Source organism: Numida meleagris, chromosome 23 (assembly GCF_002078875.1).
Source record: "Numida meleagris isolate 19003 breed g44 Domestic line chromosome 23, NumMel1.0, whole genome shotgun sequence".
NCBI lineage: Eukaryota > Metazoa > Chordata > Aves > Galliformes > Numididae > Numida > Numida meleagris.
Window position 1 is genome coordinate 4,043,909 of NC_034431.1, and position 71,677 is coordinate 4,115,585.

At 47.4% G+C, this 71,677-nt stretch overlaps 1 protein-coding gene across 2 annotated transcripts; it reads left to right on the forward strand.

Moving 5' to 3' along the window:
* On the forward strand, positions 3,267–27,246 carry TRIM29 (tripartite motif containing 29). Of its 2 annotated transcripts, XM_021376332.1 has the most exons (9): positions 3,267–4,646; positions 11,678–11,773; positions 13,403–13,636; positions 13,975–14,173; positions 17,620–17,765; positions 19,010–19,019; positions 20,736–20,837; positions 23,124–23,200; positions 26,000–27,246. In XM_021376332.1, exons 1-9 carry the CDS (start codon positions 3,792–3,794, stop codon positions 26,060–26,062), a joined length of 1,782 nt encoding a protein of 593 aa, XP_021232007.1. In that variant the 5' UTR covers positions 3,267–3,791; the 3' UTR covers positions 26,063–27,246. The 2 variants fall into 2 exon arrangements, with proteins under 2 accessions (XP_021232007.1, XP_021232006.1); XM_021376331.1 differs by lacking the exons at positions 19,010–19,019; positions 20,736–20,837 and adding an exon at positions 21,952–22,053 and having other exon boundaries at positions 17,620–17,703.

Consider the following 71,677-nt stretch of genomic DNA (forward strand, 5'->3'; position numbering starts at 1 on the left):
TTGAAACTCCACTCTGGAGCCGTCTGAAGGAGTGCCTCAGGGTTGGCGTAACTGTTTCTGTTCTATTTAGGTTGAAATGAACCCAATTTTTTTGTTTTCTCCATCGTAGGGAGATCTTCTTTGTCGGTACTGACTCCTGACGATGGTTGCGCACCCATTGCACAGCAGAAAGTCTTCAGTACATCCAGTGAACCACCCAGATCTACCAGGGCATATAGGGGAAGGAATGAAATTAAAGACAGGGACAAAAGGATCAGGAAACATAATAAAAACAAATTAAAAAAATGAGGATTTAGGCGTCCCAGTTATGAAAAATAAGAAGAGCAGGCAAAAAGCGGCGTGGTAAAGTCAGAAAAACACATTTCAGTTTCCCTGAAAAAATGTCATCCAGTTCAACAGCACATGCCTCTGTTCCCCTAATTGCTGCACGGGGTTAGCCACCCCGACCTATTTTGCAAAGGTGTTGTCGAGTTTAATTTGTGAACCTTTGAGAAGCGCTCCGAGTTCTGCAGATGAAAGGCGCTGCAGATGCCAAACGTGGGTGGATGCGGTGAGTCAGAGGAGCAGACATGGGCACTGCACGATGGGCCCGGCGTGGAGCAGCAGATAGCAGGCAGTTGTCCTCTCCAGGAGACGGAGGGATGGTCGGTGCAAAACTCATTGCTGCTGCTTGCACGGGTGTGAATGCATGCGAGAGAAATCAGGAGCCACCCTCTGGGAGGTGCAAAGAGCCTGCAATAAGGAGGGGGCCGCTGTGTATTTACCCCCTGATTGCCTGAAATAGAGTGTGCAAGTGTTCCAAACACGGCTGGGAAGCAAAGCACAAAGTGACTGACGGAGCACGCTTTAGCTCCCAAGCTGCCCTTATACCCCAGCAGCCCTCCTGTTCTCCCTTGAATGCCACCGTGCACTCCTCAAGCTTCAGGCAGGTGTGAAAATCACTTTCCAGGATAAGCCAGAAATAACAAATGGCATGCAAAAAGAAAAAAAAAAAAAAAAAACAACCCAAAAACCCAAACAGAAAGCCATGAGGAGGTGTGATGAGGTGCAGGGAGATGATGGGGACAAGAGTGGGCTTGGCCTTGGGCTGCAGTTTGCATGGCAGCCATGGAGGTTCTCTGAGCTATCCATGGTCAGATGCAGGCCTGCCGTGGTTTTGCAGGTATTTACAGGCAGAATGTGCCCGAGGCACTAATGCCAGGCATGTGGGATGCTGTGGAGAGAGCTGGGGGTGAAGAGGAACTGATGAAAGTGGCATTGCACAGGGAGCACGCCCTGTGTGCACCATAGGGATATCCATGCATGCTTGCTGCTGATGGTGGGCACCCCTGCATGGACTCAAGAACCAGGAACAAACCTCATCCTGAGCCCAGTTCCTCCAGAGTCTGCCTGGAAGAACCGCATTAAACTCATTGACTTTGGATTTACGCTGGTAAAACCACAATGAAGGAGTTCAGTCCTTGTCTAAAATCTTAACACAGAGTCAGGAAGGCATGAGAAACCAAGGCACTCCTCTTCCAAGCCAGATCTCTTCGTAGAGACACTATTTGTTTCTTCACGATTAATTCTGGCTCAGGAAAGCCCTGCCGAGCCTTCTCTGTACACGTGAGAACAAGCACCTCCACCCTCTGGTATTTTTAATTACTCGGAGATCTATGGGGCTGTTGATGTTATAAAGACTGGCTCAGCCTGAGAAGCCAAGGGGGGGAGAAACGCATACGTGTCAGCCAACCCTCTGCTTCTAGGAGATTTGTTCTTTAAAAATAGTGTTGCCCTTTCCTATGCCAGAGAATGGCTTCTGAATCAAGAAACACTGTGGTCCATTGACAACAAACTGCCCATTAGAAAGGGCTCCAAAATGGGGCCTTTCCCATTGACTATTACCCCAAACCAACAGCGTATACCCAATTATTTCTCACTTATGGAAAGCCGTAACTACATACAGGCAGCAAACAGGGCTGAATAAGTTTCTAAATGCAGTTCAGTCAAAGAATTTTTTTGTTCCACTTCCCTTTCCTCTCATTTTTGCATGGACAAAGCCCTTATTAACTGTATCTGTAAGACGGGCGCTTCCTGAGTATCTCCTGCTCCAATCAGATCCAAAATGCACGCTGTTCCTGTTGGGGCTGCACCTCCATTTCTTCCACACCTAAAAGAGAGCTGCAAAACACAGACCTGGATTCTTCCTCGACTGCTTAGCACACTTCCAATAGGGGTTTTGCTGCAGATTCCCAAAGAGAAATTATAGCAGCAAAAAAAAAATCACGTTCTCAAGCAGCGACACCGTTGCACTCTGCAAAAATGAAATTAGGCACAAATCAAATATTAGGCTGGGTTAATTTACAGCCTGTGCGTTAATCTCAGAGCAATCTCACTGAAGTTCAGAGTATAATCTATGTTACATTGATATGGAATGAGTGTAGGGCCCACCTCCTTCTTTTGAACTTGATGGAATCCAGCAGTGCTGATAAAGGGCCTTGTTCTTCTGAAATCTGCCATTCCACTTGGCTGAATAAAAACCATTATGGGGTGTGGACTACTTCTGTGTTTTTTTTTTCCCCTTAATGAAAGGAGCATTTCATGAGCTTTGAAATAATTTTGCTGTTTCTCCCTTCCACTGTGCCCTCTCTTTGCCAGTCAGGGAAGTGGAAAATGAAGGGACAGCCAGGGAAGAGAGGAAGGGAAACTACCAAAGTTGCTTGATATGACACTTGGATATATTTCTTTTGGATAAAAAAGCTGATCATTTGCCTGGAATACGGCTAATGGAGAGAGAAATGTGTATTTTTAAAACTCTTTTGCAGTTCTATTTTCTTGCAAGAAGTATTTTGGCCATCTACCTGCAAAATACTTAATCTTTCAGTGCATGTTTATGGGAGGAACTGCAGGAGGAACACTCGAACCCATGTTTCACTGAGAACCTGCAATGAAATAGGCAGCGGGGGCTATTCTGTTAGTCACGTAAGTAGGGTTCACATGGCCTGCAGGAAAACAGAACTCAGGCTGACTTTGATTTTGGGTCAGCTGTGTTCTTCTAATGTGTGCACTGGTTATTTCCAGGTGTAGATAGATGCATCTCGCACAAACCCAACATCAGCATCAAAATAAAGATAATGGGGGGTCTTTTAAACCCAGTATTATCTGTATGTTTCCCCTCCCTGTTCTACTGAATACATCAAGCCCTCGGGGGAACCTAGTTTAAGAATGCTTTATTCTAGGCGTTCATTTTAATGACAACCATAATTATTTCTGTGCATGTGTATGACCCAGTTAACAAACCCATCCTCGGCATCCCATGGTCTCTCTGACCCTGCCCATCTCAGCAAGGAGGTAACCACAGCTCCTGGCAACAGCGAGCAAAATTATTTTTGAAACAAGCGGTCGAACTGGTTACTGCATCTTAATGAAAATGAATTTTTTTTTCCGAGCATTTCTATGTATATAAACAGCCCTTCCTCCCAAACCTGGTTAGACAAGAATGTTCCTGGGTGTGGACTGCCTTGTATAATTAACTGCACAGCTGTAGCTTCTGATCCCTGGTAACGTCTGTTCCTTTCTTTCCTTCTTTCTCCCTGCCTCTACCTAGCATAATCCAGAGCTCATCTCCTCCTCCTTGCAGGAGTTCCAGGTGCGTCACTTGGGCAGCTGCTTCCTCACATTCCCCCGTCATTCCTTGCTGGGGCGGCCAGCGGGCAGGCACGCAGCCACAGCTGCTTCCAGGGGGCAGGGGACAGCACGGGGGGACAGGACAGAACTGAGGAGCCAAGAAACCAACCCGCCCTGGTTAGACAATGGAAACGGGGAGCGCAGCAAGGACAAACGGCACGGCAGGGAAGCCAGAGGACGTGAAGAGTCCATCCGCCCCCAAAAAGGATGAAGAAGTGAAGAAGACGACGAATCCTGGCGGAGGCGAGAAAGAGCCAATAAAGGGCACTGGCGGTACCTCCCTGGAGACCGGACAAATCAAGAGCTCTCTCTTCTCTGGGAGTGACTGGAAGAGGCCCATCATTCAGTTTGTGGAGTCGTCCGATGAGAAGAGATCGACCTACTTCAGCATGGACTCAGCAGACTCCAAGAAGATGCCATTTGCCAGCGGACAGATAGGAGACATGAGGAGAACCCCCCTCTCCTTCGCAGACAAGGGCGACCTCAGGAAGTCCCTCTTCACCTTGGATTCCAAAAAGAGCTTCTTGCCTAATGAAGGGGAAGGGAGAAAGCCCTTGTTCTCCAGCGGGCAGATAGGAGATGTGAAGAAACCTTCTCTGGTGGAGACGGGAGACCTGAGAAGACCCAACTTCAACAAGGCGCCTGACAGAGCAGCTGGCTCGCGGCCCAGGATGAAGCTGGAGGATGTGCTGTGCGATTCCTGCATCGATAACAAGCAAAAGGCCGTCAAGTCGTGTTTGGTGTGCCAGGCTTCCTTCTGTGAGCTGCACCTCAAGCCCCACCTGGAAGGAGCAGCTTTCCGGGACCATCAGCTCCTCGACCCCATCAGGGACTTCGAAGCAAGAAAATGCCCTGTGCACGGGAAGACCATGGAGCTGTTCTGTCAGACAGACCAGATGTGCATCTGCTACCTCTGCATGTTCCAGGAGCACAAGAACCACAGCACGGTGACGGTGGAGATCGAGAAAGCAGGAAAAGAGGTAATATAATGCTTTTCTAATTGCTTTTTTTTCCCAATCATCTTTCCAATGGAATTCAATGCCACTCCACAGCTTTGGCTCTCTATCCTACGGTCTCTCCTAAAATCATGGCTGCAATGTAATTCTGGGTTCAAGGGCGGTGGATGGGAAGGGTTTATTGGAGGACTGGTGTTGCCAAGGCTCTGCTGCATTGGGACTGTCTACAGATAGCTTCTTACAGAAGCACATCCGTGGTGCTGTGCAGCAGACTGTGTTTGGTTGGGCACAGAACCCAGCCCTGATCTCACCACTGGCTTTTGGCAGGAGTTGAACCAGAGCCCTCCATCCGCGGTTTTCAAGTTGTGACCGTGTTTGTGCAATGCTGCAAAGTGGGGCCGTGCCTGAGTTCAGGACCTCCTGAACACGGGCACACAGATCAGTGCTGCTCAAGGTTGTGGTTACAACAGAAAATTGCGATCTCAGGTCCCTGGAGTGAGGTTACGCTTTCTTGTTTGTCTTTTCTGTTATGGAGATAATGATGTTGAGCCCCACCTGTGGGAAGAGTCTTTTGAAGCTAAGATGAAGAAAAAAAACTTAGTGCAAATGCAGAACGTTTAATTTTTCCCTGAAGTGTTACTACAGTAGTCTCAGAAGATGGACATCTAAAGAGATGGGACTGGCATGTGAACCAGTGCTCACTCTAATGAAAGTCTTCTGCCTTTGTTTGCCTGAATTCTCATTCTGTTTGCTTTCTGGGTGGATGTGTGATTATTCCACTTGCTCCAGTGAAGGTCAGGGTCGCACCGCATTCGATTTTGTCAAAACTTTTGGTCTATCCAGACCAGGCACAAGAGATGACAGAAAGGAGACCCATAGAGCGGTCACATAAAACCATTTGCCTAGAGTTACAACCAGCCCATGGCAGGAGCTGGAAGGGCACCCAGACCTGGGATTCATCCCAGCCTTAATCACAGCCCAAGAGCTCTGATGTGGTGAACAGGCACGTACAAGTACCCACTGCTGGAAATTCTTGAGTTACACGTAACTCAGAAGAACAATTTAACTCTACAGTGCTAAGAAGGTTTAACTCATAATGCTGGAGGAACATCTTTTTTAGAGCTTCTCTGTCTTTCCTTGCACAGCTTTTGGTATTCTCTTGCAACGTCATCTTCATCTTGCAGCCTTACTGGAACCAGACAAAGATTCTCCCATGTCTCAGACAGCCTCTCAAAGAAATTCCTGCAGGGGTTGCAAGCTGCTGTTTGTTTCATGATTGCTTGGTCTTGTGTTTTGATGTTGGCTCTGAAAGATTACACACTGTATGCCTAACCTTCATAAAGCTGTGCCAGGTTGTCCAATTCCTCTCAGCCATTCCCACTGACAAGGGTTTCAGAGTTGCTCCCTTGAAGAACCAAAGCTGGCCAGAGCCTTCTCCTTGTGTTTGGATGAATCTACAACACCTTGCTTGTACGTAGGCAAGCAGATCTGGGTGGAGGAACCTTCACCTAGGATTTAAATGGTGTTAGATTTCTCTCTCAGAGTGTTCATGCCATTCTGGTAAGGTCTGTGCTTGCCCTCTGCTGATTCTGCTGCTGCTAAGCCCAGAGGATTTAGGGCTTTATCAATGAATCACACACATGTGCAAGTTTCTCCTGACAAGGAGTCTTGGTCATGTTGTAACTTGAGGGAGTATTCACTCAGACAAAAACAATTAACAAGATAGCTGTTGCTTACAAATGTTAATTCCTAGCCCTGATCTATTCGCCATTGGTGGAGCCTTAGCAAGAACCACAGGGAGGGACGAGCACTGCCAGCTCCCGTGTGTGCACCACCTCTTCTTTTCAAGTCTTGCAAATCAGCTGAGCTGGAACATGACCACAAATTGGTGGAGTGGCAAAGTGTGCCTGGCGCTGCTGCCCTTTGTGGAAGGAGAGGGCAAAAACCCCACACAGGGGCAACCCCATCCACACCAGGGCAACCCCAACCCCATCCCTGCTGCCATGGCATCACTTGGCACTCAGCAGCTGCAGAGTAGCTGTGGTGTAGTAAGGTGTATTCTGCTCCTTTTCCTTCTATATTGCAGAATTAATGCAGTTTACAGCCTCGTCCATGAATTACTCTTTGCTACAGGCCTGTAGGGAGGAAAGCTGCTGTATTGTGCTGGTGGGAAACTGAGGGACAGCTGAAGAGCCTTCCATGGAATGAGGTAACTGCTGCACCGTGCAGACAGAGAGAGTGCAGCTTAAGAGAAGAGGAATGCAAACAAGCCAGTATGCAGACACCTACTGCTTAGGGCGTTTAGGGAAGCAGTGGAAAGCTTGGGATTTCTGTGAGGAGGAGGGAGAGCACAGCAGCATCTGCCATGTCACAGAGCCAGGCTGGGAGCCCCTCATCCCCTTCCTGCTGTGCTGGCACAGGGGGTCAGACAGACGCAACTTGCCAGGGAAGATGGAGATATTTTTTTTAACTTTCCACCTATTGGTATTTGCCTATTGTACCCAGAAAACCCTTAATGCCTTCCCCAGCTCCACTTTGCATGAATTTCCTGCTACAGATTTAAAGCAAACGTAACACCTCCACCAGAAGCAGCACTAGAAACAGCCAAGAAAAAGATGGTGAGGCCGTGTAATAACCACACCGCTGAAAAGAGAGAGCTGTCAATTGCAGCTTGCACGCTCCCATAAACCCCTCTGGTCAGCTTGATTCATCAGCAGCACCAGATCCCCCCCCTCTCAGACAGACGTCCTTCATTTTGAAAGGGGATCCTTCATCCCAAACCTGTTTTACAGGCCCATTCTCAGAATGAGACGACTTCACAGATGCCTGCCAGCCACCGAGCTGCAAATAACTCAGCATTACAATCCATCGCGGCCCCAGCGCTCAGCACGTCGGGTCAGATCTAGCAAAAAACGCTTTGGCTTTTTTTTTTTTTTTTTTTTTTTTCCTTTCATTCTTTACCTTTAGAGAAAAGTTCCCACCGCACGGCAGGTTTAAAGGGCCGGCGGAGAAGCGCTGTGCAGGAGTGGGAGCTGGGTGCTCTGCATGCTTCTAAAAGCGGAGCCTTCACAGAGGCTTTGAAGTCAGCCATCCTCACAGCAGATCCAGAGGGGCTTCCATCTGGGCCTCTCTGTATTGTTCTGGTTGAATACACAGCAAAAAAAGAGCGTATTGACGTGCCAGAGGAGAGTTTTTGGCTTTTCCCACTCTTGCAAGGCGAGGGCGTGGTGGAGCCTGGTGCCTTATCTGCACAGTGTGGCCGCTCTGCGGACACATGGATGCTCCTTCCACAGGAACAGTGCAGCTGCCCGCACGCCATTCCTTCTGGCTGGAAGGCAGGCAAGCAAACCTGTTGAAAGCTGTGATTTGGAGCAGCTTTGCCAATTTGTCTGCATTCTGCAGCGCTGCCTCTACAGTGAGGGCAGAACCTGGGGTCTATGCACCAGCTCGTGGGTGAGAAACCCTCCACCTCCTTCAAGCAGAACCTTTTATGGTCTCAGCTTGGGCACTGACCAGTGGCATTGTTGCAGGATGTGGGCAGTCTGCAGAAATTGTAGCCCATTGCCACCTGCTTCTGCTTGACAAAAGCTTTGACTGAAAAACCGAATGGCAAAAGCAGCAGAAATCATCTCAAACAAACAACGTGCTGATCTCTCAGCCGTGCCACCTCCAACACAAACCCCATTCTGGGATAACTCGTTTCAGCTCTTCTTCTCCCACTTCATTATTGCATTTGGTTGTTGCTGACGGATAATTACCATAGCTCTCCCAGGCTGGTGACACAGGGGTGTTCCCTGATTCAGGGACTGGGTTCCCAGAGCATTAAGACATGACGATGCTTGTATTGCTGCCTTGCAAAAATGAGTTGCGTCATGATGCAAGAGTCGTATTCTCACATCTCCAGGTCCTTTAGCACAAGGGCTGGGTTCACTTGTGGATGTTTAGATGTACACTATGAACTTTCACTTAGGCCTCTTGACTGCCCTAATTAATTCAGGTGGTAATAGGGGATCCTCTGTCAGCTCAGACTCTCCGTGCCAGCATTTCTCATCTTGCCATAGTCAAACCTGATGCTCTAAACAAGTGTGTCCCAGATTTTTCCACCACTTCCACCATTTCTGCAGCATAGGGACCCCTCCAATGATGGGTGCAGCCCCTATGCAATCTGTCACCAGGACATTCAGAGCCTGATTCTCACCCAGTGGATTTGTTCTGGGAGAGTCTGCCACATGAGCAGATCGGGGACAGTTGACCCTGGGAAACTTGTGAAACATGAAGGAAGACAGAAGTTTCTTCATGGAGGATAGGAAGATCCTACCGTGAATGTGTGGCAAGATGTACGTCTACAGCTAAATCAGCCAGCCCTATGTCAAACAGGGCCTAAAAACATCATGAAATTACCTTTGCTGAACCCCTCATGTTGCACTTCCTATGCAGAATATCCTTATCAAATCTGCTCCTTCTGCTTCATGCCACCAGTTCTTGTACTATACCTGGATCTCTTTTTAATGTCCTTTTTTTGGGAAGAACAGTTTGAGTGGTCGTGCTATCATGCAATGAGGGCCCTCCCTGTGCTGCTGTCCATACCAGTGTTTCCTTTGCCCTCATTAGGGTTGTTTTAACCCAAGCTGAACCTGGATGACTGTGATATTTGCATTCCAGCTATTGGAACCATCTCTGTAATTTCCATTTGCAAATCGTAATTCTTACTCTAAATGGCAGTGTGGGGTTGCTCTTCAACAGTTGTTACATTCCATCCCAAACTGCCTTTCTGCATGAAGGCATCCTACAGCTCCAACAAGCTGCTAAGAGCTAGCTACCACTTTTGAGCAAGTAATAGTTGTCTAAGTTCCTTTGAGACCCATCTTAATTAAAAAGCATCATAAAAGTATCATATTGTTATCACCACCTTCCAGCCAGCATTTGGAAAATCCTCCTGTAACCTTTCCTTTCAAATTTGTTGGGATTACAAAGTCTCTGTGGCTGTGAAGCACCTGCCCTTCTGTAAAGAGAGCTCCACGTTCTTGTCATGAGGATGTCCTGATAGATAGGGGTGAGGAGGGGCACAATGGTTCCCACTGCTCAGGAGGTTTTCTGTTACAAAAAGTCAGTGTCATCTGGATGTAGCTCAGTGGTTCATGGAAAGAACAGGCATTATATTGCAATTTTTCAGGCTGGCTACTGGAGTGTGCATAGGAATGGGCAAAAGCATGCATTCTTTCAAATTACTGTCCCGAAAATGTGAAAACTATAGGACCAGGCTCACGCCTTTACCTTCTTGATCAGTAGAAGAGCAAATTGGCTTATCTTGATATACACGTCTCCCTTAGGACCCTGTACTGCAAAACCCTTCCATGTCTGCTCTCAACCCTTGCAGAACGTGGGCTTCAGCTGAAGGCTGCTCTCAGTTGGCTACTGTGGGCTGCCAGGGTGTATGGATGCTGTCTAAGGGCTAATGGTCTCCTAACTCAGCAAAGAAGGACGATCACAATGATGGTATAAGGATGCAGCTCTTCTGGCACGGAGATGCCTTTGAGTACATTTGCCTTTTTTGTTTGCCCTTTCTTCTTTTTTATAGGGCAATAAAACAACGGTCAAATTGTTTTCCTTCTATAAATAGAGGTTTTCTAAATTGGAACAGCAAGAGTCAATGGCTCTCAGATGCAGCTGTGCTTGATTCAGGCTCAAGAGGATGTTCAGACACGGCAGCAACTGGCAGCAAGACAAGAGCCTCCACGGGCACATTTCCCTGCCCTGAGCTGGCTGACAGTTTGTTGCCTTCTTGCTCTTAGAATCATAGAATCTCAGAATCATCTTCATGCTGTGATGCTCTTTTGCTGCTCTTTTCAACTCCCACCCCCAAAGCCAACAATGATCAGGAGAAAAGAGCTGGGTTTGCATGTTATGTTATGTTCCTGGCTTGGTGGCAACGCAGTAGAGACCTCACTATGTTAGTTCCCATCTTCCCCCACCCCTCACTTCCCCATCTCTTACTCTTGGCCTCAATATGAGTCCTTTGGGGTGATACAGCCATTCACCGAAGGATCCCACGCCTCCAGTGGGTTTTCAGAGATTTTCTATGGTGCCATAGCACAGCTGAGGAGCGCAGGTCATTTCTGCACCATTCCTCCAGAGCTCTGAGAACGCGTGTGCCGCCGCCAGATTGCCCGTAGTTATAGCTGCGCGGTGACCAACCTGCGCACACATGAAACACAGAAAGATCTTGAGACACGTCAACAAAGGCTTTGTCATGATCTGTGGGGCAGGGAGGTGGTGAGCAGAGGGCGAGCTAACGGCACGGGGCAGCGCTCAGCAGCCGGGTCCCCCTGGCCCAGGGATGTCCCAGCAGTGCCCAGCCCTCCATGGGCTCCAGTTCCCCACTCCACCTTGCATGCAGCTGTCTGCTCTGCACTTCTCTAGGAAGCCAGTGCAAAACAAAATGCAAATGGCTCCCAGTGAAGGTGCTGATCTAAGCCAAACATGGTTGGCTACACCTCCTCCCCTCTTCCTTTTGTGTTTTTTTTTTTTTTTTGTATTTTTTTTTCCAAGCATTCCCCAGCTTCATCACAACATGAAAGCTCTCAATTCAGAGCAAATTAATCCACAATCCTGTCTAAACAGAATTCCTGCCGGAGGCACCGTCCTCTTTGTTGCAACACTCGTCAAACGTCATTCCGTAATTACATGAAAACTGTTATTGCTGCAGAGGCACACCCTGGGATGGGCCCCGTGCTGCATACACAGCTGAATTTTGAAACAGGCCTCGTCCCCCTCCAGCTAATGACTCTAAAGTGATTAAAAGCAGCACCATGACGGTAGCCTGGTAGGTGGGTGCTGCTGCTGCTGTCTTTGCTGAGGAAGCTGAATCTCTTGCCCCAGCCAGCAGCTCTGGCACCTTGTCCCCTGTCAGCACATCGTCTCCGTTTCAAGCAGTGCCAGCAGCCTGTGCCCCCTGGCTGCTGCTGCTGCTCGGGTCCCAGGGCAGCAGAGGAAGCACAGCACTCCTCGAGGCACACTGTGCAGCCCCTGCTCATGGGTCTCCCCTCTTCCTGCAGGCCGAGCTCTCGCTGCAGAAGGAGCAACTGCAGCTGAAGATCATCGAGGTAGAAGATGAAGTGGATAAGTGGCAGAAGGAGAGGGACCGCATCAAGGTGCGTGGCGAACATTCGTTTTGTGTTTTCCTATGCTTGTCTCTTTCTTTTCCACTCTCTCACATCACTCTTCCTTCCCTCAATTTCCCTGGCATATCCAGCTCTTACTCACTCCGTTGCTTACCTAGCCTCTACCTCATCACTCTCCAGCACTCGTTCATGCCACATCTTGGCAACAACAACTCCTACTGAAGTCATTTTGCAACAGATCCTGCAGGAGACAAGAGGAGCCTGCACGGCCCTGTTATGAAACGGCTTGGGAACCTCCCTGCTCTGGGTTCCTATGGTTCTGCCATCACCGATAGCCAGACCCATTTAGAAACAAAAGCGTGCTGCTTTTCTCCCGCTGGTCCACTTAGAAAACCAACTCCAGAATTGCTATGGATTGCCCACCTCCATCCCTGGAGGTGCTCAAGGCCGGGTTGGATGGGACCCTGGGTACCCTGACCTAGTGGTTGGCAACCCTGCCCATGGCAGGGGATTGGAACTAGATGATCTTTGAGGTCCTCCCAGACCAACTGTTCTATGATTCTAAGGCAACCAGGTGCAGCTACACCGACGTATGTCTTGTTTATAATGGAACAGCTCATTTCCATACTGATAGAGGTCTCCTTTATAATCCTTTCACCACACAAGGGTTAGAATATAGTAATGGTGCTGTGTGTTTTGTTTTTTTTTTAATTTACACCCTAACTGAATAGAGCAGTGAAAACACTATTTGAAGACACCCCAGAGAATTTGCATAGTATTAATAAGCAAAGCAGTTCTTCTCCCTTTTATGTGGTACACGCACATTGGCTTGCCAGTTCTGCTTTTTGTCTCTTCTATTATTATTATTATTACTACTACTATTACTATTATTGGAAATGTGACCTAGAAATTTTAACTCTGAATATAGCTACATCCATAGTCATTCTGAGGAATATTTCAGAGGGACGTAGAGAGGTTGGTGAAAAGCATTTCAGTAGCTTTCATCTATTGAAATGGAGTGAATTTGGTCCTTAAATTCTGGAGGAGCCAGCGCTATGATTTAGAAAGTTAAACAGTGTTTTTAAATATCACCTAGGAGTGCAGTTCACGAATTGAAGAGATACACTATTATAATGAGGAAGACAGCGTGCATCGTACGTCATCTGTATACACACTTATTGCAAGAATTAATATTACTTATCTCAGCATAGCTTTCTGGTGCTAAGGACTGCATACCTAAAGTCCCTGTAGTCATGGTCCCAATACTGAGAATCATAGAATCATGAAGGCTGCAAAAGATCTCTAAGATCATCTGTTCAGCCATCCACCTACCATCAGTATTGCCCACTCAACCACGTCCCTACATATTACATCTGCCCCTTCCTTGAACACCTCCAGGGACAGTGACCCCACCACCTCCCTGGGCAGCCTGTGCCAGAGCCCGACCACTCTTTCTGACAAGAAATTCTTCCTAACATCCAATCTGAACCTCCTCTGGTGCAACTTGAGGCCATTCCCTCTTGTCCTATCGGGTGCTTGGATGCATCCCCACCTACATCCCTTATTAGCAAGTGCCTCCATGAGAAATTTCCTCTTTCTTTTCTCACCCTCTCTTGTGTCTTTTCTGCTGCCTCCCCTCTCCTCCCCTTGCCCCTGCAGAACTACACCACCAACGAGAAAGCGACAGTAGACCAGCATTTCAAGGAGCTGATCCGGGACCTGGAGAGGCAGAGGGATGAAGTGAAGGCTGCCCTGGACCAGAGGGAAAAGATTGCATCGGAGAACGTGAAAGAGATTGTGGATGAGCTGGAAGAGAGGGCAAAGCTGCTGCGGGAGGACAAGGAGAACAGGGAGCAGATCCACCAGATCAGTGACTCCGTGCTCTTCCTCCAGGTTAGGAAGATCTCATTTGCTTTTCCTTTTCTCTGTCAGTGTAGGAAGCCCTAGTCTTTTCCAGTTCAATGCACATGTATGTGAGGAACCGGCCCTGGCATTTCAAGCTGTGTCTGCTCCCATGAAGCATGAACTTCAGCATGCCAGTGCCTCATATTTCTTTTCTTTTCCTCCTTTTTTGGTGGCTACAGCTCACAACCAAAGCATTTGACTACCTCCCACCCATCTTCACTATTCTCCCTCCCTCTCTGTGTTATTTGGAGCCTGACGTAGACATTTCTCAGGATCTCTCCTTATCTTATATTCCTCAGTAACCCCTCTCCTCATCTCTTTGGCAGGAGTTTGGGGCTCTGATGCGGAATTACGTCCCCCCTCCCTCCCTCCCGACGTACAGCGTGCTGCTCGAAGGGGAGAGCATGAGCCCCTCCATGGGGCTGCTCCGCGATGACCTCCTCAACGTCTGCATGAGGCACGTGGAGAAGATCTGCAAGGCAGACCTTGGCCGCAACTTCATCGAGAGGAACCACATGGAGAATGGTAAAGTAACCCAGAGATGCCCCGTCCCTGGGCAAAGCCCGCCTCAGGAGCTTGCTAGGTAACAGAGGAGGCAGGATTATAAGAAAAATACTGGCAGAAGTATGAAATGCAGCCACCCCAGCACGGCAATTCAGAAACCCTGCCATCAGCCCCATTTGTCCAGCTCAGTTAGTGCGCTAGGCGTGCTGCTGTGACATGCCATTTTACAGCAGCTGCTTTCAGCCTGGAACATGAAGTATCCTGAAAGCACCTGTCACTGAAAATCTAATAACAGGTTTTCTGGGTAAAAAGGTCTTTGTTTTGGTGTTCGGGTGAAACTTGAAAGAGGAAACTGGAAGAGGCATTGCTCCCTGACCCTGCCTCTGCAGTCCCACCAGGCAGAGCTGTGCATCCTCAGCTCCTGTCCCAGGGAAACGCAGAGCCCTCGGGTTCCTGCAGTGTTTAAGGATGAGCAATCTTTCTTATGTAAACAGCGAGGGTATGGTCAACACCACAGCAATGCAAGGAATCTTTTAAGTCTTTGAACCCACTTTCTTTCAGTCTCATCCAATCAGTTCTGCAGAGGACTTGTGCTGCATAAAGCTCGCTTGTGAGATAGGACACCATGACCATGTTTCACTTCCAAACTGTCCCACAAATGGCCTTGGGCATAATACTTAATCCCATTAAATGACCTCTTGCACTAAGAATAGTAGGGATGGGAGTAAATCCTTATCTCGCCAGGCTGTGATGAAGGTCTAATTTATGATTAATTGTGGGACCTCAGAGAGCAGAGCAATAAAGGTCAAGAAGCTGGATAGGTAACCTGAGGGTAAATTGCACCCTGCTGTCAAGGAGAAGTGACTCAAAAAGGTGTAGGAATAGTCTCCAAGCCCATTTCATACAACAGAAGATCACTGCAGTGTACATCTGCAAGAACACTGTCATTTCGTTCAGATTCACAGTACTCATCAGACATTCCTCTCATATTAACACACCACCTTTTTCCTGAACAGCACTCATGCAAATCCCTCCAACTTCCAGAAAAGAGATGCACATTACAAGATGATATGATAAAGGAGGAGGGGAAGAAACAACCGAAAAAAAAGCAAATAGATGCACACAAATCAGACCAACATGGGACCTGTTACTGGAGAACAAACAGCGTTTCTCAGAGGCTGACGTTTGTGAATCAGCCTGACGTTCACAATTTAGAGCAGAAAGAGTGAAGGTGACATGGGACCAGAGTACATTTGGATGTGTAATGAGAATCTCTGTATTCATCAAGTGATAGCGTGCTGCCTTCCTTCATTAGGAAGAGAAAGAGCAGGTCCTGGCCCCAGGGAGCCTGCACTGCAAACAGTTCACTGACCTTCATCTAGCACCACCATTCTCTGCTGGACATGAACTAGGTGGAAGAGATGCTTCTGGTTCAGAGCACTAACCTCTCAAAAATGTCAGGAACCATGTTCAAAGTGCTGAGCATAGAGCTAGATTTTTCAGCTCCCCCATACCTTCAAGCAGGGCTAGAAACTGAATGTTACTTGTCTTCCAGTATTTGCCACTGAATCATAGAATCACTAAGGTTGGAAAAGACCACCGAGACCATATAGTCCAACCATCAACCCATCACTGCAGCACCTCATGCGCTAAGGTCCGCTGAGAAATCTGGCTATAATGTAAGTCAGGTAGATGGGAGACAGCTCAGATTCAAAAATCATTTTTGTACACTTTTGTTCATTTGGACTTCTGTCGAATTTCCAAACCAGGGGCAGCATAGAGCCAAAGGGGTCTCGGCTGCCAGCTGCTCACAGCACTCTGAAGGTTAGACGAGTAGCATAACAGTAGGTTGCAGTTAAGGAAGTAACCTCCGGAGTTGCAATAACCATCAGGGGTTTCTTTTGCCAATTCTGACTTTGCTTGGCCATTTGTACAACCCAAAAATACACATATGTTCCATTAGAGCAGCTCTAGATGAAGGCTGACTCCTCCTGATCAGCTGATCACTTTCAATTAGGTTCCCCTCCACGCTGCAGATGTCAGAACCCTCAAAGGTACTCGGAATCTGTGGGATTCGAGTGCCAAAGTATTTCTGAGCAGGGCAACACTCCACCACTGCCAGAAATCTGGGCACTTTCGGGAACTGTACGGGGACGTAATGGACACAGCTTGCAGCCTGCCTAATGAGGAGAGCAGTGGCATCCACTCAGCTGGGAAATGTTATTTAAGGTGAATCTCAGAAACTTCAGAGCTCTCCATTTCTCAAACTCCAGTTACACTTGAAAGAGGACAGCACTCTGCATCGAGTGACTGCAAGGAAATAACTCCACAATTACTTAATGGATTTAATTAACTCACACTCCCCCTGAGTCATTGCAACAAATTCATTTGCAACCAGCTTGATCTTCCAGCATAAGAAACTTCCCATGAAGAAATATTATATTAATGGAATGAAGTCTGCTTAATAGCAGACTCCAAAGGGAATCCACTTTCTTTTAGTTGTCATAACAGGTACCTACTTAGTAGTGTGGCAGGGAGGAAAATAATCAGCGAGCACCCAGGGATTTTGAATAACACAAAAATAAATCAGAGAAATAGCACAAAAGTTTGTTCAGTAACTTAAGAATCAAACAATGGAACTACCTAAATATGGGAACCAAACTTCCATCCTTCCAGAGAACCATAGATTTAGAGAAGAATGAAGGCATTAATATTTATATAATTTTCTGAGCAGATAGGGCACCATTTCCCATGGATCATTCCCTGAAAACAGAACCAGGCTGTGCCAAAGGGAAGGGTTCACTTTGAATGAAGCTTGAACCAAAACCCAGGGAGGCTAGAGCTGTTTGCAACTCGGGTTTAGCATCTTCAAAAATGGCAGAAAGCAACCTGCAGAGCCTTCCCAACTCTCTCATTTTTTGGGCTTTGCAATAGCTGCAGGTCCAGACCTGATGGTTGTGCGCCAGGTTAGACACAACAGCAGCCAAACACAAACCACTGTTTATGAAGTGGGATCCATTTTTAGCCACACAGCAGCACTTTGTTGAGAAAGTGCCTCAACCCCAAAGTCTCCCCATGGATGCTCAGGTGATAGCAGAGCTCTGCTGGGCAGCTGTTCCCCACCTATTTGTGTGTGTGCTGTGCTAAACCTCTGCTGTCTCAAGCTGAACCTCAGCACTGCTCGGCTTCGCAGCCAGAAAGTCCCATGGAAGAATTAGAAAAATAGAGCAACTTGCTTTCAATGGGTACAACCTCTCTCCCCATGCTCAAGGCAGCAGCTCCAACCTGTTGTCCCCTTCCCTTTGTCCCTGGCCAGGTTGGATGGGGCCCTGGGCAGCCTGATCTGGTGGGTGGCAGAGGGGTTGGAGCTCAATGACATTCAAGGTCCTTTCCAACCCAACCGTACTATGATTCTGTGATTCTGTTCCTCCCATGGGATCCCACTCACTCCTGCTCTGCTCCTCCAGGTGACCACCGGTACATGATGAACAACTACGAGTGGAACCAGCCCGACAACATGAAGAGATTCTCCATGTTCCTGTCTCCCAAAGGTAAGGCAGCCCAACAACTTTCTTCCAAACACAGCATAGGAAAGGAACTTCATTCATTATTTGTCCCCAGATTTGCTTTCCCACACATACTTCAACGATATCCAAGACCCATCCCCCTGCATTTGTTTGTGCTGGGTCTTCTCTCCATCCTACAAAGCTTGGAGAAGCTTTTGCCTTTCCATCCCAAACAAGGCAACACAGGTTCTTAGCTCTGTGGAGGACAGCTGGAGCAACTGAGCTCTTTCAAGAGTGGAATTTGTGATGCTAGGGGAGTTTTAGCATGCGTTATCAGGTTGAAGTAAGCGTTATCCTCCACCAGAAGCTTACCCCTCTGTGCTATCAAATGTGAAGGCTACACCAGGCTTCATTTGCATTAAGATTTTACTTTCACCAGAAAACATATTTTTTCCCTGCAGGGAAAGGATGCAAGAAGTGAGGAATGTGTCCTAAAAAAGCAGGTTGGGGTTCTTTTCTTAGCTCTTACTCTGACAACAAGAGCCCTGATGATCTGACTGCGTCCCCATTGCTACATGAACACATGGGATGAGTGAATGATTGTTTTCAGTGCATTCAGTTGTAAAATGGCAGCTGCCTACTTCTAAATCAGGACTTCCAGAGTGAGAAGCGCAGAGTGACAGAGCCCTGGGCAGAGCAGTGTAGAGACAGCAACACGGAAAGGACAGCACAGAATAACTATCCAAATTCCCTCTGTTCCTTAGGGAGCAGGTCCCTGGCTGGCTTTGCCAGCTGTTTGCAGCTGCTGCTCTGCCGAGGCAGATGGTGGTGGGGCACAGGGCCATGCCTGCAATTAGCAACGGCGCTGCCCTGAAGGCACATGTGTGCCATATCACTGCTCCAGCCGCAGGGCTGCGGGGGCACAGCCCAGCTCCCAACACTGAGCCCTTTGTCTGAATTTCCACTTTGCCCTTTTCCTCTCTTACCAACCCACATGGGCACCAGGATGTCACTGGGTGCAGATCCCGCTCGGGCATCAGCGAGCCTTTAGCAGGACTGCTCCCTGCTGGCCCTCTGAGTCTGGGGACAGCCAAGTTTGAGGGCATTTTGCAAGTGGAGGGTTTGATTCACAGGGAACCTGTCTGCAACAACTGCCTGCATGGTTGCAGCTGCTGTTCTGCCCCAGTTCTGCTGGTGCTGGGGAGAGACCAGTCTGAGCCCCGCATCCCGCACCACCACCACTTTCAGCCTTAAGGGACAGTTGAAAATGAGTTCTCCATTATGCAGGCTGAGGCCACCCAAAATGCAGGGCTTTGGGTTCAGGTGGAAATGGCCCAAAACGAATTTGGAGGGAGCAGAGGGTGAGGGGATGCTGTTCTGCATCCCGACCTCCTGAAGGACCCACCATGACAAAGAAGAAATCAGCTGCTGCATTTAGAGGTCATGATTTAGTGCTGTGTACTGGAGCCAGAGAGGATGCTTGGTGGATGCAGTCAGCACGCCGTGCCCCATTGCTTTCTGCACTGGCCTTTCGAATATACAAACACTGCGGGATCATTTGTTTTGCCTGCACTCCTGCATTGTCCCGAGAGCCCACACGTGTTGCTTCCCAAAGCTGCTCGTTCTGTGTTTGCTACCAATCCAGTTACTTCATCCAAAGAACTAAACATGCGGCAGCACAAAGTCCCTGCTGAAATGGGGACTGAGCAGCGCTGCGTTCTCCACCAGAGTGAGGGCACCAGATCCCTTATGGGAACAGTGGTAGAAGGAAACCAGCTGCTACAACCACACCGATGGGGACTTTGGGAACAGTATGAGTCAGTAGGCAAAACAGGAGGCATGACCCACTTAAGCTTGCATGCTGGCTAGCAAAGGATTATCTGATGAATAATGCACCACAGCCATAATCATTTAGCTCTCCAGAGCTTTCTGTGCTCTTGCAGTGTGTCATGTAGAAGTCCAGCACTGCTTCCAATTGCATCTTTTCTAAGGAATTCCACAAAATGGAAGAAAAATAAAATAAAAGAGGACGCTCTCCACCCTTTGTGTTGCATAATGTGCAGAGAACCCTTAAACATCTCATGACAGTTTTGTAACACACCCTATTTCTCGCTATGTTGGGTCACTGCAAATTCTGCCTTAGGTCACAGCAGCAAGTCTGCTTGCTGCAATGAGGAATGTTACCCATGTGGTGCTCTGTGCTCGTACTGAAAAACTGCTTGGACTCGAGCTGACCCCTGTTTTTAAGCCCTGCTTACACTGAAGGAGCCTTCCAGTGCTCTTTTCCCTTAAAGACAGTAGCGCAGAGCATCCATCTGCAGGGGTGACATAATGAGGCAGAGGGGAGACGTAAAAGGCTTCGAATGCTGCCTAAAAGATGGAGGAACAAAGCGTTCAGCTGCTCAGTGCTCCTTTCTGTCCTCTTCCACCGGGCTTTTTTTTTTTTTTTTTTTTTCTCCTGACGTTGCAAAGAGTTTGGCCAAAGCCAGAAGAAAGTTGGAAAGATCACCTTGCGCCTTTACAGGTCTTTGAATCAGAAGAAGGGAGCGGCAACTGCTGCAATAGAAGCAGTGCTGAAATAGAGAAGCAGACCACAGGATGGCAGCAAAACAGCTCAAAGCATCCATCGCTTTGTGTTCTTCGGGGAGACCCATGGCTCACAAAGGGGTACAACAGCACAAGGCTGCATCCCGGCGTGAAGTCCTAGCAAAACCCTGTCCCAGTGGTGAAGCAAGAGATGCTCCTCTGCTCGTGTCTCTTGTGCCCTAAATGCAAACCTCTGCCTGCACGTCTCTTTGCAAAACAGCCACGTTGAGCAGGCAAAATGCAGCTGGCAACTGAATGTAGCTGAAGACAGCTGTGCGGCAATGAGAGAGTTTTGTTCGCTAAGTGATGGGAAGTCCCACCAGCCCCTGGGATGCAGAACAAAAAGATCAGACTTCCCTCCCCTCACCACATTTCTGGTCTGGGGCTGCCTCCAGAATGGTGGGGACTGTTTCAAAGAGCAGTGCCATGCACAGCCCTTAGAGCCAGCTCACCAGGAGCCGATTGCTGAACTGGATGCTCTTGTTTTACAGCCAGTTTCAACCCACGGTCATGGGAATTTTCCTCCTTCCAAGCGACTGAGGAAACACTTGGTACGGGTAATTCTGCCTTCAGTTTGAAAGGATCTAACACCCGTGCCACAGCTTTCCAGCTGTCTAACTGACCTGTCCTGCTTCCCCTCTCGGCTGTCCTGTCCCTGTCTCACAAAACCAGCTCTGATCTGGGTTATCAGCACTGGCTGCATACACCCAAACGCAAGCTGGCGCTGCTCTAGGGCTGTGTGTATAGGAGGGAAGGGCATCCCTGGTCCTCACTGCTTAGACAGTGAGAAGAAGATGGAAAACAGACAAGTGCCAGTTTGTAAAGACCCTGAGATACCCAACCAACTGCCAAAGACCCTCAGACACCCAACCAACTTCCAAAGACCTTGAGATACCCAACCAACTGCCTCCACCAACTTGTTCCAGGCGAGCTGCAGAGGCTGGGGCAGGGTCAGGAGCTGGCTCAGTTCCCCCCAACCCAGACCCAGGAGCACGAGGCTGCTCTCCTCCCTCTCCTATACACCTTTTCCTTAGCACTTCAGTTCTCAGCATCGTGGCCTGCCCAGCATTCACTGCCTGCACAGCACCCAGCGTGTCGGGGAGGGGACTTTGTGGTGGCATGGGGAGAACCAGCAGCAGCAAAGCCTTTCTTTCTCCCACCTATCCTTGCTCCCTCTGCCTGTTCCTGCTCAGAGGCCCTTCCCTTTGTCCAAGGATCACAGCCTCCTGCCCAGGAAGCCCTGGACACCTACACCAGGCAGCCACAGGCAGGGCTGGCTCTGTCTCATCACTCCTCTCTCACAACCATTTTGGCAGCCAGGAGGGGAAGCCTTGCTGTAATTTCACTGGGCTTTGAGTAAGGCTTCAACAGCTCTGAGGCAAAGGAGCTTTGGTTGCTGTGTCGTTTGGCCTCGTCATCCCAGTGTCTGGAGATACCATTTACCTTGAAGGATGCTGCTCTTCGGTCACATCTGCACTCTGGGTCTTACCAGAATGTTTCTTCCCTCACTAGGACCTCCACACTCACACATTGTGCACCAGGACCCTGCCACTGGCTGCTCTCATTTAGGGTAAAGGGACCCAGCCACTGGTCCCCATTTTCCCTAAGCTGCTTGGAGGTAGTTTCACAGGGTGTGTGTTGAAATGTTTAGGTTCCCCCCTGCCGCACGCATTCCCCCGGAGTAACTCAACCTCTTCTGTCTTCCAGTAGGCAATGGCACTAAGCTGCCTTTTCAGTTCTCCTCGGTGGGACAGAATCCGCCCGGTGACTTCAGCAAACAGTCTGATGGGAGCCTCTTCACTAAGACCGGTACTGGGCACACAGGTGTTGCCCTTCTCCCTCCCTTCTGCCCCTTTCTTAGACAATAAGACATTTCATCCTGTTCTTGCTCCCGCCAGGAGGCCTGGAGCAGCCCCACACCCGGCCCACCTCTGCCAGTCTCTTAAATGTGTGCACACTGTGAGCTGAGCAACTCACCCCACTGAGCCAGGGCAGAAGGACTTGGCTAATAAAGGGTGGAATAGTTGGAGGGGTTTTCATTTTGTTTGTAAGGGGTAGGGATGAGAATTTGAGATGCTTTTAGGTGCTCGGAGACCACAGGAGATGACATTCATTTCCTTTACCCCTCTAGCTTTATCAGTATCTCAAAACAGCTATTATCCTAAAAGAGTAATAGCCACCGAGCACAACCTTTAATAAAGCGATGCACTAGCTGCCAGTTCTCTTTCATCTGAGCCGGCCCCACTCACTGCCTCGTCATCCTCTTTTCACCACCAACCAGTTCAAGGGCACCCAAGGTTGAACCCAAGGGCACCAGCACCTGCCAAGCACAGTCAGGTCGGATTAATTTGCAAATAGGAAATGGTGGGGAAAGCCCATTGCCTGACAGCTCTGAAACTGGTGGTGATTCAGCAGGGCTGCTGTTATTTCTGAATCAGAACTGAGCTGGTGCAGTAGAAGGATGTTAGGGCTTATCACATTGCCAGGGGTGCTGTCATTAATTTCTGACATGAAACCCAGGCCTCGGCTCTTTGCACTAATTAAATAGCCTATAGTGTTCTTTGCAAGAGTCAGAATGCTTAGTTCAAGGCTTGGCCTAAATTTAATTGGACTGATCGCATTCTGCCTCCCTGCATTCCCCAGACATTTTAATTAGACAGACCTCCTGCACTCCCTTCTCCTAACCAACAGGGTGGTGGAATAGGTGTCTGTCCGATGGCTGTCGTGTCCCTCCCCAGAAGTGGCTGCATTTCAATGTTAAGCAGTGCAATACTAATTACGTGGCACTTCCAGTCCTGCTGCTCATCCTGGTGCTTGCAAGGAGAGATGGGGATGGTGCCAGGGACTGACCTATAACAGGCTCTTTTGTGTTGTCACAGCTTATCCCTCAATAGTGAGACATCAGTCTGCAAAAGTGACGCCACAGACATGGAAATCCTCCAAGCAATCTGTATTGGTAAGAAACGAGCCCTGGGGGTGAAACCTTCAGCAAAGGAAATATCTGTTCTTGGGGGACGTGGGACTCCAGAGAATAGGGCTTTGGTCCTTTGGAAATGGGCAAATGAAAGGTTCGGGTCAGCAGCTTCTATTATTTTTTCTGTGGTTAACTGCATCCAGAGAGGGATGCAGATTGACCCCCCCAGCCACCACAGCGCTGGGATGTAGGAATAATCAATATTTCAAAGTGACATTTTGAAAGGGTTTTGCCCTGGTCTAGCATTCGATCCAGGGCTTCTAAAAGCTATACAAATATTGCAGAAGACATGCTGGAATCTGTAGAACGTTTTCTTCCTGCATGGATATCATACGCTCTTAATAGACTTTGACAACAAGAAAACACAGACTGTGTAAATAACGCCAACAGAGAACCATATAGAAGTATTATACTAATTACATCCTACAGTGAGCAGGCGCAATATCAAAGACGAGGGGTCAGACAATGATGATAAATCACTACAACAGCTGTAAATGACTCATTTAGCACTACTGCCACAACACAGGCAGCAGCGCACGACAAGGGCTGGAGGATGGTAGTGCTGTAGTCCTCATGTGCAAGGTTAACAAACAGTTAACGCACAACCACAGAAACACTGCGTTTATCCACTTTGTCTTAGCATCCCTCTGCACCACGACGCATTAAGATCTTGCACAAGCTGAGCTAAGAACATCAGGTTTTTGCCCTCGTCTCCGCAGACGAAACCCGTTTTTGAATTCTCATTATACGTTGGTGAGACATTATTTACCGCTCCCTGGAAATAACACTTGTACGGAGGTCAAGAGTCAAGAGCATTCCCAGACTGGAGGATGGAAACAGAAGGAATGCACAGCAATGAGAAAGGGGCTGGCCAAGGACTGCAGCTCTATGTCTGCTCCATTTTAAAGGCCCCTCCAGGAGATGAATAGCAGTGCAAGGGCCGTCCCGCGACAGGCTGTAGCACCTTCAGAAAATCCAGCCTTGGGTATTTGAACATGTTACAGCAAAAACACATCTAGGAGCAGCAAGGAAATGCAATATCTTCTCTGTCTTGTGTTTGGTCACCACCTTTTCAGAAGATCCCCGACTTCATCATGGGTGTGCCCACACAGAGACTCCAGCCAATGGTTTTTGATACTGACCCAACACCCACTTCCCTTCATCCCCACTGAGAAGGTCTGGTGACTTCTCCCACCCAAAGCCACCGCTCTGTCCTCCCTCATGCATACGCTGGCGTATTCTGCTTTTATAGCCTATATTCACTGGATATCCCTGAACCTAACAATCGAGTTGATAAATATAAGCATTAAGCAGTCCCAAAATAGAAATATACACTCTGGGCTGCAGTAGCTCTGCATGAGCTTTTACGGTCTACTGGCCCAATAATCTGGCTTTTAAAGTAGTCTTAAATATGTATTTAAGTAATACACATCCTAAAAGATTCGTAAATACAAATGTTCACAAAGACCTCTACTGTTTAAGGAGGAATGCCTTTTTAACCCACAGGGGCTTCTTCAAAATGAAGGACCTCTCTTTCATCTCCTAATTATTTGGGAAATGGAAGCCATAAAGTGAAAAGAATCTCAACAAAACGGAGCGTAGAGCAAAAGGCACCCGGGGCTGGCACTGAGCAGCAAGATGGGTTGACTTGCTCTCCCATGCTCCCAGCCTCAACCAATGCTCCTGGGAGGTCTCTCCCACCTTCTGCAAGCGAGCTCTGGGCAGCAGACCAAACCTAAGACAGATCAGATGTTGCAAAACCAGGGCTGGCCCTGACCGCCTTGTCTACCACATCCCTGGTGTATGCATGTTCTCATGTCACCTTGGTGCTCCTCAAAGGCAGCGTCCAAGCCACTGTGTGTAGGAGTTGCTTGTAAGAGGAGCAATAGGGCTTAACCCTCAAGTTAAAGGACTGCAGTGCAGGGGGCAACAAAGGTGAGGAAGAACTGATTGATGGCCTCAATATTGGTGGATTCAGGCTAAAGATTTCACCTGGCACAGTCAGTCAGTAAATGGGCGTTTGTGTTCTGCAATCACCCCCAGACAACACTAGGCTGCACAGTGCATCTTTGCCACGTGTTGCTTATTTGTAATGGTGTAGATAACGATGAAGTTGCTGGGGTGGGTCCTGATGAGAAGAGACGCAGCTGGAGACTGTGGTAATAGGGCTGGAGAGATTGGAACGTGGCAGTTCCCCTAGGCTTTGCCCTTGTGTCTCCTCCACTTATGCTTCTGCTTACCCAGACTCTTATTCAGGGCCCTGCAACACGTGGAGGTGCAGGTAAACAATACTCCACTGTGGGAGAATTTCCATAGACAAGAATTTTAGTTCTCCAACCAGGGAGCACAAATAAGCACCGTGCAGCATAGCCCATTGCTGACATAACTCTGCGTGGCGTTAAGTGTGAAAGCTCCCATGAGTTCTCAGGTTAGCGAGCAATTAAAAGACACTGACAGAAGCATAAAAATAGAGGTGACATTCCTCTTCTCCCAGAAACCTCTCATCAAACCATGAGTCACAGTCTGAGAGTTTATATCATGCACAGACTCATTTGGCTTGGGCATGATGTCCATGCAAAGCATGCGTGCAAATCAAACAGCATCACCATTTGCATTTGATTACTCGGGCAGTGCAACGAGGTGGTGCTGCTCTGCAGGACTGAAGGTGTTAAGATAGGAGTGTGTTAAATTACAAATGGTTGGGCTGCCGAGCAGGGTGAAGTATAGGTGGCCAGAAAAAGACGAGAGGTCAAACTTAATGCCCCAAATTCTCCATTGCAGTCACATTACCGCCCCTTTTACGTCAACAAAGGCAATGGAGCCACTTCCAACGAGGCACCTTGATTCCTGAAGAAGTAGGGAAGAGCTGGCAGCACTTGGAGTGAAGACTCAGCTGCGGATTTTCATGGATGTACCTGCTACTATATTAACCTTGCTGCTCTAATCTCTGCCAGGGAGAGGGAAGGTGCAGAAGGGAATCATCTTTTCTAGAGGAAACATGGATTTTTTTCCAAGTCCATTTGAAAGCTCTGCAGGCCTTAACAACATAACCCCACCCTCTGCTGTCACCTCCTTACTCCCCCCTCTGCCATCACCCCTCCCTTTGCTCTGCAGAGCTGCTGCTCTGCTTCTCCAGGAAGCATGCATGCTTGGCTAGCACCCACCCCTCCCTTGCTCTGCTGCACTGGTTGCCCTGCCCTTCGAGTGACCATAGCTAAATCCTGCTGGAAAATCCCAAGCTGGCGGGCTCTCTTCCTTGAGACCCTTCCTCAGCTCAGCTCTGCTCCCACTGGGTAGCAAAAACCATCAGTGGGACCCATGGAGCAGCCCTACTGCAGCCCGAGGCCACTGCTGGTGGAGGGCAGAGAGGCTCCCGATTGCATTAAAGAACCCCTCCAGCCACTGTTTCAAATTAAAAAATAGATAGAAAATCCATCCTACTAATGGAAGATTGATTAGATGCCACAGGTATTGCGTGTTTTGTGGGTTTCTTTCTTTTTTTTTTTTTTGTGGAAAATTCCCCTAAAACAAAATTGGTTTATATATTGTGGTTCGGGCATTTTTCCAGCAACAGTGCCATCGTTGTTTGCTCAGGGTGGTGCTTTCAATTTGTCCCTGGTTCATATGATGGATCATATCAGCACCCAGCCAGTGCTGGCTAGCCTTGCTGTGATCTCCCTGAGATTATTTCCCTTCCCCTTGGATGAAGTGGAGGGGTCAGCTCCTTGCCAGCCCACCCATTGCATGGCCCATTGCATGGCCAGAGCCCTCCAGCTGCAGAATGGAGAAACGAGAGCTGCAGTGCATGGTCTGCTCTGTCCAAATGTCTCTGGAATGGCTTCTCCCTGCCTTTCCTACCCCAAAAGCTTGCAGCACCTGGCTGAGACAGCTCTCACCCATCGCTCCCTGAAAACTACTGATTTGCTAATCCCCGTGCAATGATGCTCGCTGCTTCTTAATCCCATCCCTCAGACAAAACTGAGGCTGAAAGCTGGTTGCTCCAGAATACTTGAATGGCACCTATGTTACACTTACATTTTTTCTTCTTTTTTTTTTTTTTTTTTTTTTTTTTTTTTTTTTTTTNCTAATCCCCGTGCAATGATGCTCGCTGCTTCTTAATCCCATCCCTCAGACAAAACTGAGGCTGAAAGCTGGTTGCTCCAGAATACTTGAATGGCAATTGCTCAAGGCAAGCAGAGGATTTTGTTTTTTTTTTTTTTTTTTTTTTTTTACTTTTTTTTTTAATGACCAGAGGAAAATGAGATAGCGTGGTGAGGAAAGACAGGAGAAGGAGAAACTGGGATAGAGGGTAGAGTTGCTAGGAAATACACTGGGACTTGAGTATGTGCAAGAGAAAGGATAACAGATGCCCCCCCCCAAAAAAAAAACATCTCACTGACTTTTTTCTCCCTGAGCAGGCACTGGTTATCACTTGTGTCACTCACATCCCGGTGGAAGCTTCCACCTCCTCCTTTCTGTTTTCCAAAACGTGGGCATGATCCCCCCCCACTCCAAATCTTGGATATTAAAGCACCCACCCTTCTCGCTTGCCCTAAGAAAACTCTGCTGTGGCAACAGCTCAGATGCCAAGTGCCCGTGGGTCCCTGTGGCCCTGAGACCAGGGCAGGGTGGGGGAACTGAGCATCCCCTCCCCCCGCTGCCCCCTCTCCAATCCCAGCCCCGATCGTTTTCTCCCCTTCCCCTCCTCACTTCCAGGGCCTCATTCAGATCTTGCACACACGATAAAATCCATCAACACAAACGCAGCTGCCCCCCACCTCCTCCAGCTGGGTCCCCCCCATCTTTCCTTCCCTCCAGCCCTGCTTGCAGGGATGCAGGGGAGGGGGCACAGCTCCTGCCCCCGCTAGACCTCCTGCTGAGGTGTGTTCTGCATGAACTGTTTTTATCGTGTTTGTCTTGATCAGCAAAGCAAGAGGAATTCCATCTCCTCAAACAGGACAAGACTACGCTGATGTAAAGCGGGCCCTTCACATGTGCAACACATACCGCAGAAATAAAGGAGAAAGCTCCGTGTCTGACAAAGGACAAGGTCTCTGCCTTTGGTGTTTGTATGCTTGTAGCAATGAGTTGAAGTCTCTTCAAAATCACAGAACCATGAAAGTTGGAAAAGACCCCTGTGATTATCAGGTCCAACCCCAACCCACCCCACTGTGCCCACTGACCTTGTCCCTCAGTGCCACATTCCCACCTCCAGGGACAGTGACCCACCCCCCTGGGCAGCCTATCCCAATGCATCACCTCTCTTTTGAAGAAGAAATATTTCCTAATATCCAACCTGAACCTCCCCTGGTGCAATTTAAGGCCATTACCTCCAAAACCACCCTGGTGGTGCGCTGACTTGGGACATGCGGGTCTGCCCAGCACGGCTGTCTCACAGGTGCCCACCATACCAACTTGTCTTCTGCAAGGAGACCTCCTGACCTCTCCAATTTCTTGTCTATACGAAGGATTTTCTCATCTATGAGCAAGAGAAAATTCCCTCGTGGGCAGCTAAAGGTGCAGAATCAAGGCAAGGTTTGTTCCTTTACCCCAGAGGCTAAAGAGCTTTCAGCAGATGCCTGGAATATTCCCCTCCAGGTACTGGGTACCATGTGCTTCCCCCTAGACACTGCTGGCAGCCATCGCTGGGCAGTGAGGGCACTACAGCCTCACTTGAAGCCAGTAAATCCTCCTTGTTTACCCCACACCGGAGTTACCAGAGAACAGAGCTCAGCTCCTTCCCATCAATTCCACTCACTGCCTCCATTACTGTTATTACTGTGATTAAAAAGCAATCAGAGAGAAATCTTCTTCCTGTCCTAAAATTGCTGCAAACGTCTTGGTTCCACCACTTAAGCATGAGAAGAGCAAGATACACACGCGCTCCCAGACTCTGCGATGCTGGTGAACGTAATGGAGCTGATCTCCTGAGCAGCAGCAGCAGCAGCGTGGGGCTGCAGGAGTGAACCTGGCAGCCCAGGGAGCCCAGTGCCATGCACACAGCAAGGAGCTTTGCAGCCTGAAGGTGTGAGATGAGCTCAGGGCTCTGCTCACCCATTGTCTGGGGTTTGGGGTCACGCATCAGCCCTGCATCCCCAGCAGACCCCTGGGAGGTGGAACAGGGGTGCTAGAAGCACAGTGGGCTGCTTTTGGGTCATGCACTCAGGAAAGGATGATTGCAAAGCGCCCTTTGGAGCAGCATCTTGCTGCAGCCTTGCTTCCATCCTGACCCATTGTGTGCAGCTTGTACACGAGGTTTGCTTGGAGCACAGTGGTCTCACACTAGTAAGAGAGCAAATTTACGCTGAAGTTTGCTAGCACACAGGTAATTCTGAACGAGAATGATGAATGATCTGTGCCAGTGCACAGAAAAGTAAATAGCACAAGGTCAGCCCCTCTGTTTGGGTGTAAATTGGCTGCAATAGCCAGCTAGGAATCAAAGCAAGCAGCTCCATAATCTGATCTGCTTTAATAATTCATTCGCTTCACTTAATCATTTGACTTCTGTCACCAGAGCAAGACAGACCACTGTTTTATCTTCACACATATTGACTATAAAGTTTTAAAATGAACAATTCTTCAGCAGCATAAACAAGAATAATAAAATCCAATCGCTTGTGAACCTTTATGCTCTTGCAATACTTTTGCGGCATAAATTTGCCAGTCATTTGCACAAAGATAACACGGAAATAAGGTCTTTGAATTTGCAAATTAGCACGCATAAAACTCAGGGACCTGCTCTTCGTGGAGCTACTGGGACGCTCGTGCCTGCGATGGCTTTGGAAGCGTTGTTGTTGTCAGGGATCTGGTCTTTAGGTAAAGTGTTTGCAATCTTCAGGCTGTGGACCTACATGGCATTTCCTGCAGAGCAATGCTTTGCAGGGCTGTGATGAGCAGGTCTTCTCTGGGACCCTTGGTGGAAACCTGGCTCCAGCTCCACCCAAGCACATTAGCACTTGGCGCTGCCCTGTGTTTCCCTGCTCCAGCAGTCTGACAGACCCCATTACCTTTTCACATGCCATTTGGCTGCTGTCAGAAGCAAGAAAGCTTCGTAACAGGGAAACCTTTAAAGGCCACAGCCCGCATGTGTGTGCTCTTCATGCAGAGCCTCCTTCAAAGCAAAGATTTACTTCACATTTTCTCTTCCCGCTCGGGACCTCCAGGGGACGACAACTCCATAGCCATGCTCTCTGCCTACTTATGGATTCCGCGAGTACTCCCCCACTGCAAATCCTGGAGGATTTAATATCCACTCTGTAATCTACTGGCACCAACAGGCATTATCTAACTAAACCTTAAATTGAAAATGCTAGTCTTTCCATTTTCCCCAAGCCGCTGCGAAAAAGTCGGGCTCTCGTAGTCCGATGTAATTTACTCTTGCTCTAATTAAAATACGCCACTCAGCCTCAGCTGGAAGGATGCTCAGCAGTGCCGTGGGCACACCAGGGCCACACAGCCCCCAGCTCTGCTCCTGCTGCTGCCCCGTGCAATTGCAGCACGCCGAGTTTTGCCCACCTCTGCTTTGCTCTGGCTCTCAGCTGTCAGCTTTGGGCTCCCAACCCATTCCCAAACCCCAGCAGCATTGGTCAGCAGGGAACCTTCTGCTGCAGGTGTCTGCAGGAGCATGCTGCGCCCAGGACATGCACGGGGAAACTGAGATATGCACTCAGTGCAGACTGAGAGAGGCTGATGAAGCACATTTCTCACCTGGACCTTTCTGGGTCATCATGTGTTTCCAAGGAAAAGATACCATTTTCTGTGTTTCCCCCCCTCTCTCATTCATCATAGTCCATTTTGGCTAAATTGCCAAAATCTAAACACCATCCTGAAATATTCAATTATGACTTCCAAAAAAATAAAATAAAAAGCCTCTTTCCCAACCAAGGCCGTAGTTAGTATCAGCTTTCCAAGTGAGTAGGGTATAGATCCTGCTTTGTAGTAATCCATCCCCACTGACACACAGTAAACGGAGAATGCAGACTTTTAGGGGGCAATCACTCAGGAGATGCAAGAACAAAGATGGAATTAACAAAGATGGAATTGCAGAGCGGGTCCATCAAGTTCAGCAACCCATCTGACAGTGGCAGATGCTTCAAAGAAGATGTCAATAGACAGATGCGGGATAAACTGGAGATAAACTAGGGAGAGCTGCTTCCTCCTGACCCCATGAGTTTGCACTTAGCTTCTGCTCTTAATTAATAACCTTCTTGGTATTTTTATATCCTGCAAATTCCATATCGGATGTGGCTCCCTGTTGCCCAACAGCCGAGCATCAGGATCCCCGGCAGGTTTATTTCCCAGCACTTGTAGCAAATGTGAATCCCCATTTCTGAGACTACAGGGAACAAAACCACAGAGCAGGTGAGATTTGCGTAAGGTCAAAAAAGCAGTTTGAGGCAAAGCAAGGACCTGAGGTGTAATCTCCTGCTGGGAGGGGATTGTTTCCCTCAAACACACCTAATCCTACTTGGAATCCACTTGTCCGTTATCTCAGGAGCACGTGGTGGCATTGAAGCTCTGCAACCTACTCTCATAAAAATACTTCTCCTGGAACAACTGTTGTGCAGGCATCTTAGCACCTTTGGGAAGCACTTGGAAGATGCTTTTGCAGATGGAAGATGCTGTTGTTGCAGGGGACGCAAGGTTACAGCGAGCATCTTCCATCCATGGAGACCATGGATGATGGAAGGGTTTGCTCCGCTTGCAGTGCAAAGGGTATGGAGTTGGTAAGGCAGAATTTGGTGCATGGAGCAGCTGGACACAACCCAAAATGGCAAACAGTGCAACTACTGGCACACGGAATGTGGTTAATAAAGTTAGTATGTTGGGTGCAACACTTGGGAGATGATGGAAAGTTGGGAAAACGCGCATGATCAGAGAAGCGGAGGAACTTAAACAGAACAATGCATTTTCTGAACAGAAAAAAATAATATAGAAAAAACTAATATGAGAGAAGGAATTTTTTTTTCCCAGCTGAAGCGTTTATGGTTCGATATACTTTTAAGAGAAATAATTTTGGGGAGATGTAATGACTGAATATTCCCAAATCCATTAGCTTCTGCAGTCAGAACAGCTGCGTGGGAAATACAGGGAAAGAAGAAAAATCCCGTCCCAGCCTGCTGTCATGCTCAGTAGGCAAAAGGGAATTTTGCCCTTCATGACTAACATAATAACTTCATGTTTTCATTACCCAGAGAAATGATTAATCCACGTTTGAACCTCTCTAGATGCTCCACTCCCATCACACCTAATGACAGCAAGTTCCACTGAAATATTGTGTGGGGCTAAAAAAGAGCTGTAGGACTGACTTAGACTGATGAAATAAATGAAGGAGGTCAGAAGCTCCACAACGCACAACTGAAAATACAGAGCTCATCTTTGACGCAGGACAGCAATTCCAGGCAACCGACCCCTACTGCAGACCCAACTCTTCCCTTTGCAGTGCAGCTCGCCAAGATGTTCCATGCCAAAGCAGCTGTGTAGGAGTCCAAAGCCAAGTGCTGTGCTATTATCCTGTATTGATATGGCTGTTAGAAATGCAGGACATCGCTTTTTATCATATGCTGATAGAGTTATGGCCAGTCAACTCAGCTACGCTAATCATTAGGGTTTTTTTTTAAGGGTAATGTCTTCTCATTTTACAGATAAGACAGGCTAAGAGTATACACTGTAGCTTGCCTAATGAGCACTAATTTGTTAAAGGAGCAATTAATTTCAGTGAGAAGTCCCCACTTTCCCTGGCAAAGTCAAGACACGTTCCTCAGACGCGCTGCCACTTGAGGAAGGTTTTCTCCCATTCTGCTCAGTGCAGTGAGGACCCAGTGCCAAGCAAATGGCTCTCACCAAACGTGAAACCCGTGCCCTCCGTGTGACCAAGGGAATGTCCCTTCCCTCCTGCTGCAGTGCCAGCCTGGCAGAGCCCAGCAGCACGCAGCCCAGCTCCTCTCCAAGACGACTGCATATCAAATAGAAATCACACAAGCACTCTTGATAAACAGCAGGCAGCCCCTCTCCTGCCAGCTAACAGGATTAATCTAAATGCACACAGACACAGCTGGGCAAAATCAAAACATCGAGCTGAGACTAAATTACACCACTTAGTGGCAAAATGTCTTAGAGGCTCCTGCTCCATCCCTGCGCTTTCCCTTGCTGCTAGGAGGAGAAGCTCCAGCCCTGCTAGGTACCAGAGCCCAGGGGTGAGACCCAGCATCTCATGTTGGGTGCCAGTGGCTGTTTGCTCTTTAAGGATAACTCCAAATCTGTATTTCGTGGCAGAAGGGAAAGATACTTTCTATTTAAAGCAGGTGGGTTAAGAGTTCAGGGAAGGAGGATGAAATGAGATCATGGGAGGAAAGGTTCTTGGAGATGTAGGGATTTGGGAGGGGAGATAGGCTGGCACTAAGCAGACACAAAATTACACAGGGCAATTTGTACTAAGAACTGTTCTGACCCCATCTTAAATCAGTTCTATAGAGTTTCCCCTGAGGTCCCACAGTAATTTCCTTCAGCTTTTACTCAAAGGCCAGACTCTCCTCTAGGCAGCTTCTTTTTCACTGGTTGCTTGGGTGATCTTAAATGGCAATTGCATTACCAGTAAGACCAGTTTCCCTCATTTCTGCCAATCAGCACATCACAAACTCTGTTACCTGCTACAGAACATGAACTCCTGCCCAAGGCTGGTGTTCCAGCAGCATTTGGAGCCCCAAGTCCCCTGTAATAAACCTGATGCCACAGCCAGATCCCAGCTGGGCAGAGGGGCTGCAGCATTGTGCCCTCCAGGAGAGCTCAGCAGGGAGCCAGAGCTGCCACCCATTGCCCCACTCCTTCCTACATACGCTCTCCTCCCATAGCTTCTTCCTCCTCGTGTGCATGCCTCCTAATGACATCCTCTATGGTGCATTTAGCCCAAGCATAAACTTTTCCAAGGGAAATGGCATTAGGAGAGGTGCCAGCACAGTTCCTCTAAGATTGGACTTAGTCCTGGAAAGCCTCCATCTGATTTTGGATTGCACCCTCCATTTGATATCTGCTTTGCCTCATGGCTCAAGAGCCAAAGCAACTGAAGAAAGCGGGGAATGCCAGGCAGCAGAATGGAAGAACCAACTGGGAGAGAGCCACTGCTCTCTGCTCAGCCCAGTCACAGCTCAGCCTTGTCATGTGCCTGCTTCTCATCAGAAAAAGCTGTGTATTTCTATGGCATTCTGAGTATGTCCAGATACCGGGTCATCTAAAGCCCCAGACAAGGTACCTAGGGGCACAGAATGATCACATAGCCCTCTATCTATTATTCCTTCCCTCGTTATTTTAAGCAGTACTCATTAAACTGTTCTTCCAAGCCAGTCATTTCTAGCTCCCTTCCAACCTAAGCCATTCTAATACAATTCTGTAGGTATGAGGGTGGCAGGGGTGAGAGCACCTTGCTGGATATATTTGCACTCTGTATCCTTCAGACATTAATTAGTTGCAGGGTTCAGAGACATCAGACTGCTGATCATCTTTGAGACCCCCTTTTTTTTTCCCCCTTCCCCTCATATTCCTCCTGAGTGAGGCTTACCTGCCCTCCCCATGTGCAGCATAACATTTGAAAAACAAAACCAGGTAAACATTGGTTGGCTTTGCGTGCAATTTTCTTCTATCCTAAGAGACTGCAGAGATAAACCTCACAGTCCCAGCTGCAAATCAAGAAATTCTTCAGTACAAATATCTAAAAATATATTTTACAATAGTCATCTTGCTATTTACATATTTGCTCCCAGTCTCCCTATCTAATTAGACTCCGAGTCCCATATTCACTTACACTGGCAGATAGCTCTATTGTTTCCATGTTTTGGGTCTGTGAATGTCTGGAGAGTTACAATATAATCCCATTTACCCCTTTGGTGAAGGACGAGGCAAAACCAAAGAGAATTGAATACTGAAGTGGGAAAGAGCCTATGCTAATGTAATCAATGCTACAGGGCCTCCATGCAGAGCTCAAACCTGGGGCAAAGACTGATCGTCTCATTGAATTTATAGATCTGCTGGAAGAGTTTTCACGGGAGCTAGGAAGTAAACAACTGCAAAGCAGTGCAAAGAGAAGTCACTGGTCAAGCACTGGCACAGGCTGCCCAGGGAAGTGGAGAGTCACCATATCTGGAGGTGTTCAAGAACTGTGGAGATGTGGCACTTGGGGACACGGTCAGTGGTCATGGTGGAGATGAGTTGGGGTTGGACTTGGGCATCTGAGAGGTCTTTTCCAACCTGAATGATTCTATGATTCTACCAAAAGAAGAAGCCCACTTGTATATCTGTAGATCTGAGTGGAGACATCAGCGACAAGTGACAAGGACCACAGAGGCAGGAGGAGTTCCCAGCACATTGCACAGGGACCTGGGTTACCCACGAGTGGAGAGCTTCAGTGTGCTGCTGTCTCCACGTGTAAGACAAAGCCAAAGGGAAGGGGATCCATTCACATACGAACTGTCTCCTACATTTGCGCAACGTGAAGAAAGCAACCTTGGAGCAAAACTGGAGCAAATGCAGCTGTCGCTTCACAGCACAGATAAACGATGGGCTCCCAGAGAAGCCAAGATATGCTTGGGAAGAGCAGGCTCTGGGATGCAGCCACGGAGACATCAGTTCCGTAATCGATGCAAGGCACTTGGCACGATCTCTTCTCAGCTGGATTTGTGAGCTGGGTGCTGGCCAATCCTTATAGCTGCAAGCGTGTTCGTGGGGATGTGGCCATAAATCAGAAAGTTCCCAGCACAGCAGCAGGTTGAGTTGCAAGGACCACACCAACTGCCACCAGCACTCAGCAGAGAGCGTTGGGAAATTCCCCCGAAGCATAAGTGTGATGAATAGGAGGGGAAAACGCCTGAACAAGCCCTGAGAGCAAACCATGTTCATCCCTATAAACAATGCTTTCCATCTTCTCATGCCAGAGAAGACAGCGCTGCTGACAGAGGGGTTCTGTCCGTGGTACCCATACAGTGTAAAGGTGCACCAGCAGAGGTTGGGGCAGGCAATAGGCAACAGATCAGCCCACTCTCCTTCGAAAATAGCTTTCTGATCCAAAGCTTTTCAGTTTTGTGGGGGGTTTTTTTGTTGTTTTTCAGAAGGCTAAGCTGCTTAGATATTTTGCAGGAAAGCAGAAGATGCGGTATTAAATCAGCTTTGAGAAAGTCCCAGTATACCCATTTTCCTTAGCACAGTAAATAAAAATAAAGAATGTAGAAGTTCTCAATTTTCTTGTATTTTCTACGTGATAAGACAGCACAAAAATGAAATGATCTGAAAAGACAAGAATTGAGAAAATTTTATTCTAAGTCAGTGCCTGTTTCCCTGCCATGCGAAGGGATGACAGCATCTCTATCCGAGGGATAGAAGCAAGCTCCCTTGAACAGTGTGTGCAAAATCCATTTGCTATTCTTGCATGAAAGGGGCCATTGAGATGTGTGGTATTAGCTGAGCCTTTGTCTGATATCCTGCCAACTTATTTGAAAACCTCCTTTTACCCGCAGCAGGGTCAACAGCCATGAGCGCTGCTGAGACGGTGCTGCACTGCCGGCACAAAGAGCCCATCCTGGCATTTTGTCTGGGACAGAAACAAGCCTCTAAGCTTAGGATTTCTCTCCCCTTGGTGAATGCATTAGTCAGAAAGGCAGCCGAGGAGCAGCCCTGATGTGCCACAGACTGACCCGAGGGGAGCTAATGGGCAAAAGAAATTAGCTAGTGGCTAAATTCCGGCTCTCCAGTCCTGATCTATTTGTTTTCTAAAACACAGAATCAAAATCACTTTGATTTGTATGTAAGAGATGCTCCGGGGATGTGCATGGCTCAAGAGACCGCGGAGCTGTTCCACCTGCAGGCTGGCACAGAGCTGGCTCTGCTCTAGCACACAGGGGATGACAACCCTGTAACCACCAGGTGCATTGGACTTTTGGGCTTCACGGCTCAAATCTGACACCCAGTTGCTGCTGGTGCCACCAACGTAAGGGTGACTTTCTGCACGAGTCTTTCAGTTCTGCTGCGCATAACCAGACAGGGATGGCAAGACCTTTGCTCAGTGCATTTGCTACATTTTCACTGTGATGGGAATATATGCCCAATTATATACTTTGCCTGTCTGCTTAAATTGGGATCTTGCTGATCCTAAAATGAACCTGACTTCGATAGTGTGAGAACCTTCATATGCTGTGGGACTAACGGGGGTCTTCCAGGAACACAGTGCTCTTCTGACAGTAAAGCTATGCAATACCATCCTGCCTCAGTGCTCCTCTCACACTGAGAGGAATTGTCAAGGAGGCAGCAGCATTAATTATTGATCCCAAGCAGAATTAATAAAGAAAGAACATTTCCTACCACTGATGAAGTGTTCTGTGCGAGATTTTTTTTTATCCTTAGGTCATCGGCAGAAACGAGACAACAGCATGCAGCTCCCTTCATGCCCAACAAGACGTGACACCTTATTTCTGACAAAGCAGAAAGACTGCAGAGCAGCACGGGGTGCTTGCATCCCACGACCACACCTGAGCCAACACCTGGTGCAAGCTCTGGGCCCGGGGGGTTTGCTTGCTCAGCTCCACAGCTGCCCACCCCTGTAGCTCTGGGAAGGGATCTGCTCCCCAGCCCATGCCAGCCAGCTGCAGGCTTGCAGCAGCAGAGTTGCAAAATCTTGGAGAACCTGACAGCCTGTGTGGGCTTGCTGCTGGCTGGACAAGCACAACCACATGCCAGCAGAGGAACTGGAACGGTGCTCGGGGCTTCCAGGAGCTCTGGTTCCCCTTGCCCCAAAATTTCAGCAGCAAACCTCTCCGGGCACCGTCTCATTTCAAGGCTGAACTGCTCAGGCTCAGTATTTCTCATTTTTGAGGTTAAGATGATTACTCATTAGCTTGGAGAACTGCTTCCCAGGGCAATGCCTCTCCAGGGACCACAGCTTCTGCTTGCTATGGACATCTGAGGCTGATGAGATTTGCCCCCATACTCTTGGTGTGTGCACAAGCTAGCGCCTACATAAATATTGTCAGTGCATATAAATCTACATAAATTAGCCCCTTCCTTCTTACCTCAATGTCTAGGAAAGCTCTAATCAGCATAAAAGCAAGATAGAACAGATTAAAAAAGGGACTAAATCCTCAGGATGCATCGAGTCTGTGCAATTCTTCACCTCCTGCTGAAGTCGCTCTGCTTTACACCCCCTGATGGGTAATGCAGAGGTTCTCCCATTGCCACGAGTCAGGATGTTTTATGACCCAGTTCTATTTATTTGCACCGACAAACTAACCTGCAGCGTAAATTATAGCAAAGGGAGGGGACATTTTTCTCCATCCAGAGAGCTCTGTGTTCATCAAGGTTAATTGTAACCGGCCGTTAGCTTCCCAAAATAAACAGATATATTGCTCTGACACAGAATAAATCCATGCAAATTACACTAACAAGTAGGCTTTGAAAAAGTTGAATCAAAGTTTTGATATGGAGCTGCTATCAGTAAGAAACTGCCACTTTCCAGCACTCTTAGGTCTGTGGCAATGGGAATGGAGGGCTTTGATACAAGGGTCAGAGATGTGCTATTTCCAGACTGGGGGTGTCAGGAGGTGGAGGTCGCTTCTTGCCTGTCCTGGCTGCTCACAGCTCATCCTCCCACGTTGCTGTGGCTGTAGGACTCCCTGTGCAGACTGGGCTCACAAACAATTGCTGTGGAGTGGATGATGGGGCTGTAATTTCCTGTCTTATGTTGTCAGCGACTCACAGCAAACTCAATTAAAAGTTGAGGCCAGAAGGGGGAAAAGAAAGATGAGCGTGTATACATATATATGTGCATGCGTACGTGCCTGGGACAAAAAATGATGGTTGAAATGTCCCCGTGCCCCAGCAATAGGATGGGTCTGTTTTTGAGGATAAATGAGGGAATCAGAACGTGCTGGGAGCACAACTGGGAAGAAATCCAGCTGACAAATCACACTGAGAAAAGATCTTCCAGGCGCAGGAGGCAACAAGATGCAGTTCTGATTGAATTGACTTGTGCATAAAAATGCTTTAAACAACAACAACAAAAAAGAAATTGAGAGCAAATCCTTTCATATAAGATCAGTCCTCCCTTAGATCCATGACTTTACTTATGAGTACCTCTGCCCTCACTCACTCAACACAACAGCAGGAGAAAGGAAAAGAGAGGTGAAGCCAAGCTGAAATGTGTCCCCCCTACAGCTCTGACATAAAGGTACAACTTTTTCCCATCTTTTAAAGTTCTGAAAGAGTAGTGAGGCACTGGCACAGGCTGCCCAGGAGGTGGTGGGGTCACCGTTCATGGAGCTGTTCAGGAAACATGGGGATGTGGCACTGAGGGACGTGGGCAGTGGGCACGGTAGGGGTGGGCTGGGCTTGGGGACCTTAGTGGTCTTTTCCCACCTTAATGGTTCTGTGAGCTTGTTTTCCTGGAACTGGAGACAATCTTAAGGGAGCAAAATCTTAGTCATCACACTCTGCACTCAGCTCTCGTGCTACATCCCTAGCTCTGTCCTGCAGTTGGCCAACGTTGTGCCTTTACAACATCAGCTTAGGTCTCAGCTCCCTCCACAGAGCTCTGTTCCTTCTGCTTTGGTATTTGCCCTGCGTCAACACCCCAGAGGACCACAGCAAGTCCCAGCTGCCCGGTACCATGGCTGGAGAGGTCCATCAACTCATGATGGGCAACAAGAGAGCTCTGTCTGTGGTCACCCTTCCTGATGTAGCACCAAGAACTAAGCATTTTGCAAACCTTGGGCACTGCCCTTCTCCATTTCACAGGTTGTTTTTTTTTTTTGCATTTGCTGGAGTCGTTCCAGCTTCTCACCTGTAACGAGGAAGCCAGAACTGTGCTTCATTAGCACCCATTTCAGTTATACAACTTAATTGTCAGCTTGGGAGGATGCCTATAGTGTCACGTGGAGAAAAGGATCCTGAGAACTGGGCCAGGAGCTGGTGCAAGGAAAGTGCAAAGACTGCAAGAAGGCATCAGAAGGGATGCAAATCTCACAGGGCTGAAACTGCTTTAAAACATTCTGCTTTGCAATGCCGGGGCAGCTCCACTGCTCCCATCTCACTGCAACCCAGGCCAAAACATGCTGAAATGTCCTACCCAGCCTGCATGCCACTGCACAAAACCCTGTTTTCCTATCTGTCTTTGCTCAGCATCACTACTCAGACTGGTTTTTGCTCCTTTCCTTGGTGCAGGAATGTCGGTGACCACCACTGGAGGGCCCACACGTTGTTTCAAGGAGTCCACCCCATACAAGCCACTCCCTGGAGTTAAAATATAATGAGATCTATCAATAATAAATAAATCAGCAATTCTTTTTCATGTCTTTAGTGAGGCTATTCTCTAAGGCTACATAGCTTTTAGAATTTTTAATGCAAGCACAAGGGGGGAGCTAGAGAGTTTTTCTTCTTGATTTTAAAGATAAATACACGATTCCTGGAGTTGAAGTGTTAAGAAAGAAATCAAGAAAATGAAAGCCGATGAAATCATCTCTTTCCGTCCTGTGCAGGGGAAAAACAGAAGGAGAAAAGTAGACCAAGTTTTACGTGGACTCTCCTAACAGAAGCATCTGCTCCCAAAATACAGCGGCAATACTAGCACCCCCCAGAGATGATGGTACGAGGTCAATTCAAATGAAACTGAGGAAGAGCAAAAGAAAAACCTGCCCCGTACTCCTGGGCTCCGTCTCAGCAAAGCCTGCTCTGCCTGCTTCCTTCCTAACGAGGCATTTTACAATGCTGATGAGAAAATTTCCCAGTGGAATAGAAGCACCAGGGTGGGGACTGGGGATATGCTCAAATTTATATACAGTAATATGAAGGAAGGCACACAGGAAGATGAGGAACGGTAGGGAAATGGAGGGGAATCAAGCTGACTTCCTCTACTGCACAGATCTCAGCATGTGCAGCATCTCTTTACCTCCATCAGCCTTCTTCCTCCCCCAGAGAAGCAGCCAAAGCAATGCACAGGAGACCCGTGCTTCTTATTTATGAGAGCCTTCCACCCAGCTACCCGAGTCCAACAGAGCATTCTTTTGCTTTTGTTTTCCCAAGAATCAGAACAACGCCGCTAATCCTGCAGGATAATATTAATGTAATCAATATGATTATGCCCATGAGAGAATGTCAGCCACTGCGCAACAACACAGCCAAAGGGACCCAGTAACAGAACAAAAGCAAGGACAAGAGCTTATTTTTGGGTTTGTTTTGTTCTTCTGTCATTTTCAATCCATTTTTTTCCTTGTACTATGCAAATAGAAATAGATAGAGCATAATGCCTGGGCCAGCCTTGTGCTATGGCCAAGTACTGAAGAGAGACCCTAAGAGAGGATATGTGCTCTGCAGGCCCTAGGTGGCAAGCAGCAGCACTTCTTCACACTTGGAAAGGCTCAAGACAAACACGGAACACGCTGATTATCTGAGATACAGAAAGCACTTCCCCACACAGCCCTCATTAAGTGGCTTTCTAGTGCTCCCACGGCTCTACCTGGATGAGAACTTGCGTCCTGTGCTCATATTTTGAGACTGCATTCAAGGGATGAGTCACTTAGTGATAATTCGGGAAAACCTGGGTTTTGCTGGTGAAGGCACCCAGTCTCCTAACCTGAATATTTGGGGGTTTGTCCCCAGCAGAGCTGTGCCTGCACTTGGGGCTGCTCACAGCTGAGAACTTTCCCCTTAAGTTCCCCTCTTGGCTGGGGGTTCAGCATCTCCTGCTCCACGCCACCACAGTTCTTTCAGTCTTTTTCCTCCTATTTTTTTTTTCCTTTTAATCTCCCATTACGATTCCTTCTAAAAGCTCTGAGATGGTCCCCAGAGGCCATACAAGAAAATAGAAATTGAATGAAGATTAAAACGCTGATCGAGACTTGCTAATGTCCTTTGGGAGCTGCACAAGCATCCGCTTGGAGCGGGTCCCATCTGTATAGCAGCAAGAAGTGCTCAAGAACAAACCTTGAAGGTTAGTTAAGATGATCGGTCTCTAGGTCTAGCATCTTCTGGTTTTGCCTTCTTTTTCTTTGTGTTAAGGACTGTGACCACATCCAGACCAGCAGTTGTCAGAGGGCTTTGACCCAGAGGGCTGGGAAAGCCTGGATGCTCTTCTAGAACATTCCAGCGCTGTGTCTGCCTGGCCAGGTGCCTTCACACCCTGAATCCTCAGAGCGTGAAGGGCTCCAGCTCCCCGTGTTCTCTCGTATTGTCTTTGTTTCTGCCATAGATTTTTATGTGTGCACACGTGTTAAATCTGGGCAGGAATGTGTTGGAATGCTCAGCCAGATTAGCCGGGGTTTTATTTATTCTTGCTGGGACTTGCACTCCAGCCCCTGGCTGACATTATATTAATTGTTTCTGTTTCATTATCCCTACAAGGACTGGAGGGAGGGAGGGGAATGAGAAAAGCCTCATATCCCTTGTGAACATCTTTTAGCTCCCTTGGATTCCTCAGCAACCGGTTCCAGCACTGATGCTCTTCTGAGCTGTTAACCTGTTAACCCCACCTCTGCTCATCCCTCTCCAGGACCATTCCTTCTCTGCCCTCCTCAGACACCCCAGACCCTCTGGTTTTATCCTTCCCTCCCTGGCTGCCTCCAATGGCAGGGACAATGCCCATGCCTTCATGCCACAGACCCCAAATTCTCACATAATCCTGCCTGTGGGGTCAGGGTGCAGCAGAGCTGCCCAGGGCAGTGACCTGCTGCTGCTTGCTTCCTTCCCAAGTGATAAGAGGCAGCACCAGGTGCCTCTTGCTGCCTCGCTGTGCTGGCAGGTTATTTATATGCAAATTTCTTGCCTGTGTTGGCTGCTTAAAAAAAAAAACAAGATAACAAAGCCTTCCATGGAGATGGGATGTGGGTGAGGCATGTGAGGGCCTTTTGATCCAGCCGGGAGAGTTAATGTAGTGTTATCCACAACCAATTAGGCGTTTGCAGGCAGAAAGCGATGGCTGCTCTGCTGACACACCTCGTATTGTGGCTGGGAGCTGGGCAAGGCAGAGGAGAAAAGCATCAAGAAATTAGTGTAGCTGCAGCCGGGGCAGGGGCATGGCTTTCCTAAGTGGTGCAGTTCTGTTCCTACAGCTTCAGCAGCACGTCCTGCACTGATCTGCTGCTGCACTTGGGCCTGCTGTGAGCCCTGTCCTCCCCTCTCCTCCCCTTAGGGTTAGGCACCCTGTGCTCTTCCCCTCCCCACCACTCTGCCTGAGGACCAAAGGAACAGCCCCACAGTGATGTGTTTGCAGTGATGCAGTGCTTCCCCAGTTTGTGGGCCCTGTTTGCAACAGAGGGCAGCACCGGTTTCTCTCTGTACCTTTGCAAAACAACATTTGATTCACCGAAATTCGGACGTTTTAAGACCCTCAGCTGAAAGTATTGGTGGCACTGAGAACAGAAGATTCACAGACCTGGGGAGGCCACGCTTGTCACAACAAACCACTTCCTGCATGAAGATGCTATAATTTGTATACGAGCAAAATTATATCATTTTTAAAAGCCTCATAATCTTGAGCTTCATACAGAAAGGTCCTTGGTCCTTAACAAATCCTCTCGGTACAGCAGCAGCGGTGCCAGCACGTGGAAGAGGCTGCAGGACCCATCCATCCTCCACAAACCCTGCTTTCAATCACAGTTTTAATCACAGTCGAAAACAGGAATGCTGTTGTGCAGTTAGTCCCCCAGCCGGGCTGACACAAGCGGCTGTTTTGCTTTACTAATTTCTTGTCCTCCCTCTGCCTCTTGGCTGCTGAGCTATCGATATGGCTTCCAAAGACGCACTGCTGCCAAGCCCTGAGTCGCTTATTGTATCATTTGTTTGGCATTTTGGTGCTCTCATGGTCCAGACAAGCATCCTGCAAACAAGCACCGAGCCAAACTCTTGTCTCCTGAAAGCACTCTGGCAAAGAAAGCAGCGAGCAAGCAGCTTTACCCAGGGGCTGCAATCTGAAGCCCACCATCACAGTCTGCCCTGCTCCTCGCCTCCTTCCTGCCTGTGCTCGGCACATTAGTGCCAGAGAAGGCCATCCTGCTGTCCTGCTCCGACCTCGAGCCCCCAGCGCCAGCATGGGAAGAGGACACGGAGCTCTCCCTGCCCTGGGGTTGGGTCGCAGCAGGGCGAGGGAGCGGCCTCGAGCTGACCGCATCCATTTGCTGCCCCGCAGAGATTGGGATTGTGATATCCGGAGGAACTTGTCAGCCCGCGCTAGGAGCTGCGCGGGGATTTATGCTGGCAGGGGCACAATACTTCACTTCGATGACACTTGCTTTCTTAATATTTTAATCATGCTGTTAACCTCGAGACTGGAGAGACGCAGGCGGCTGCCACCCTTCCTGCTGTGCCCCAGCCCCGCGTCACTGCACAGCCCAGCCCAGGCACAAATCACCCAGCACTGAGCTCACGTGTCCCAAAAGCGACCCAAGAAACAGGGGGAAGTCAGGGCTGAGGCTCAGGGCTGCAAGATTCACTTCTGCACTCCCCAATAAATGCAGATCGAGGCCACAACGCACTCCCTTCCCAGCCAGTCCCACACCATGCTCTCACCAGTGACTGCAATAGAGGATGGAAGGAAACCCTCAACATTCAGCCCGCGTGCACGATTCATAGGATCATTTATTGCCTAACAAATTTCCCTGCTATTTCAGTAACTTAGGACATTTTTGATGTCCTTGATCTGTTTTTCTTTCTTCCCTCAGGTTTCTGTAGCTCGGGAGATTTTGGTCTTCTTTTAAATGTATTATCCTAGCATGTGAGTATCCTAAGGGAACATTTCCAAGACTTGCGCATACGGAGGAGGTTTGCAGGATGCTTGCAGACATATCTATTACAGGACTGCGTATTTGCAGGGGATGGGATGTGACGAGCCAGATGATTGCTTCTAATCCTGGGCCCTGTATTATATTAGGGTAAGCCGAGAATTTACATTGATCATACCCAGGTGGTGCGTTCACCTGATGCTCATTCTGCTCACAAGCGCAGCTGGACTACCTTCAGAGAGATATCCAGATAGATATGAAGGAGGAAATTTTTTCCATAGTGGAGAAAGGCAGAAGACCCTTTTTATGTAGAAGCGTGGCTAAGGATAAAACCTCTTCCCTAAAGCAGCTTGTATTATCCTAAGGCAAGCAGGGCACCGTGGGCTCCCTAGGAAGCAAAGACACTGGATGGTGTTCTACCATTGATTGCTGCTGGTATCACACACAACATGAAGGATATTAGGAACATGTGCAAGCATTGACTCAGGCCTTTGAGTCGGTACAGACTGGTGTGTTTGCACGGGGAAAGGGTCCTGAAGATATGAATACATACAAACACCAGGGCAATTGAGTCACCAATAGAATAATCATGTATTCAAAGCTAAGCGAAGTAACCACAGGCTTTCTCAGTGAACTGTTTCCCTATTCTTCTTGCCACCATCTCGTAAATAACCACACACCAGCCTCAGCTGGACATACGGGGAGATGATTGATGCAAGCAACTTATATGTAATTACTGACCAAATAATGAAGGCAATCTCCCAGCGTTTCATTGGGATCTAATAACAATACACACATCATATAGAAGGATACACACATACCATTTTCACATACACATATTTATCATTATGCCCATGGTTAGATGATTAAACGAGCTGTGAATAGGCATAAACGGTCTGTTTTGCTGTTGTATTAGGGGTTTTGAAAGGATGCCAAGAGCTGATTGCTGCTACAATGCAGTAGCTCCTGTTTGGAACACCCAGGCCGCACAAAAACACATGAACTCTTATTTAAACCCATTGTGCAGTTCCCTACTCTTTTCATTTATTCCACTTGGTATTTGTATTATTTTCTTCTCTCATAACATGGACAAGAGCTTCATTTGCTAAAGCCAAGTGTGATGCCACAGGGATCAATAGCATAATGATATATTCTCTCTAGCTCAGGATCTGATTCTCAATCTTTTATCTGAATTACTGTATTGATTGGTGGAAAAAAAAAATGGATTACAAATAAAAATACAGGACAATTAAATGCTATGCAATTAGCACTAAGTCTCAAAGACGACTTAAAGGCAAGAGGTAGAACTTAGTAATCAGCTTTTGTTCCTACTTTTTAAAAAGATATAAGCCTTTATGCTTCAGTGGTCAGGCCAGCCTCTAACTGGTGTGTGCTAGGAAGGAGCTTTCCCAATGGGAAAATAGGTCTAATTATCCACTGGTGGCTTCCTCCCTACCATCTGGAGCTATTTATCGCAGGAGGTACACACTGCTCTGGTAGACCAATGGCTTGATCCTCTAAGGCTATTTCTCTGGGAAAACAGCCAGGCTTGCATACCAAATATCCCATTAGAAAGCTGGAAGAACTCCACTGGCTTTAATGGGAATGGTTAAATTTGGAATAACTTCATACGGAGCGTTCATCCAGCCTGAAAGGCGCATGGAGGATGGTACATGTCAGCCTATGTGAGAAGGATCTCTCACACAGCACCACTGGGAGCAACACGAGAGAACAGGGAGTACTGTCTTGAGGCAATCTGACAAGAACTCCTCCCCAAAAAGCCCGTCCTAAATTAGTGCAATAAATCGCTGCATTTGCTGGTATCACTGCGGATTTGTAGATGCAGGAGGGGAAGAGAAAGGGCGGCGGGATTTATTTCTTTGGAAATAACAGCAAAAAGTAGAGATGTTTTGGAATCAATTAAGTTGACCTTTAGGCTATGCTATGGTAGCAGCCTCGGCAACTGCTGTATTTTGAATGAGCTGGTTGGAGACAGATTCTAAACAATTCGGAGCAAAGGACTTCATTCCCAATACAAAAGCACCTATGGGATGAGAGCTCCGTGTTAGCCAGCCTGTGGCCACAGGTCACTCTCTCAAATCTTCACTTATGTCAGGTAATGCCATGCATCATTGATTTCAATTGAGGAGATGCTTATTAATAAGATTTAGCGCGCTGGATTCTAAGACTAGCAGAATGACCATTTATGTCATCATAATGATCCAGAAAGCTGGAATAACTCATCACATCGCTATATAACTTTCATTAGATGCTTGCCACTGTTCTCAGTGTTAACAGCTTGCTCAGAACATTGGGCTTCCACTGCAGGTCTCAGGATCCAAGACCCATATCAAAAATGATGTGAAGCTTGCAAAGGATTCTCTATTAGAAGAGATTAAAAATATTAGTACTAGATTAGTTTGGGGAGGATGTGAATAAATGGTAACATGATAGAGGCACATAAAGTAATAAATGGCACGGAGAGGTCAGCTGGAGGCTCCTGGTTTTACTTGTCATAGTACAAGAATCCAATTTAATTAAAAGGCTATTCATTTAAAACTGATAAAAGGAATCACTCTTTTCCCATGCAGTGTAATTAAGCAGCGGAACTCACTGCTGCACAGGCAGAGATTTCTGGCTTGCCCCAGAAGAGGGGGTGTTCACAGAGGCACAATGTGCGTCTTCAGCCTTAGGGGGAAGCGATACAAGCTTATCTTCCTATGACAAAAACGGGCGATTAAATACCATTTTAAAGCCAACTTTTAGGAAGCATCTTCCTCAAGGTAACATTGAGAAGACTCAGTAAGTCTGCCTAATGCTCCTTGTCTAACGAACGTTCGGAATATCAGCAGTCACCAACACACCCATCACAATAACGCTGCCATATAATTTCACTATTGTTATTTATTTGCATGTCAGCAAATGCCATCCAGATTAGGCTCCTGTTCTGCTCGGAGTTGTGTATACACATGGTAAGATAAGTGCTGCTAAAAAGCACTTGTGATCTCCATTTAAATTAAGCACAACAGGTATAAGTAACAAACAAACGTAGGCAATGAAAGAAAAGGGATAAAAGCCCGAAAGATAAGGAAGTGCCCAGAGGCTCTTCATTCTGTGTTGTGTAGGTTTTGTTTCTCGTGTTGTTGGGTTTTTTTTTTGTAAGAAACGCAGTAAATGAATTGCCTGGAAGAAGTGTATTAGACACTGTTTTAAGCAGATACATCCCCGGAAAACAAATTCTGAGTTTCATAATCACAAACATTTATACAGGAAATCTGATGCTGAGATTTGCGCTTATCCAATCAGGGATTTAAAATACGCCACATAACCACAGACAAGAATCAAAGCTGCTCCAAATACACTTCCCAGGCACTTGGAACTGACAAGATTTAGGCCGAGATTTATCAGTAGAAGCTATTTTTGAATACCAGGTTGCCAATAAACATGGAAAGCTGCAATCACGGAGTATTCACAGAAAGCGAAGTGGATGAAACCGCCACCAAAACTCATTTTGAATAAAATGAATGTGAGGATGGGATGGAAGTGTTTTCCATTTGAAAACGTCCTTCTTGTTAAATCAAAATACGTTGTGAAATTGCACTAATTTTGGCTGCGGGGTACAAGAGAATATTGAAGATAATGAGAGATGTTGGTTTACCGTTTTTAGCATAATAGTCTCTGATGTTTCTTTGTGAGATGATTTAAACTCTAATTCTTTACCTGATAAAATATAAATATCAGCTCTGAAGCAAAACACTTCAAATTTTGTCAACTGATGAAGTTCCGCCCAAACAGTTTTGTGGGTTTTTTTTTTGTTTCTATCTGTTCCTGTTATATCACACCAAAAAATGTCTCATGTCTGAGCTAAATGTATTCACGGACCCATCTGTTAAGTCCATTTTTAGCTGAAACCAACAAGACACGGGCCGAGAACTACAAAACTCATCTCCAGCACCAATGGAGCTGTCCACCAGGGGGATTCCAACCCGTGATGGATCTTCAGACTGATTTTGCTTGGAGAATTCAAGGATTCATGAAGCACCTCTCCCTTCTCCCCTTCCATTTTGAAGCTTTGATACCCAGCAAACGTGGCTGTTCCCGGAGCCTCCTGCCCATGCATTCAATAAAATGCTGCAGCCACCAGGTCTGTTCTCCTACCAGGTCACAAGTGTGGATAAAATGATTTGGTGCCCTTCAGTGTAATGGAAAGAAACTAATTTGGCTCCATCTCTAAAATTAAATAGCTGTGGCTGGGGAATCCCATTCACTCACTCACTTTGCTATTATTTACTCCCAATTCTGAGCTTCTCCCTCCGTTCTCTCCTGGCAATTACCCGCCATCACACAAGATCTGTGGATGTGCAGTCCCCTAGAGATGACGAAGGGAGGTTTTGACAAAGGTCCCTCAGACAAACCGCTCTGGAAGTGACAAAAACGTACAACCCTGCTGAGCTAAACGCGGCATGAAAAGGGCAAAGCTGAAGTCAGCTCAGCAGAACCAGTCCCCCTGTGCTCAGAACAGACTGCCTCAGCCGAGACCAGGGCTGCCCTGCTGTTACCTCTCACTTCTCAGCAGCAGGACTTCTAATCCAGCACCCGGGGGAGAGGGGAAAGGTCTGTGCCTGGTGACATTTCCTGTCTCCGATCCCATCTGTGGCCACCAAAAGTTCATCTGGCATTTCGGAACACGATGTCTGTCTGCGAGGTGTCAGCTGACAGCAAACTCATTGCTATATGCCATCACCATACCAACAACTCAGGAGGGAAAGCCTCCTCAACCCTCACCTTGAAAATATAAATTAAAGGTGGGGTTGAGGCATAACGCAGGTGTACTCAGTACTGAATGCCCCCATGGTCATTACCCAAGCATCCTACTGCTTTAACCCGTGCAAGGAGGGTACAATGCCATTTCTAGCAAAGGGAGACAAAGGATGTCATGTCCAATCCCAGGAGAGCCTGAATGACAGATTTGGGCTGAATATTGACAGAAATAAGAGCATTTTGAAACATCACTTTGTTGCTCTGCCTTCAGTTTTCTGTCCTACAGTTCACGGCACACAGTGTGACTGTGAAAATAACACAACAGTAACTCCAAATATTGCTGAAAGAAAGCAAAAACTTTGGCAGTGGAGCAAAGCATCCCCCAAGGGATGTGCTAGCACCTGTGTGCCCATGAGAGAGGACTCCAAGCTCTGCAAGGGATTGGGAGGATTGACAGCAACCACAGTGGAAAGTCAGCGCTGAAAAGAAGCCACTTGTCAGGGGTTGGCATGCAGCACTACCGAAGGAAAGAGCAGCAAAGACAAAGGTGTAAATTCAGCCCGTGAAGCCCTGGAAAAGCCCTGCTCATTTCCTCACAAAATAGGCTCTAAGTGCTGTGAATCACCCAATCCCCAGTTTATTTCTGAAAGTCGTTCAATAGAGAGAGAGAATAACGGCGGAACATCTGTGCTGCTGAGATATACCAGGACCTGAACAGTGAACATCAGTTCAGTGGGAATTAAACCTTTTCCCTTCCACGTTCTTGCAGTTGACAAGAATTTTCAAACCACAAAGGGAAAGGAAAGAAAAACACTCAGCAGAGTTCTCCAACCTGCTCCTGGCTCTGGTGGCAGACACAGGTGGATGTCTGGGGAGCAGCACCCAATCAGGACGGACACTGTCCTGCCTTCCCCAGCCCTCCAGACTCCCAAACCATGACTGAAGGCCTTACAACCCATCCAGACAAGGGATCCTGAGGATGCTTTCTAATTCTTGGATGCAGCACGCAGCCCAGCCATGCACCAACCCTTTGGTGGAGGGCAGTGGGGTCCCTGCACTTTCTACGATCTCATTGCCCAGACAGATAAACCAGAACAGAGTAGACAGGACATCATTTGGATGGCAAGGAACATGAATGCATGCTGTGTACCCATCAGGAAAGCCTAACTGCAGCTTTGGGCACTGCTGTTTTAGCATGCCAGGATTTCAAATCATATTCTGGTGGTTCCCTAGGATTAGAGTAATAGTCTGCTTTGATGACAACACAGTGCCCATGAGGATCTCAATACTACTCGTCATTTTGTATCAGCTACATCTTGAAAAACACTCCAACAAAGTATGTATACAGAAAGGGGAGAATTCACATTGAAATACTTGATTTCAATAGGGTTTCATGGGACTTGACAGACTCAGGCAAAATGCTAGGGAGGGCACTTCAGCTCGCTGCTTCTCTGTATGGGCTCATTAATTAAGGACTCGTATGAAGGCATCCTATAGCTTTTTCCCGCGGTGGCAATGCGGCTCGAAGTGATGCTGCTGCTGTTCTTTGGGGCTGTTACTGCAATACGCATCAGCTCTGAGCCAGCAGAGGCACAGCAGCTGCTCGCAGGAGGGCTGCTCCAGCACGTCCGTGCTGCTGAACAGCTCACGGAGCCGCAACAAATTCTCTTTCCTTAATGATGCTACTCCTCTGATCAAAAAGCACCACCTCCTAGCACTACAGCATGCATTTTTGAAAGGTTGAGTTCATGCAGTGACTTGGTTACAGAAGGGCTGCTGGGCAGAGAGTCAGTTCATTATATCTGCCAGAGGATTCAAGACCTCTCCACCATCCTGGAGATCCCATTCTCAGTGCTGCCTATGCTGTAGGATGGGGGGTTTGCCATCTCTACAGGGACAGAGGCTGTCTCCTCCAGGACAACGCAGGCTGAGCCTCCTTAGTCCTGCTCAATACCCATCAGTAATAATGAATTTAGCACTGGCTGGCTGCATTCCTAATCTTCTAAGTGAATGCAAAGGGCTGAGGCTTTCAACAGATGCACTGCCTTGGCCTAGAGGGAATTCTTGATTCAGACAGTGGGGTTTGTCCTATAATCAGCTCCATCCAACTGAAGATGGAGCCACCCATCTTTCACAGTAGTCCTCATTTCTGTCTTGCCCTAACTTGGCCTTCATCCTATTTCCTCCTTGCCAGGAGGATGATGAGAACAAGGAGAAGAAGGCAAGGTCCAACTCTGCCTTAGTCTCATTCTTGTTTCTCCTTGGAACAAGAGCACACCTCAGCCCTTTGGATTTCCCACAAAACTGGCAGCTGGTCACAGGACAGTAGAGCACTCAACTCCATAGTGAGATTTCTCACCATTCTTCCTCCTTCCCTTCCTCCCTCCTCCAATTCCTGTCTCACTGCATTAAGACTCAGAACAGAGCCCATTAAATCCAAAAGAAAAAGAAGTGCAGCTTTCAGCCTACAAGGACCAAACAACGAAGCAGAGTACGTCAGGAAAGAAAATTAAAAAAAAAAAAACACCAAAAAACTTACAGGTGGTTGCTATCATCAGAATGCTAAACACTTGAAAACACATGGCTGTATGTAAGTGAAATAAGTAGATATAATTTTTGCTTGAATATATTTAGGTTGAGAATGACAAGGTTGCTATCCACCTCCAGCGTGATGAAGCTTGGAAAGGGCCAAGGAGGGACGAGCACAACGTGCACAGCCTGGCTACTCCGAGTGGAGTCAGAGGGAGACATTTCATTATACTTTCACAAGGAGCCCTGAAAATGAATAAGAACTGCAGACAGGAGGCAAGGAGGCATAAAAGAGAGACAGAAAAATGCCCTTTAAAAGATCATTTCAGATGAAAGCGCATCATTTTCCATGGTCATATTACAATGAAGATTATATACTAAGGTACAAAAAATGTCCCTAAATAGCAGGCTGGGGCATTTACAGTCCTGGTTTAGAGATACATAGATCCCAAGAGCAAGACACATCTTAAGCTGTCAGTAGCCCAAGCAGAAGGAAAACCTGAACTCTGGATTAGCCGATCTATTTTGCTCTCTTCCTCTCCCAAGCCCTCTCACACACAACTTCCAAAGCCAGACATGGAAATGAACGTCCTGGGGGAAACTTTGAGGTAGCTTTTGGGATAGCTGAGGCTCAGGATTGCCCATGGGAATGTGGAAATTTCAGGCACAAAGGTCTTTAAGGTTACGGGCTCCAGTTTTCCCTGCTGTTCTTAACAAATGATTTCCGATTGCCCAGAGTTTCTCTTTTCCTTCTCACCTCTCGCATTATCAGATGCTGCTGGCAGTGGCCTTTAGAGAGAAAAAAATAACGTCCTTCCTTGTTCTGAACCTCTGATCTAAATTAGGCCCATTCCACACCTGCCTTGATGACACATGAAGAAAATTAATGTGACCAGCAGCCACTTCAGAATTCCATGGGGCCTGTGGGAGTCTCCAATTACTTCCACTGTTGGGCTACGTCAAGGATAAGAATGAAGGGCTGTAATTATTGACCCTGCTGTGCTGGGGAATGGCAAGGAGACGGACATTTGGCTGCATCACAGGGTCAGCACGGGATCCCAAAAGCAGCATTTGGATGGGAATACAGCAAAGGTTGTCAGGAGCAAATAAATTGCGAGCGTGGAGCCTTCCAGCAGCATACAAAAATCACACGTCTGCTTGTGCTGGCAAATGAGCCAAGGCAGCGTGATGAACAGTGCTGCTGAAGTTCACAGAGCCGATAGTGATGCATGTTTCCAAGCACTTGCACAAGCGCTGGTCCTAAAATAGAGCATCTGAGCACCCACAGCATACATCTCTGCATACACAGCTTCCAGCTCCACTCCCCTTGGTTTAATCCTTTATAACTCTGTCGTGGACACAAGCTATGGCATGGCCTTCAGGGCGAGCAGCAAGGAGGGATTATGTGCAAGAAGGGACATGGAAGTCAATACGGCTTTTCTTTCCATCAAAGATATTTTCCCAGAGTAAAATACTTTTATCAACGCAGAGGAAAAAAAAAAATACAAACTATAAAAAAAAGGGGAAAGGTTTCCTACGTTTTGGGGGGAATCACAAACCCTGGTGACGTACAGGAAAACTTTCACGAGATCTCACGTGTGTGCACATTCACTTGTGGAATGATTTTAACAGAGCCATCAAAACAGGAATTTCTCATAGGAGCAGCAGAACACCAAAGGAAAAACCATCCCGAGGTATTCCCCATCCTTCAGCCATGTCAAGACGGAGAGGTCAGTGTTCCAGCACAGAAATCCTGAGCTGCTGAGGCTCCTGTACAGCTTCACCTTGCTTCAGCCCCCAGCCATGTTTCTTCACCTTGTTTCTGCCCCATGCTGAGCTTGGCAGAAATCTGCCTCCTTTCTAATGCTGTCCTTCAATGGAAACCCTTTTGTGCTTAGGGTGGATGAGCTACGTCTGTCGTGAGGTTTTAAACAAGCCCAGCTTTCAAGTTGCAGCTCCCAGGAAATAATTCACTATTTCATAAAAAAGAGGCGACATGTTTATTACCTATATTTTTATGGGGTATCCAATGAAATTTTATAGAACTTATTTGGCTGCTGATGAATCAAACCCAGACAAAGAGAGGATTTGTCCTCTCTCCGTTCACGCATGCTTATATTGCCATCAAACATCTCTTGGGCTTCCATGCAGCCCAGCCATTCCCCAGCAGCAGCACCGTGCTCTGCCGGGGAGCCGATGGGGCCGGGTCCTTGCACACACCTGCCGTCGTGCTGCACATCAATGCGAGCAGCACGTCCCGAGCGCAGCCAGCGCGTGGGCTGAGCACCATATGGGCGAGCGTAAGCGAGTCAGCGAGACGCGAAGCAGCTCTTTGGAGTCAAATTTAGCCAGGAGTCAACTTTTTCTCTTTTTTTGCGTGTGTGTGTTGTTTTTTTTTTTTCTTTTAATTTTCCTAGGAAGATTTTCAGCTTATGTCAGGAGAAATTAAAGGGTAATGATATCTCACACATAGTGCTCCCTCTCCCTTTAGCACCCCGTTTCCCCGTGTTGGCTCACAACGTCAGATCCAACAGCTGAAATCCCCCACAGCTCCTGCTTGAAACCATGACCCACAGCGATGGCTTTGGGTTGTGAAACGCCGACACCAGGAAGACAACCTCATCCTGCAGATCCAAAGCTTCACCCATCTCAGAATACAACCACCATTTTCTCCTCGATCTCTGGAGGAAGGTGAGAACAAGAGTGGTGCTCCATGGAGTCAGGAGCTGAATTCATTGATCCTTATGGGTCCCTTCCAACTCAGGGTATTCTACGATTGTATGATTATCCCTCATTGCAGGAAAAGTGGATGCTGCTTCTAGAGTTCCGGAGACAATTGCTCTCCCTTTCTTGTGTGGATGCAAAATCTCTTTTAATATTTTAAAGACACACAAAAAAAGAAACAAAGCCTGAGATGATATGTAGGTGTGCGTGGCGTATGAAGGACAACTTCACTCAATCCTACAGGCAACTTATGGCTCTCTGGGTAATTAGTAGCTGATATTTTTAAACAGATGGGTCCCTCTGGCTGTGGGCAACTACAAGGCTGAATCAATCCTGAACAAGTATTATATTAATTTCCGAGATCCTTGTCTCTGTGGACAAAAACCTGCTGTCTTCCTATGAACGTTATAATGATGAGAACATTAATATTAGATAATCACGACTTTGAAAGATTAAATGAAAAATGGTGATGATGAGGAAAAGACATTATGTTAAATAAAAGTGCTGCCTGTGTAGGCTGCTAAGACTCATCTGTTGACAGATTCAGACTGAAATAATAAAAGCAAAAGGAAGGAAGAGGTGGTTTCTTTCTGTCCAAAGTGGTAGAGGTGCAAATCTTAGGAAGGACTCCCAGGGAAACAGAGTTGTTCAGACAGAAAAGGCATCTTCATTGATCTATAGTAGAAATGCTTAGCCCCTTTTTATAATGCTTTTCATCCTCAGAGCTTTTCATCTTTTCAGTGCATGCTCACGGGTTTGATTTGCCCGATTATGCTCCTAACAATAAAAACACGGAGCGCTTGTGCAGGTTTTCTTTGATGGATCTCATAAGGTCAGGGAGAACCTCTGATACAGGCAACTTTCTTATCTGCCATCAGAGAGACAGAGCTGTACAGGACAGGGGTGCAGGTGGGCAAGCCTTGAAGGAGAGCCAACATCTGAAGCCATGATAAAGGCTGGGTGCCCGGAACTACGCACAAGAATCAAGGTGGTCACCAAGGAGCAGGAGCTGAAGGGAGGATCAGCGAGTGAGAGGAAGATCAGAAGATTGCACTGGAGCAAGCTGAGAGGCAGAAAGAGATGGGCTACAGGCACAGATGCCCCGCTGTTCCCCCAGAAAGCAGCTATTATCTCTCTGTCAGCTGAAGCAGAGCTGCTGCCCTGGGAGGTCCATCACCTGCAGCAGGAGCAGGACAGAGCTGCTCTACCAACCAGCAGCCTTAGCAAGCTGATATCAGAGCTCTAAAACACTGGGGAAGGGAATCTTTAGGTCCTTCCAGGAGTGTTCCTTCATGTATCAGCTACTGGACCTCTGGGCAAACAGGTCCCGCTACCTGGGATCCTAAGCCTGAGGAGCATGACTATGCACCAGCACCGCAAACACTGCAGCCTTCTACATCCCCAGCACTGCCACATTCTTTTCTTGTTTCAGATTTTTGCCTCTCTCCCCATGAATATGCCTGAGCAAGGTAGAAACAGTCACTGAAGAGGCAGAGACCAGCCTGTTCATGCCTGCACCCCTTGCTGAAGGCTAGCACAGGGCAGAACTCTAATTGCTTGCCCAGCCCCATTCCAGGGCATGAAAGAAGCATGTTTTCTCCCTACCTCCTTTTATTTTGCCTGCTCCAAAAGAATTTTATGAATATAAAACCTTACCGCTGTGTAATAAGCACAGTCCTCTTAGAGCAAAATCTGACAAGCGCTGAAGGCATCTTAATGGACGTATTATTTCAAACGTTCCTTTCCGTTTGATACGTGGCAGGCAGAGCAAAGTGTGGCTGGGGGGTGCTGGGGACATCGTACCACTGGCCTTCCTCCTTGCCTCTCCTATTCAGATTATTTCCCCCCTGTAGGTGACCTTTCAAACGCTGTCTCTGATCTGGGCCTGAATGAGAATTTCTGACCCTTGATGAGAAAGGTAGGAAAGTTTTTCAGTAAGGTTCCGTACAACCCTTTAAGCCCTTTGCTTTCATCTATTTTTGTACGGAATTTAAGGATTTGTCTTTTCTTCCTGCCCCCCACCTCACTTTAGCTCCTTCCCAATTGAATTACATCAGGAACTGAGAGTCCAAATGTTCACTGTAGCAGCAACAAAGTTCCCGTTGCACTCTAAAATCACAGGAACAGCATTGCTGAAATCACCAGCAGTGATTTCAGCTCTGGGTGAGGATGCAAGCACCTCATTCACTCTCACCATTAGGATTTTAATGCAGGTTTGGCTTGCAGGCTGGCAAGATACTGCATTTTCCCAGTCACTACTGCCCATACATACCAGCCTACCCACTACCAGTCATGCCTTTACTTTTTTTCTGCCCTGCTCAATGCAAAAAACTTAACGGCTTCATGGCTTGGGCAAACCTCCTCGCTATTCCCCCTTGAGGAACATTATGTCAACAGATCCTCATCAAATCACTGATTATAATAATTAGGACAGGATGAACTCAGAGCTAACAAGCACGGTGCCTGTGTTCATGGTGCAGTCAACAAACTTATCCCTCGTTCCGCTTTGTTCTTCTCCCCAGCATGCAACCAGGGCTAAAGCCTGATCCCCCCTCCTCCCCCAGTAGGGTTATAGGATTCTACACACTGGGATGCTCTGGTTACGACAAGGAGGGAAATTCCCGAGCTGTCCCAGCTGCTTCAATTGTTAATGAAAAGAAATTAAGATACAAACTCCACCCCCCTCCCCCCAAGAAAAAAAAAAAAGAAATAATAATAGAAGCTACAAAATGCAACACAGCTCCAACTCAGATACTTTGAAAACTTGATTGAATGTGTTCCGGACTTCAAATTTCATGGCCCTGAAAAATTCCTATTGATTTTAATAGCACAGTTCAGGTCCTGACGCACATTGATTTCCATTATCTTTCTCTCTCCTTCTGTTCTGCTGCTAACACCCATTCTCCTGGGATGCGACAATCCTATTTTAACATACTGCTTTCTCTGCAGGGGATAGCGCTTCATTAGCAGTCTCAAAAGGTGGGAGGGAAGCAAGTTAGCTCTGGGACATATGGCTGGGCCAGATCTGTCCCTGGTGTAAATGCAGTTAACTCGGTGCACGCGCTGTTCAGAAGCAAATTGGGATCCGACCCATTTCCATGCAGTTTTTGAGTGCATTGCCGGGTTCGGAGCACCATTCTGGATCACCATCAGCCCAGGGTGAGGCTGAGGGCAAGGATCAGGCATCTGCAGGCACAAAAATAAGCAGAAGGAGGGACATCAAGAAACACCGTCTCATCCTTATGCTCAAAAAACAAGGTAAGGAAGTGGTCTGCACAAATGCAGCAAGAGAGGTAAAATGATGATAACGATAATTTGCCTTCCCTCCTCTACTTCGCTCTCCCCGACAAAATGCTTCAAAGAAAGGAAGGAAAAATCTCAAAGCCAAAAAAAGCACATTTTCTCCATTAAGCTTATCGATTATCTGAGCAAACCAGAGCAAGATCAAAGGGAAAGAGGGAAAACCTGCAGCTAATGAGAGAAACAACTGCGTACAAGCAAAAATATCAGGAAGCAAGACAAAACCCTGGCGTGGATGGGGGGGAAACCACAGTGCATAGCCATCAGCATTCAGGAGAAAGCAGAGAGCACGCAGCCAGTCATTGCCACAGCAGGATGGCAATGGGCTGAGCTCGTTCTTTGTGCCCATCCCAGGCAAGGTGTATCTGGAGCACTCCCATTCCCCCATGCCATAGGTTGAACTGATGCTCACCAACACCACCGGCACAGCTTCCCCTGATCTCAGTGCTGCTTAATAGCCCATCATTTTGTATATCTCAGTCACCAATGCTCTGAGGCAGGTTGGACACCTGTAGCTCTGTATGATCTAGCAGCACCTCGGCCTGTGCCCACAGGTGGGCTGCCAGGAGAATCTGATTGCACTGTGCAAACCTGTGTTGCTTTTATGGCCACTGAAGCGTATGTTCAAGGCTTGGTTTTCAGAGGTGCTAAGCAACCTGTGCAGTTCGACGGGAACTGCTGTCACATTTGAAAAATCAGAACAAGAAACATTCAGTCACACCAGTGTGCTGGGTGCTGCACAAATCAATAGGAGAATCAATAGAACAAGATTAGTATGGGGACATGGGTGTACCAACACGCTCATAACCCCCAGCTATTTGCAAACACTTGCACATCCCTCTCTAGAAATACACACGCTCCCTCTCACGTGCAGATGCTCTTACACATGGCTAAATCTGCACAAATGCTCATATAAATTCAAATTAGTAAAATACTTTATTGACATGACAGGCACTATAAGCACAGCCAACGCGTAAGAAGAGAAACCTGTCCGAGGGAGATAGGATTCAGCAGCCAGGTTGAACACGCACAGCTTCACCTGGCATGGGCACCACAGAGAGATAAGAGTTGGGAAGCAGTTCTGCCTCAGCAGCAGTGCCAGGGCAGCCCAGATCTCCCCAGTGCCTCAAGGAACCCTTTGTGCCAGGAATGCTCTTCATCCTCACCAATACTCCTCCTCCATGCCCAGATAGGCAGTGGTGCCCTGTCCCTGCAGACAGCCAAGGTCAGGCTGGACAGGGCTCTGAGCACTGACGGAGCTGTGGGTGACCCTGTTTATTGTAGGGAGTGGGACCAGATGGCCTTTAAAGTTCTCTCCCAACTCAAACAATTTTAAGATTCTTTCCTTTCTTCCACCCAACACGACCTGTCCCCTCCCTTCCCTGAAGTATGTTTCCTTCTCAGCAATCACTCATCCCCATCTCCTCATTATCCCAATGCAATTGAGGCGGTCTCTCGACGCCTTGGCAGAGCCAATGGAAATGGCATCCGTGGGTCCTGCACCCACTGAAAGGTCCACAGCCAGCTGAGACAAGCTGGGTGAGAAGAAAGGGGCCAAGCTCCAGGTCCTAAGAGATGTGGGTGGAAACAGCTGGGAAGAGTCCAGCACCTTGCACGTGAATCATACACAGAGCCAAAGCTGGAAGAGAATTTCCCTCCAGGCAATGAGGGTGCAGCTGATGGAGATGGTTGTGGTTGGGAAGGAATTTTTTCCCCAGGGGGGATGTTCAGCCCTTGGCGAGGGCTGATGAGGGGAAGGATGGCAAAGTTTTCTTCTTGAGCACAAAACAGGAATTCAGTGAATGTGCTGCTCACCTCTTTGGAAACATTCCTCTGTAACAACCCCAGGTCTCTACCAAGGCCAAGTTTGGTTCCTCCCAGGGGTGCTCTCAGCCAGGAGACCTGGGATTCAGCCCCATCTCAAACAGAGAGACCCTGAGCCCGTACCTCCTCAGTGTGCTTCAGCCAACTCCTCCACCAGCTCCACTGCATCTCAGATAGCACCGCTAGAAAACACGGAACGAAAGAACGGACGATGCAAGCAATTATTGTACAGGTTAGAGAGATTCAGGGAGCAATGATGTCAAGAGACTTAATTTTATGCATCTGCAGATAAAAGCCAGAGCAATGGAAGAGTTAAGTTAAGTCTGCCGCTTGCTGTATGCACATTGACCTGTTGTTCCGCTCCACGAAGATCTTTCTGCTTACAGGAAAATGCAGGCTAGGAAAAAACCTCACGTTTTTGATAACCCATTAAAACAAAAGCCACTTTCTATTCCAAACATTCACAGTAGCTGCCTCCACAGGTGACTGCTAAGTAGACCTTTAGCAGGAGAGCACCTTTTGTTTGCATGAAATGAACACTCAACAAGCACAACTAGGTATTTATGGCTTCTGAGATTTCCCCTCCTTCCCATAAGTCTGCCGTGCATCTCCTCCAGCATGAGGCTCTACCTCCACCCTTGGGCTGGACAATCCATGCTTCCCATGGTTGAAACAGTACACATGTATGAGGTAGAAGGGGTTAGGCTGGGAGATGAAGGAGAATACAACAACTATTTGAAAGCGCAGAGAACATTTTAATTAGATGGCAAGATGCAATTACTCGTGTTGGAGTTTTGCCAGCTAATATCCATGCAAAATACCACAGGTCTGAATGGACAAAGGGTTTGGGGACCTCTGCTTTCTATTAGTGAGGACACAGCAATCCTGCTCAAGGACAAGGATGGAAAGCTTGGTGCATGGAAGCAGGCAGGCTGACATAAGGACAAATGCGCATCAGAACAGAAAAACAAATGAAAGAGCAGCCCTGATAGAGCAAGCCAGGGAAACCACTGCTTTCTGCAGTCTGTGGTTTGGCATTGTGGAAGGAATCAGGGCACAGAGTGATTAAAATCCATCTGGGGTCAAGTTCTGGACTTCAGCACTCAGTACCTGGCTCTTACTTGGTGGCACATGGGGACACAGTTAGCAGGCACAGTGGGGATGGGTTGGGGTTGGACTTGGTAATCTTGAGGTCTTTTCCAGTCTCAACGATTCTGTAATTCTCTGATCTTCCATCTGTCTCTGCTCTCTGACTCCAGCCCTATGCAGTGACATCTCCTGCTTTCTGCATCGGTCCCTCTGTCGAGCAGAGTATGGCAAAAGCTTTCCTAAAGTGGAACATCCTGGTGCTGCAGGTATGATGCTACAGGGAACAGCATCCACTTCAGTTTGGCCTGCGAAAGTAGAAGTGAAACGGAATGCAGGAAGAAAAAAAACCAAGAGAATCCAGACAGGCAGCCCACCTCCTGCCCCATGGGAAGGTTTGAGTTAGAGGATCTTGCATTGCGTTGGCTGATTGCAATTACACCATCCACTGTCTGGCTGGAAATAAAATGAAATTGCAACAGAGTTCCAGCTTTAATTGAAATTTCCTGGGATCTGTTATTACACGGCAGCGATTGTTCTGCAGCACTAATGAGCCTTTGCTCAGATGATTATCCAAGTGTCTCTCCAGTCACTATTTCATTATTATATTATTAATGATCAGATAGGATTGTCACAGCTGAGATGAAACTTGAACATCTGACAACAGGCAGAGCAGCACACGGATCAGAACACGTGGGTGACTGCTGTGACATCCCCTTGCAGCAGCGGCTGCGGCATCAGTGCACCAAGCTCGGAGTGCATGCCAACACCAGGACCTTGCCCCGTTTCTTTTTTGGTGCCTTTCACTATTCAGCTGTGCAGACTTTGCCATCCAGGTGACTGTTAGGGTGGTCTCCAAACTTGGTCTTCCATGGAGAACTACATTTTCTTTTTTGCTTTGCTCATTTGGTAACGACAAGGCTAAGACTAAACAGGGAACCCTTTTATTTCAGTTCTTTTTCTCACCAAGTGAAAGACTCATTCTTGGCATCTTCCATTATTGGCATCAAGAGCCCCCAGAGTCCTCCTGTGCGATTATCTGGATTTCATGGCCCGAACTGATCACTGAAACGGTTTTGACACAGGCTTACCCACCCCACATTGTGTTACTTGGAAGTAATTCAGACCCCTCTCATTCAGCACATTGTCCTGTGCAGAGTCCTGCAAGGAAGCAGGCAGGATCTTGCATGCTATCTTCTTGGCAAGGGGCTGGGAGCTGTTAATTTTTTGAGAGGAGATTCACGAGATTTGGCAGCACAGAGACCTGGCTGGGTGCAGCCCTAACTGCTCTGGGAAGAAGCTTTCTCTGTCCCCAGGGATGGAGCTGCACGGGGCAATGAAGCTGTATGTGGCCCTGAACTAATCCACATCCCCCAAATTCACCATTCTTTTCAGTTCTGATCAGAACCCAGGAGTCCTGGTTTTGCTCATTTTTGACTTCTTGTGCTCTTTGTGGATGATGCTGGGCAAATGACTTCCCTACATCAGAAATAATTGAAATACAAAGTGGGACAAAAAGTTCAACCCCAAAGCCAGGTGACATTTTAGGGTTTTTTTGTGAGATGCAGCCAGAAACAGCTTTAAAACAGCAGGAAATACTTGTAAAATCAGGGTGAGTTGAGGGAATACCTTCAGTCAATGGAACTATCTGTAAAAATGCAGAACTGCCAAACCTTTATTTATTTTTGTCACTACAAATTCTTCTTTCCTTTTTCCAAAAAAAAATATATATATATATATTTTTTTTTTTACTTAAGCAAGAAGTATTAACCTGTGAAAGAAAGATAATGGTTCCCTTGGGGCTGTCTGAGTGCTTGAGCCAATATTAATTTTTTATTAAGTCTTTGTTGCCCATGATCCTACGCATGTATTAGTGATTGGATGAAAAAATGCATTCCACTAATATTTGGTTTTACCATTAAATAAATATTTCAGTGTTTGAATAACCTTCTGCACCCAGGAGTGCAAGAAGTCTGAAGATCTTCGTGAGGGAAAATACACTGGTAAGTGCTGGGTGTTGTTCCTAATCCTGATAAAAGACAATCTACATGTCTGGGAACCATTTTCTTAAAACCCCAGCAGAGATTCTCGCTTTTCTTTTTGTTCTTTCTCAAGCACACATCACACACGATTAGATCATTATGGTCTATCAATTTGTCATATTTCAGCAATTTTTTTTTTCTTTAAGGATCTAAGATAAGAAATCACTAAAAAGGTCTAAAACTGAGAAAAAATCATTTTACAAGAAACAATTGCTCCAATTTGATGTCAAAACACATAATATTCCTCTCCCTTGAAAGAACACGAAAGAAATCACATCCTCTAGCAGCAGTGATTTCCCCGTGATTTTGGCACTTGGGCTGCAGATACCTTTCTCAGAGATGACAGTGAAGCTTCCATTTATGTGGCAGATCCCTTGCTGCTAAAAGGCTCCACCTTGAGCCAACCCCAGTGCCATCCTGGATATTTATTTAACCTATTTATTTAACCATTCACATCGCTAGTGGTGGGGCTGAGATTACAGAGGAGGCGAGTGCGGTGGAGTTCCATGTCAGTGAGGAGCTCAGCAGAAGAAAGAGAAGTGCTTTGCCAACTTCTCCAGCAGGCTGACCCAAAGCTAGCTCAGAGATGACCACCCAAGCACCCGCCCTGGCTGGGGGCAAAGCAGAGCAGCTCATAGAATCAGTAAGATTGGAAAAGACCTCTAAGATCATCAAGGACAACCGTCAACCCACCACTGCAATGCCAACTCATGAAATCATTAAGGTTGGAAAAGACCTCAGAGTTCATCACGTCCAACCTTCCTCCCCTCTCCACCATGCCCGCTAAACCATTTGCGGTGTACAAGAGGATTGGTTCAATACAAAATGAAGATCTATCAGAGAGACACCACTTCATTAAGCTCTTGGCCCAGCCCAACTCCCACGGACCCACAGCTCCATCTCAACGTGCTTCAGCCGCACCAGCTTCTCCCTGCACCCCCAGGTCATCAGTATGCCGTGCTCGCAGGTTAAGGAAGACAAAAAGGTCCCTGTGGCTCCCATCTGCCCCGCTAGAAAGGATGAGCTGATTGTGTTCTACCTTCAATCACAAGAAATAATCAATCTGTAATTAAGAGCCTTCTCTCCAAACCCTCTGTCAGGTCTTTGCCTCTTCCCTCTCCCATCCCCCACCAGCGTGGAGTCAATTTAATGAGATTTCTCAGTAACAAATGACCGGTTTGTAATAATTATATTTTCTTCCATAATTGCCGTAAAAATGATTTAAAGCAGAGAAGGCTCCAATTTATTAAGCATCAAATTTTCTGTGGTGAACTTTTAACTACGAAAAGAGCCTCTGAGACTGAGGGAGCTCTCCTCCCCCACTCGGGGCTTTGCCATAGCCCTGAAATATTGATGGTTTGTGGATGAAAATGTAACGGTGGAAATTTGACTCCTTTATGGAAATAAATGAACCCTGCGGCAGGCAGAGCCCAGCTGCTCTCGCCGCCCTTTCGTCATGCCTTATGGTGGCAAGGCAAGGGAAGAGAGAAGCTGCACTGAGAACAAACCCATCCTCAGCCCATCCCAGCCCCATGTTCTCCTAGCTAATGTTAGCAGAGGGAGCTCTGATTGCTGTGTGCACGTCAGGCTATAGGAGAAAAGCCCACAGCCAAAGGGAGTGCAGGTTCCCAACTGTGGTGGGTGCTTGGTGAGTTAGCAGAGATGCTGAGAACACAACGGTCACCTTAAGTAACATCACCTTTGGGCTCCTAATGCTTGGAGGACTCCAAACCTTTGAGTTCCCACGTGTGGAAGCTCAGAGAGTCACTTTAGGGAAAGGCTTGAAGATGGGAATTCACTTCCCTTAACATTTCTGCTCCTCAAAGCCAACCTCCACATTGACACAGCACTCTCCACTGGCTTTTCCTCAATCTCTGGCAGCCCATGGTTTTCTGCTCTGTGTTAACATAAAGTTTACATCCCCATTTTTTGTTAAAACCAACCTGCCACCTGGACCTTATAAGGAGTGGGGACCGAGCATCTGGACAAAATCTGGAAATGGTTTCCAGACTTCAATACTTGATTTGAAAAGCACACTACCACCTTTGATAAAACACAACAGTTGACTTCTGCAATTGTTTCTATCTGAGTGAGAGAGCACGGATAAAGCAGTTATTTAGGCAAAGTCACGTAGATAGTTCTGGAGGGAGTGAGAGCCCAAGGTTGGACTCGTGCACTGCCACAGCATCTCGCCAGAGCTGGGCAAAGAACCCACAGTGCTGATTCTCCATCCCCTTCATCAAACACAAAACTCTTTCTTACATTTCCCTGAGTGTTCCTCTACATTAAACTTTGATGTAGTTTGCATCATAAGTCTTTTCCCAGCAAATCTGGTGTTCTCTCATTTTTACTGTGGCAGATTATTTATAGCACAAAGGCAGAGTCACCCAGCTGTGAGGTGATATAAAAACGTCACTAATGCTAAAGAAATGGATCCCACATCATTAGTTTTCCGACAGCTCTCATTTTGAGTCAGCAGTGTGTCCTGCACTTTTGGACCTTTGATATGTGAGATGTGCAGAGGAGATAGTGGGTATTTTGGGATAATCAGCAAGCACCGTGCAGGCGTGAGAAAACTGCCATAGTAGTTATGCCTACTGCCTACCAGGGTGCATGGAGTAAGGCCCAGGTGGAGCGTGGGACCTGGCACAGAGTGCCACTCTTGGCATGGTTATTGCGCGGTGCATCTCAACACCCATCTGGAAGAAAGCATCCTGAAAACGTGAAGTGGGATGGCTTAATATTAACCACGCCAAGCTGGGAAACCAGAGTTCAAGGTTCAATCCTCGGTCTGCCTTGCATTCCCTAGCCTATGAAAATTTCATCCTGTTACGCACCCGGAGAGTGACAACAACAGGGCCAATAAGACCCTGCCCTCTGCTCTCCCTGGTTAGAGGTAACATCTCGAGGAATGTATTTTATTATGAGTCCCACACACCTCTGTACCATGAGAATCTTTGTCTTAAGGACACAAGCTTCTCTCAAACATCCTGCAGAAGTTTGCCTCAAGTTTCCCTTGGTGTCACTGGAAGCTTGGGCAAAGCCCTGGTTTCATTTACTCTTTGTAGATCAGCCAAACTGCTCCCAGCACGGAGTGCATTGAAATGCAGAGCACTTCGTGTTTCCTTCTACCTTCAGCTGAACAGGGAGGGAAATAGCTCCTAGCAGCTGGCTGACCTTTCTGCTGCATCTATTGTCTTGCTATAGAGCAGTGATCCATGACCCCCAGTGGCGTGGATAATTACAGCCCAACAGGCTAAAACAAGAGACTACTGGGATGTTCGGTACAGGTTTCCTATTCCAACACTTTGAGCAGCTCACTCTACCCATCTTCCTCCTCCTCTCCTTCCAAGGAGGAGGGAATGGATGGAAACAGTCGATTCTGTTAATTAGGACAAGGGGCAGTTTGGGCAGGCAGAAGGAGACTGAACAAGTCTGGCTCACGGGGGAAGAGATTATTTTAATGAGGTCTAATTCTATTATATGAAAGATGATGAACAATCGATGTGCAATCATGCTGACAGGGAGTGGCTAAAGATTTTGGCCTTCGGTATGCGTGAAAAAACTGATTTTCTATACTCAGCAGACAGAGAAAAAATTATGAAAGAGAAGAGGAAAGATGAAAGGAGCCGGATCCTTGCAAAAGGTAAATTGGCACAATTTGACGGATTTGTGATTAACGCTGATGAAAGATGTGGCCAGGAGACTTTTAACCAGCCCGTTGTTTACCGGCGGCTGTTGAAACCCAGCGCCTTGTTTCAAAGCACTCCTGTTACACGAACCTCCAGCACGCCTACAAAAGGCTGTTAATTTAATTAATTATCCCCAGTAAATGGACCCCTAAGGGCTCCCAGAGGTAACATGCATCTTGGCAAGGAAACAAAACAACTGACAGCAGCATCTGCCTCGCTGAAAATTATGGTGCCCACCTAGCGACATTGAAACAGCTCAGTCCCCTTGCTGTGTCCTCGGGGCGGGCATGGAAGCAGACCCTATGCTGATGCTGGAGCACAGACAGGCTCCATCCAGCTGGGATTTCCTGCCCTGGACATGAGAGCAGCACTAACCCTCTTTCTGCTAGCTCTGTGCACATTCGCACAGGTGCACGCTCTCCAAACCAAGGGTTTCATCCATGTGGTTTGCAAATTTCCACGCACCAGCACCTCCTGCTCTGCCAGCATCATGCTCAGACCATCGATTTTTGCTTAAGAAGCTAATGAGGCCATTTTTAACAAGATGAACTCAATCACACCCATGGAAAAGGACTTAGCTTCCTGATGATCCCCCCCCCAGATTGACTCAACAAAAGCATAAGTGCTTCCTTTGCCATCCACGGTTGCTGGATGAGCTCTAGCTGGAGTAAATCAGACGAAACCCAGACTTCAGTGATGTTTTGCCAATATTTGGAAGCTGAAGATCATGCTCAGTAGACCTTGGGAAGGTCATTCCACACATTATCTGCAAAGATCTTGTCTTCTATACCTGAAGGAAGGTCTATATATCAGCTAGGGGCTATTTCAGTATTGCTTTTCTTCCTTGCAGGAAGTTTGTGAATGGCATATAGCCTTACCTCTGACAAAAGAAGAAATAAAACAGTACCCACACTCTAACACAATGTTTTTCTCTAATTGCACAGAGGTCAAAAAGTAAAGTTTCCCGATGCTATGTTACCATCATTACAGCATTTTTTTTTCCATTGGTACTTTCATATTTGTTGGCGCGTTCATTTCAGATACACACATGCATGAACCTCCCTGCAAATCCACTGCTGCATGCAACTTGGGCTCTAATGATGTGAAGACGACCAACTGCAAAAGACTGATTATTTGCAGCTTAACGAGCAAGAGGACAAACAATAAAAAGCAGGGATAATGCATTATGAAATGTACTTTGTTCATTTATTCGACAACTGCAGTTTAGTTGTAATTAATTATGATAATACTTCATGGCACACCAGTTAATGTTCTGTAGTATAATTTGTTCAAGTCTCAGTAGTACGAGGACTCCCCTTCGGTCTCCTGCTGCTAAATCTGTTACGTCGCAGGGAAAAGCCTGACATTCCGAGAGTGACAATTACAGAGGGCACTGCAAAGGGAGGGTACAAATTAAAAACGTGCTTTGGGAAATCTGTCAGCATGACATGCACAGAGATAGGGGTTTGGCAGCTTTGAGTTTGACTTTCCCGAGGGGAATACGAGGGCCTGCAGATGTCATTGACTCCATCCAGAAAGAGCTGTTGCCGTTTCTCATGGCTGTGGCATTCGGCTGCAAGGTTTTCCTGACAGTGCCTCTCCCTGCAAAAGGGCCCAGGTCTCTGTGGGAGCCTCTCGGTGCCGGTGTAAGACAAACAATAAATAATCATGTCTGTCATGGAGCGTGGGTACAGTGCTGTAGGCAGCTGGGAGGGTTTTATACATTTATCCTTCAGGCCTACAGAGGCTGGGTGGCTCGTTCATAGGCTGAAATGATATTGGTTTCACACTCTATATTGCTTTTCTTATTAGATCTGGACAGAGCAGTCCTTGTCTAGAAACTAGCAGCTGTCACATCAGTTTTACCTGAATGCATACAGCTCTCTGGACAGGCTCCAGCCTGAGGAATGATCTTCCACCCCTTCCCAACAACAGCTTCTTCCATCCATGGGGGGTCTAAACCCTCCCTGCCCTTCACTCCCATGCCTCTTGCTGCACCTGCCTGCCAGGCTCTGTGCATTGCTCCAGGAGATGTAGAATTCATAGAACCACTAAGGTTGGAAACGACCTCTCAGATCTCCAACCCCACCCCACCGTACCCACTGACCACATCCCTCAGTGCCACATCCCCACAGTTCTGGAACACCTCCAGGGATGGTGACCCCACCGCTGAGGGACGTGGTCAGTGGGCACGGTGGGGTGGGTTGGCGTTGGGCTTGGGGATCTCAGAGATCTTTTCCAACCTTAATGATTCTATGATGCTATTCTATGATTCTACGTGTGTGGGTGCTGTGCTGAATGCAGAGCTGTGCTCAGATCTTTTACCTCCAGCGTCTCATCCTCTGCACTGCACTTCCCGCTTCGTATCCTGGGACTCTCGCCATAGACACTAAGCATTGCCATGATTCTTCTGGCAAACCTCCCAGCCCTCCCTGGGACACAAACAGCAGTAATTATGTTTAAGCAGAACCTATTAATGTTTTCAGGGATCCAAGGAGAAACCTTTCCCAAAATCTTAGCTGCAAAACTAAGAGATATGGGAGGAAGTTGCTGAGCGACCAGTTCAGTAGCCGCCTTCTTAATTACCAAAGTCTTTAATGACTCTTCTAATGAGCTGCAAAGTCTGGATGCATCCTCCAGAGAGCCATTAACTACAGAGCAACCTGAGAAGAAATTCTCCCTTCACCAGATTGCAGAAAGCCCGGGACAGGCTCACATGTAAAGAGACCAAAAAATCCCAATCAACCGTGTGGTGCTTAGCATGAAGCACTGGCTCTCACTTTTGGGAATGCAGCAGGAAGCAGTCCTCTTTTAGGCTCTGCTTTTGAGGTATGCATACGGGGTAAGACACAGATGTTCCTCCCCAACACGCTCCCTTCTCCTCCCCAAGCTTTCTGAATGGTGTACCTGCAGCAGTAGTCATTAATGAGGACCTGATCTCACTGAGCCTTAAAGTGTTCCCACAGCACGAGTAATAATAAATATCAGCAGATTGCAGTGTAGAAGAATTATCAGGTTTCAGCAGCTGTAACAGTATCTGAATTATCAGGTGAAAGCCTCATGGAAAAGCAATTAGGTAATAACAGACTTGTACCCAAGTCATCAGAGACGTTTTGTGCCATGCTAGAAAATCAGGACCCAGAATGAATTGGATTGGATTAAATAAAAGAACCCATCTAACCTCCTCACAATCTCCCACACCGAGCTGAAGCTTCACAGAGCTTTGCAAAAAGGCAATCACAACATTTTGTTTCAAGCTTTCCTTCATCCCTTCCCAGTTTTGCAATGAGAGCACCAAGCAGACATTGCCTCTGCGCACCTCCTCTCCCAAAACTCTCCTTACTTTGTGCCACTTTTCAGGAACACATCAGAAAAATCCCAGACCCCCTACCCCCAAATCCACCAATGAATGGAACGAGGTGAAAAACAGACCTATGTCAGGTCCCTATGTCTAACCAAACCTACACACACCTGCGCTCAGTTTTATTGATGGGGACAACTGATGGCCTTGCCTTGCCCTAGCACTGTGCCTGTGCGCTCTTCTGCCACTGGAATGCTGCAGGCACAGCCCATCAGGATCTGCTCCGTGCACTCAGAGTCAGGAAGCCCAAAGCCACCTGTAGGGATTGCATCTCTGCAACGAAGGACAGCACACGGAGACTCATTCATCTGCCACCTGCTGATGCGCTGCAAGTTTCCCTGCTGCTCTGTGTTTAAAAACGGACAACTGGAAATTGAGAAAATGGGGGGAAATTACTGAAGGTTGTGGATCTTCTGATGCAAAAGGAAAAAAAAAAAAAGGAGGGAGAAGTCATAGGAAAGTGGGTTTTGCTTCCTGATTTTAAGTATTTTATCACTTATTAGTAGAGCACTTCCTGAAATGCAAACACTGAACTTTTTTTTTTGGAGTGTTGCTCCATTCCCCCTCACCACCCAAAACAGGGAGAGGAAGGCACAAGTTAAAGAAAGCCCATGGAAGTGCAGCAGTGGACACACCAGCACACTGCCCAATTGCCTCGGGTAGGCAGCCAAGCAGTGGGAAGCAGGTTGGATTTGCAGGAGGACAACATGCAGGCCAGTGCTCATGGTGAGACCTAATAACCTCAGCAAACCAGATCTGCAAACTTAGTTTGCATTTTGATTCCACTTTGATGCCTTCCCTCCTTTTATTCCCCAGGCACCTGTGACGATTAATATCAAAGGGTATTATTGCAACTTTTCCTCCTGACATTCAAACCAAGCAATTTCAGCGGCTGTCAGTCAAGCACAAGGAAGGGCAGGAGGTGAGGTCAGGTCTCCCTCGGATCCAAGCGCTTTTTCTATTTACATTGACACAAGGAAGAGCTGAACATGTAGTGAACACACAGGAAATGTCATCTCTGCTCATAGACTTTTGCACGAAGGGTGAGACCTGAATATTGATCTCTTCTTCCAGGCTGGAAGGTCTGGAAGAAGGTCTGGGCTCTGCAGGTCCGTGAGCTCAGGGGCTCACAGTGTCTGCCTGTGGGGTGTAATGCCAATGACCGTGGCTTTGGGATCCCAAACACGGCCCCATCTTCTCCTCTCTTTCCTTCCTCAACTCAAAAAGTTAACACATTCCACAACTGGGAATGAAAGGTAAGAGAAGAATCAAATTATTTTTGTTTCTTTGAGCTCGAGAGAAAAAGTAATTTAGCCAACATTACTGAAAATCAGGGTTTTTTATAAAAGGGCTTGTGCTGCGCCTTTTTTATTGTTTCTTCCTCTCTCAACCCC

What these genes read in the sequence shown, in the direction of transcription:
- TRIM29 (XM_021376332.1), top strand. Translation starts at nt 3,792, where the DNA reads ATGGAAACGGGGAGCGCAGCAAGGACAAACGGCACGGCAGGGAAGCCA. An exon ending in TCGAGAAAGCAGGAAAAGAG is followed by an intron (nt 4,647 to 11,677) that starts GTAATATAATGC and finishes CTCTTCCTGCAG; the next exon opens with GCCGAGCTCTCGCTGCAGAA. An exon ending in AGGAGAGGGACCGCATCAAG is followed by an intron (nt 11,774 to 13,402) that starts GTGCGTGGCGAA and finishes TTGCCCCTGCAG; the next exon opens with AACTACACCACCAACGAGAA.